This window comes from Alnus glutinosa, chromosome 2, assembly GCF_958979055.1.
Source record: "Alnus glutinosa chromosome 2, dhAlnGlut1.1, whole genome shotgun sequence".
In the NCBI taxonomy this organism is placed as follows: Eukaryota; Viridiplantae; Streptophyta; class Magnoliopsida; order Fagales; family Betulaceae; genus Alnus; species Alnus glutinosa.
In genome coordinates this window covers 13,455,631-13,527,719 of record NC_084887.1, presented here as the reverse complement: position 1 = coordinate 13,527,719, position 72,089 = coordinate 13,455,631, and the positions used below count along the sequence as shown (strand labels likewise).

The following is a 72,089-nucleotide window of genomic DNA, read 5'->3' as shown; positions in this document are numbered from 1 at the left end:
AAGTTAAAAGAGCCAAATGGGCGGACAAACTGAAGAAAAAGAAACAAAATTCAAACTTTACTCCTCTCCTCTCCTCTGACTCTCTCTCTCTCTCTCTCAAAACTTACTCTCTTTCTCTCTCTCTCTCTCTCTGGCACTCCCTCTTCCCGGCCGGTATCTTTCTCTCTCTCGTCCGTACTTCACCGGCGAGAAACACACACACTCTCTCTCTCTCTCTCTCTCTCTCTCTCTCTCCTCTCCCCAGCCAGCCGTTCCTTTTTACAGGCGGCGTTTCCACCGGCGAGGCCCTTTCCCCCAAGAGAAGAGAGCAGCAACTCTCTGAATGAAGGTTAGATTTTTTTTTTTTTTTTCCCTTTTTTTTTAACAGAAGGCACGACCTTCTTTTTCCTTTTTTTTTTTTTTTTTTTTTTTTTTTTAACAGAAGGCACGACTTTCTTCTTTTGGATTATCTGAGATTTGCATATTTTCTTGGCAGCGCAATCTTTTATGTTTTTATTATATTGAATTTGTTGTCTTTAACATTTGAGTTGCCGGTTTAACGATAAGAAATACAGAACTTGTCTCTGTGATCGTATGTGATTTTAATTTTGGCCTTGTTCATAATCCTTTCAGCAACCCAATAGAGCTTAAACGTGATTAATTATGATGATTCTTTTTCCAGTTACTTCATTCATTGGCTTCATGCTTATTTGTAATAGAAATTCTCTTATACTAAGTGTTAAATCTCAGATTCTTTGAGTTTCCAAGCACAATAAACTTTTCGGGTTCACATTAATGCATCACACGTTTATATAAGCTTTGCTAAAAGTTTATATTGATTTTATAAAAGCAAATCAACACAGAACATAAAAGGTAGTTATATTTTTTTTCTCTTTCTCAAATTTTCTGGGCGACCAAGCAGATTAGTATGAATGGCAGAATTTTGTGAATATTGGTTGTTCCTTACACGGATTTTTGTGTTTTTAGAGGGATTGATTAGCACAAGACAATATGCAGAGGGGAAGAGAAGAGAAGGTCGAGATGATTTCTTCCATTCAGGTGACCTGTTTGGTAGTTTTCGGGACTTTGGTGGCTTCGGATCCCATAGAAGTATGATGCCTAGCCTTTTTGCATCTGGATGTTGGCCGTTTGCTGGAGGATGTGAAAAATGAGAAATCTTTTTGTTGTGAAACTTTGGTTTGATGTGGTTTTTGTAATTGGCTCTTTACATAAAATTGTATAATGAGTTGCAAGAGTCACTTTATGAATTCTTGGAAGCAAAGGGATGAGTTGCAAAAGTTACAGCATTCAAAAGTTATAGCTTGTATTTTTTGTAATTGACTTCTGTAATTATACTTTGAGTTATAACTTATCTATTGTAATCTTTTAACTTAACAGATACATTTCAATTGTACATTGTTGATTATTAATAGAAATTATGATCGGCATACTAGGATAAACTCTCATTTTCAATTGTACATTGTTGATTATAACCCCATCACGCCCATGCAAGCGTCCAACCAAAATAAAAATAGATATTAATTCTCTAAACATACGTTAATGCCACTTTTCCCTTTGTTGTCATTGCACATTGTTCAAATACAGAGGCAACTCAACAAGTTCTAACTAAATCAAAAACTAAGAAGGCATCATTACAATCAAAAAACAAACCATGGCCATGATAGCAAGAATATTTCACTATCACAAAATTATATAACCTGACCATGATAAAAGTACAAATATAATAACTTTAGAACTACTTAGAAGTCATGATAATGGAATTGATGACATTGATCAAAAAATGAATATTTGAAAGCTCAACACCAGCTTGTGTGGGCAAGGTACTTTGATGGTTGTGAATGTTATAGACTTGAAATAAGATGGGTTGCCCATGCACTGCAATCGCTGGGTCGGTTGGAATTATTACATTGGCCACGACTATCATCCAAGCAAGTTTTTGGGATGGGTTGTTACTAATATCACAAGCTAATTGCCACAAAAAATAGAGCAGTACTCCTTGGCTCAAAGGGAGAGGAACTACAAACAATATCCATTGTAAATCAACCTGAAAATAAAGCTTTTGTTGCTTCAGTTACATGCGTATCTTAAATGAACAATTCAAATTTTCACAAACAAAAAATAAAATAAAATTATAAACATATTGTTGAGTTTGTGTGCATTGTTAGATGAGACAAATTCACCTGTGAACATAGCCAAGACACAATAGACAAATCACATCGTGAAAAGGCTATGTGGAAAGCCTGTTCAAAATTGTGTTCATATGCCAATCTTGATAACTCCCTTGTTGGATCAACGGGCACCCCAACCTAATACACAAATGAGACAACCCAAGGTTTGAAAAAAATTTAAAAATGGCATCAAGTAAATCGTCATATTTGTCCACAAATTTATGAAAATAATTCCTATAATTCCATTTTGCATTATTCAATTTCAGCACAATGATTGAATAGTTTGAATTTTGGTTTGATATTTATAAAGACAAAACACACAACAGACTTTCCCTTTATATTCCCAGGAGACTCCATTCTCTATATATGGAGTCTCCTGGCTAAATCACTCTAATGGTCCATTAAAGCAACAGTTTAACCTTAAATGCCTTTTCCTAATTTATCAAAGTTGCAAAAGATATCTAGACCAAGCACATAACAACTGTCCAGAAAATAAATAATTGGGATAGGCAATAGGAGGGGTAACATCTATGAAATTGACATGAATAACAGATAAGAACTTAGCACAACAAAATAACAAATTTAATTTGTATTTCAGTCATCGCTTCATCAAAATTTGTAATAAATGATAGGATTAGCTATATATGTAAATTGCGACAAACTCAAACAAGAACTGAAATTCAAACAAAATAAGATAGAAAAAGTGAAAACTTGTGAAAACCCAGAAGCAATAGAACAAAAAGATTTCTCTTTTTTCACATTCTCATTTTAGTGTTTGCTCTTGCAGGAAAAAAAAAAATCCAAAAGAAATACTTCCTTAATTAATATGTCATGAAACTAACAAATGAAGTGTTGGGGATAACAAAATCAAGTACTAGAGCTGATTAAGGAACTAACAAACAAAGTAAATCAATCCCAGGAAATATTTTTACAAATTCACTAATCATATTATCTGAAAATCATAATACGAAAAAAAAAAAAAAAAACCTTCTTGATGCCCAGAGAGTCAAAATGTATCACCCAACGCCAGCCTCTTTCATCTTCCACCCATGAACTAAATCAAACCCAGAACAAAGAAAATGTTAAAAAAAAAAAAAAAAAAAAAAAAGAGGAAGTAGAAGGTCGTGCCTTCTGTTAAAAAAAAAAAAGGGAAAAAAAAAATCTAACCTTCATTCAGAGAGTTGCTGCTCTCTTCTATTGGGGGAAAGGTCCTCGTCGGTGGAGAAAGGTCCTCGCCGGTAAAGAGGAACGGCTGGCTGGAGAGAGAGAGAGAGAGAGAGAGAGAAAGAGAGAGAGAGAGAGAGAGAGGAGAGAGTGTTTCTCGCCGGTGAAGTACAGACGAGAGAGAGAAAGATGCCGACCGATGGAGACGGAATCTGGTGAAGAAGGACGGCCGACCAGCCAAGAAGAGGGAGTGCCGGAGAGAGAGAGAGAGAGAGAGTCAGAGTAAATTTTGAGAGAGAAAGAGAGAATCCGGTGAAGAAGGATAGCCGACCAGTGGAGACGGAATCCAGTGAAGGACGGCCGACCGGCCGGGAAGAGGGAGTGCCGGAGAGAGAGAGAGAGAGAGAGTAAGTTTTGAGAGAGAGAGAGAGAGAGTCAGAGTAAATTTAGAGAGAGAGAGTCAGAGGAGAGGAGTAAATTTTGAATTTTGTTTTCTTTTTCTTTAGTTTGTCCGCCCATTTGGCTCTTTTTACTTTTTTGGTTTGTTTTTTATTTAAGCAATAAAATAAGTTCAAAAAGGCTGTCCACGTAAGAGAGGGTGGGATGGGGGTGGGATCTCAGTGTACGAGGTAGCATTTCCCATATCGCATATGGTACTTGTGGTATTGACGCCACGTCAAAAAAAAATATTAAAAATCTCTTAAATTGTAAAAATGTCCCAACTCAGGTGAAAATCTATTCATCCTTTCTCCCCAAATTGATCAACCCTAGTTTTCATCAATTAGGGAAGATGAATGGTTAAAGGAATAAACCAGACCTACTTAGAGACATTCTTGTGATTTGGGAAGATAAAATAAAAACATAAGATGCTGAGACAGATTCGGTCGATTGGGAAGAAGAATGGGAAAAACGATTTAGGTTTTATATCTGTCCTCGCGATTTTCTTGTGTAATGTTTTAGATCTTTGCTAAAGCTAGGTGAGTTTTTGAGCTTGAATAAGAGAAAAAATTTGTGGGTATTTATAATTTTCGTGATTTTCTTGAGAAAATTGGGTAGATTAATTTATGAGTTTTTGCATGACAATGAAATGGCCAGTGATTTTGTTTTTCCAGGATTGGGCAAAAATGGGTCATATTGCTCGAGTATTGACCCAAAATGGGTTCAGGTTTTTGTGGGTAGATTTTATTGGGTTGCTCTTCTAGTCTTTTTCAGTGAATGTTCCCTCCTCTACACCGAGTGGGTGTGAATGTTTTCCCTCTAAGCTTCTCTAAAATGGCCGAATATGGGGGGATTGGTTGCTTGTAAATAATTTCTTGAGTTTTCTTTTATTCAACTAAAGGCTTGAGAGGGATTTTTTTTAATTTTTTAATTTTTTAATTTTTTTTGGTTTCGGTTCCTTATGGCTGATTAAGTTTAGTTCTTTCATTTTTGGGTCTTTCTTGTTTCCTATAGCCGGATGGGAGATGGGAGTCCAAACTTGAGTTTAAAATCTAGGATCTTTGCTTCTGTGTTGAAGGTTTGTGTATGGAGTTTTTACACTGACGTCTTTCTAATGTTAGAGATGGTTGAATCATTGTCGTTTGGTTTAGGAATAAAGGAAATAAAACGTACCTACTTAGAGAGATTCGAGCACTTTGGAAAGATAATGTAAATACACAAGTTACTGAGACAGATTCGGTCAATTGGGGAAGATGAATGTGGAAAACGAAGCTCCTGAAAAGTTTCGGTATGATTTTTGGAGAAAATGAAAATTATGGTTGTCACAACCCTTTTTTATTTTTTTATAGAAAGCGGAATCATAACAGTGGCATGGCAATTAGTCATTAAGCCATCATTAACCTAATACATCTCATAACATATGCGTAATATATAAGAGATAATAAATGCAGTGGAAACTAAATTTCATAACTAAAATAAGTAAATACAACATCACAGTCATACATCTATCTATCAATATCAAGCTTAATCAAATATTATTTACATCAAAAGAATGGTTATACAAAATAAATGTCATATGCGACACAAGCCATGTATATACATGTCCCAACAAAAGGTGGACTATTCATAATCCGATCAACATACAACTAATGTGATGAGCCTCAGTCGTAGTATCCAAAGTATAATGCCACTGGGTCATCATCAACGTCAGCGGTACCTGCATCTAAAACATCAACATCTACACGATCATGGTGGTAGCCACGTTTGCATTGGTGGAAGTATGAGTTCACTAACTCAATAGTATAAAAACTTACTAGGTTTTCACAATAAGCCAATTGATAAGTGTTGAATGTTACACATTCTAACCCCTTAATATACGTATGTTAATCTCTTAGTTTTGTTATAGTTTGATGTTTTATGTTATTTTTGTGTTTTCTTACATTTTACAGGTTTTGGAAGAAAATCACTTAAAATCCATCAAATTCAAATTTTAGAACAAGTCTGCAAGAATAAGTTGGCAAACTCACTTTTGAAAAGATTCAACTCCAAATCAATTTTGAATTTGTTTGCTGCAAAAAAGAGAAATCGACAAAAATCGGTTACTTTTGAAAAGATTCCAAAATGAGCATGTCTCTATATTTGATTCATAACTTTTAGCTCAAATATTGGATTGCAATAAAATTAGTGGCGTTGGACAGCTAAGAAAAAAAAAGTGCCTGAAATAGGTTTTTTCTAATTCAGACAGTTACTATACAAAAATTGCTCCGCAATATAGGACCAAAAATCTGGACGAATTTGGAATCCTTTTCATTATTGGATTGGATTTTCAGTCTTCTACTTGGACTAAGAGACTGATTTATGATCTTTCTCGAATTTCTAGGGCTTTAAGAGTTCTCCTAATCCACATAAATTGGTCTCTAAATATTGAAAACAAACACACAAGCTTTGGGAATGATGAAAGGCTATATAAGGGTTTTCTCTAGTTTTTCTCTTTTCCTTTGTTACATGAGGATGATTTTCATCCAAATTATGTGTATCTAATAGTTTAGTTAGGGCTTGATTGAAGCCTTAATCATGTCTCTTTAAGTGTTTTCAATTTGCCTTGCTACAATTCATATATTGATGTTTAACTTGATTATTTTCGTTTTTCTTGAATTCCTCGCATGTTTATGTTTGATCATCATATGCATGTGATATGGATTTGTTATTTATGTCAATTTAGATGGCCGAGTTCTACGCATAATAGAGTAACGAAAGAACCCCATCATAGGTTCTTGGATTAATCAATATGGAGAATCGGATGTAGATGTCATGCTCTAGGCTTCATGTGTTTGTAGATCTCTATAGTTTTATGCTTTCTTAAAGAACGACTTAGTAGATGCCACGCTAAATCCTGAGAAAGAAAAGAATTAAAGTAGATACTATACATAATCCGTTGCTTAGGTAGATCAATAGCCTAAGAAGTAGATGACATGCCCTTAGGTTAAGTATCATGTTATGATTGTAGTATTATGCATATTGTGATTCTTAATTGAGTATGATTAGCGGTGGATATCGAAGTACTACATTTTCTTCTTATTATTTCAAATCAATATTTTATCTCATCTCATTCAGAATATTTATTTAGAAAATTTTCTTTAAGCATAATTTATATCAATCCTCGTGGGAATGATCTCATACTTACTTTTTATATTATTGTTTTGATCTTGTACACTTGCAAGTAATATTATTGTTTTGATCTTGTACACTTGCAAGTAAAACGTACATTTATTTACCTATTTATTTAGGTAGATATTTGCAAAACAAGTTTTTGGCGCCATTGCCGGGGATTGTGTTAAATTGTGATTTAAAGTTTTTCCTTTTATTTTAGTTATTTGTGTTTATATATATATATTCTCATCTGAGTTTTTCTACAGAATTTTGATTCTGGTCTCCAGTAGCTGCGATCGAGCGTAGTAGTACCATGATCGAGCGCACTTCTTCTAGACAGTAGCACTGGTGCTATTGTCCATTACTATAATATTTTCTGCCTATGAAAGGTCTTAATCTCATAATTTCAACATCATTCCATTACGATCCAAACATCGAGCGCACTATTCGACAACCTCGAAGACAAAGAGACAACTCCGAAACAGAAAATATATTCGAAGTCAAGGAAATGATGGCAGAAGCACATGAAGAGTTCATTTATACCACATAATCTAAACCAGCCATCGTGCATTGCTTTCCAACCAAATGTGCAAAGCAATTTTAATTTGTCTCCTCACTTACTCAATATGGTTCCACATTATAGAGGCACACCTACAAAGGATCCTTTGCAAAATGCAAAACATCCATGGCTTAAACGCGGAAGGAATAAGGTTAATTCTGTTGCCTTTTTCATTGAAAGATAATGCTAAGCTATGGTTGAATTCTTTGGTTGTAGGGTGTGTATTCACAATTGGGACGACTTGGCCACAAAATTCTTAAAAAAGTTCTTCCCAAACCAAAAGGACTAGGCAATTGAAGAGGGAGATTCAAACCTTCTAACAAAAAGATGGAGACCTATTCTTTGAGGTGTGGGAGCACTTCAATGAGCTACTTCTAACATGCCCACATCATAACCTATCTCAAGATGATCAGGTACAAGCCTTTTATGAAGGTTTAAATGATTCTAACAAAAGCCGTGTAGATTCAGCTTGTGGAGTCTTGCTAATGGAGAAGAATAGCGAGGAGGCCATAGAACTCTTTTAGACTTTAAGCAAGAACTCCCAACAATTCTCATCCCGAGGGAGGCAAGGACTAAAGGAAATGGCGTATATGAAGGGAATATAAATGGTGGAATCCAAACTTAGACGGCTACCATGGAGAGAAAGCTTGACATGTTGGTGCAAGCCATGACTACTCATCACATCTCTCCATTCAATAGATTACACTAGTTGAGGTATGTGCCATATGTTCCCATTCTGACTACACCACTGAGACTTGTCCCATGTCTTCATTTACAGATCAGGAGCAAGTGAACTATGTGGGCCAAAATAACTATCATCTGAAAAACAATCCATACTCCAACACTTACCATACAGGGTGGCGAAATCACCATAATCTTCATGGAGTAACAATCAGAATGTGTAGAATCCATAAGGGCAGCAAAGAAACTTCCAACAGGGAAATAACTATCAAGCTCCACCATAAGTGGTCCTACTGAATCCAGAGCCAAAGAAGAATGACACGAAAGTGCTATACTACAACTTTTGACTGTGCAACAATAGACCAATCAAACTATTCAAAGATTGGAGGCCACTACAAGTCAAGCTATTCAAAGACTGTAAGCACAAGTGGGGTAGATGGCCAAAGAGCTAAGCGAGAAAGAGGGGCGAATTTCCATCCCAAACAATACCCAATCCAAGAGATCACGAGCAACTCATGGCCATGACAACCCTCAGAAGCGGGACGACCATTGATAACAAGGTGGGAATTGATGAGACCATACCAACATCTCCAACTGAAGCTAAAACTTACAAGGTAAGCGAAAAGGAGAAGGTGAATGCACCACCTTTCCCTCAGAGGTTAGTAAAGCCAAAGAAAGAAAAGCAACTTATGGATATATTTGAGACTTTGAGAAAAGTTGAAATAAACATTCCTTTGTTAGATCCAATTTAGCGAATTCCTTCTTATGCTAAATTTTTAAAGGATTGTTGTACTCATAAAAGGAAGTTTCAAGATCATGAAAAAGTTGCTTTAGTAGAAAAGGTAAGTGCGGTGTTAAGAAAGTCGCCACCAAAGCTGAAAGATCCAGGTAGTTTCACTATTCCTTGCAGGATTGGTGACCAACATTTTGATCATTCATTGTTAGATTTGGGAGCAAGTATCAATTTGCTGCCATACACTGTGTATGAGACACTAAGTTTGGGGGAGCTCCAACCAACATCGATCACCTTATAATTGGCACATAGAAGCATTAAAAGACTGAGAGGTATCTTGGAAGATGTCCTAGTAAAGGTAGATCAATTTATCTTACCGGTTGATTTCATTGTGCTAGATATGAAAGAATCCCCAATGCCATTTGCCTTTACCTATTATTTTGTGAAGACCATTTATGAGAACTACAGAAACTAAAATTTGTGTGAAAAAGGGTATAGTATGAAGGTGAATGGGGAGAAAATAGAGTTCAAGGGTTTATAGGCAAACCCTAGGAGAGAGAGACCAAAGAGAAATGGGGGAAGTGAGATGGAGAAACTCGCTCCAACAACTTCAATACGAGCCTGCCCGGACAGGCAAGTGGGCTATCCAAACACGCGTGTGCATGGTGCCGCTCTCAGGTATGGCTGTCCAAACACATAAATTGTCAGTTCGGACATGCATAAAAATTGGGACTTATTGGAAGTCCCATCCATAGGCCGTCCGGACATGGCAGCGGACATGAATCTTCTGCCCAACCCGTCCGGACACACAACTTTTGAAATCAACTCTACACGTTTTCTAAGTGTTTTTCATGCACATTTTACCTATTTATTCATTTAATTAGTCTAATTCATATTTTTAGCACTTAACTTATTTTTTGGGCTTTACAATGGTTCCAACGATTTGGGGAGAAAGGATGAATGAGTTTTCATTCCATTTGGAACATTTTTTCAATTTAATAATTTTTTTAATATTTTTTCTGGACATGGTGTCAATATCATAAGTACCATATGTGATATAGTGCCACGCCATATAATATTTTGACTTGGCTGTGATATGTGGCACAAGAGACAAGTGTCACGTTTTTACGAGCAATGACATGGAACCCCGTTAAAAAATTAGATGGAACCTAAACGGAATTTGTAACACCCAAAGAATTTTATGTCTCTTAAATTCATCTATAAAAATCAATAACAATATTAGAAAGAAATTATTTTTTGGATTCTATAGTTGTTTAAGGAATTAAGGAATTAAGGAAACTTTCAGAGGGAAGTTATAGGGTAAAAACTGATTTTTACCTTAAAACTTAAAAGGAGCATAACTTGGGCATACGAACTCCAAACAAGTTAATTCAATGCACATTATGCTTATATTCAAACCTTCTATGTAATGGTAGGATTTCAAAATATTTTGGAAAAGTCAAAAATCCAGACTTGAGCGAGAATCACTATTCACCGCACAAACAATGTTTTTCACTATTATCTTGTTATTTCTAAAATTGGGGCTGACCAAATATGTTTCTTGACATATTAGAACCCATTTTCGTAAATAAATGACTTCTAATTTAGTTCAGTGAAATCCGAATTTAATTTGGATATATTCTCAATTTTAGCCTAAAAAGCGGTGTACTTGATTTTCCAATTGTCGACAAACCTTAAATGTGACGACTCATTTTTTTTTTTTTTTTAAAACATGCATAAATGGATCAACACAGTGACACGATTATTTGTCACTCAGCCAACATATACTACACATCTCATAATATGTACCTAATATTCAGAGAAAATCTATGCAGTAGATAACATAATCAATGTGGAGTGGAACACAAATTTATAGCGGAAACACATCTATAAATACATATATGTTTACAACAAGAGAGCCATACAAAAGTCTATATGTTTAAGACTTACATAACGTTACTCTAATTACATAACAAAGGATGGCTTTACAAAATACAAATGTCACACGGGACACGAGCCATATACAAAAAACATACAAAATGCGGACTACCCACGAGTCCGAGACATATGACTATTGCGAAGTGCTCCAATCATAGCATCCCACACACTAAGCAAACAAGTCATCATTTACATTTGCGGAACCTGCAGCCAATGATGGAGATCAAGGCACCGCTTTTAAGGATCTCGTTCAAGTACCAATTGGGCCGGTTACGAGAGCACGAGCAAAGAAGTTCAAGGATGTGCTCAACGGACTCATCCAAGAGTTATGGGCTCAAGCAAATTCGGGGAGGCCCATTGAGCATGATCCACGTGGGCAACAAAGAATTGTCACCTTGATTCAAGTTTTAGAAGGATCCGGTCAAGGCTAAGAACTGCTGAGATTGTTCGTTAATTTAGAAGGATCGGATTGCATGACTTATTTTCTTTACCTACCTAAGATCTTTATTTATTTTCTTTCCTTGCTAGGAATTGATTTGTTTACTTATTAGGATTAGAACTACTTTCTCCGCAAGTAATTTTCTTGTATAAATAGGTGTACCTACCATGTAATCGAAGAGACATTGATGATTCATAAAACTTGTGAGGTTTTATTCTCTTTGGTTCTTTGAAGAACTACTCGAACTTATCGGGATTTCCCGTGGCGTTCATCTCGACTTATCAAACGGAATTTCCACCACCGTTTGTGGCGTCTTCCTTATACCGAGGTTCTTGTTTGTCATAAACAACGGGTCGAGGTTTTTCCATTCGAATCTGTCCTTAGAACGGTCTTGGGTTCCCTTTCGTTGTTGGGTCTCGTTATTCTTGACGGGGTTCACATCATTTGGTATCAAAGCTCAGTTTCTAGTTCAGGTTTGCATATCCCTTCACATCACTATTTTGAAATTTTATTTCATTATTCTTAAAAGCCAGTTGCTAATCATCAAAAAATAAAATAAAATTCGTGCCAAAATTCAGATTTGTGATTTTCGCGAATCTTTGCTTTAATTTTTCAGATTTGAATTCCATTCTTAATTGATTACGCGAATCTTTGCTTTATTTTTTCAGATTTGAAATTTTCAGATTTGAATTCCATTCTTAATTGATTACGCGAATCTTTGCTTTAATTTTCAGATCAATAATTTCAAGATTTGGATTTTCTTTCCATATCTGCAACTTCCATCTTTGAATTACATGTCGCTTTCAATTGTCCTTTGTATAGTTTCATGTGCTTGTTGAAATTTGATCAATCGTTTTTGGCAATTACAATTATTATTGCTGCTTGTGACTAGGAAAAAAAAAAAAAAAGTTGCGGACAAAAAAAAAAAAAGTCCAAAAAAAAAAAATTCATTATTCTGTGCTTCCAAAATTCCAAACTGTCATATTCCTTCTATTTCTAATCTGAAAATTTCCATATTCCTTGTGTTCAAATCTGAAATTCCTTGAGTAGTTCTGGGTGAATTGTTGCTGGAAATTTTGAGTTGTTTGTTTAGTTTCAAAAGAACTAACAGAGAATTATCGAGTGGAAAAAGGCAAGAGTGGTGAGAACATCAGAGGGTAAAAGCCATATTATTTTGAGTGAAACACGAGTGGAGAGTGATCCACCTTCTTGAGTGTAAACACGTAAGGGAGTGATTCGTGAGGATCTTTTTTTCTTTCTAACCTTTGTTTTGCAGCAATCATGTCTCACGATAGTGGTAAGAGCATTGTCGAAGGTGATCCAAAATTGGCCGATCCGAAAATGTTTATGGAGGCCATGATGAGTGAGATGAGGCGAGTGATGAAGATGGAGATGGAGCAGGTTCACGAACGGATAGATCAGATGGAGAATAGACGTGAGGAGCAACCACAAAACGGTCGTAATTTTCGTAGAAGGGAAAGAGTTCCACCGAGGGAGGAGGATGAAGAGCGTTATGGGTCTGGTTTTGATGAAGAAGAAGATCGGGGTTCCATTGTTAACAATAGGAGACCTGGAGGAAGATTTAGAGAAGCTAGGAATCGTGAAGATAACAACTTGGGTGGTATTAAGATGAAGATTCCGTCCTTTCAAGGTAGATCTGATCCTGAGGCATATCTTGAATGGGAGAAGAAGATGGAGTTCGTGTTTGATTGTCACAACTACTCCGAGACAAAGAAGGTAAAATTAGCTGTGATTGAATTTTCTGAATATGCTATTACTCCAATAGACACATGGGATCAGCTTGTGATAAACAGGAGGCGGAATAGAGAACGCCCAATAGACACATGGGAGGAGATGAAAGTAGTGATGAGAAAATGGTTCGTTCCAAGTTACTACTACCAAGAGTTGTACAAAAGGCTACAAGGTCTTAGACAAGGGAGTCGAAGCGTAGAGGATTACTACAAGAAGATGGAGATTGCTACTATCCGCGCTAATGTAGAGGAAGATCGGGAGGCTACAATGGCTAGATTTTTACTTGGCTTAAACCGGGAGATCCATGATAAGGTAGAGATGCAGCATTATGTGGAATTGGAAGATATGGTGCATATGGCTATCAAAGTGGAACAACAACTCAAGAGAGGGAGTGGGACACGTGCAGGACATAACTCTAGTTCTACCTCTTGGAAATTGAGTCAAGCCAAGCCACTGGACAAGTCACAAACGCCCAAACCCGAGCCCAAGTCCGTGACCACCAGCCACGTTCCTCAAGGTAAAACCGAAGCCTCTACCTCTAGGAATCGTGATATTAAGTGTTTTAGATGTTAAGGCAGGGGCCACATAGCAAGTCAATGTCCAAACAAGCAAGCCATGGTGTTGCAAGCCAATGGAGAAATTGTGACCGATAATGAAGATTCCGACATCGACAACATGCTGCCATTGGAGGATGTTTCCGATGAGGAGTATTTAGCCCCTGACGCATTGACATTGGTGGCGAGAAGAGCATTGAGCTTGCAAGCAAAAGGAGTTGATGAAGTACAGCGGGAGAACATCTTTCACACAAGGTGCTACGTTAAAGACAAGGTATGTAGTGTGATTATTGATGGTGGTAGTTGTACTAATGTTGCAAGCACAATTATGGTGGAGAAATTGGGATTGCCCATGATAAAGCACCCTAGACCGTACAAGTTGCAATGGCTAAATGATAGTGGTGAGATAAGGGTGAACAAGCAAGTGTTAGTTGCATTTCGAATCGGTAAATACGAAGATGAAGTGTTGTGTGATGTAGTACCGATGTAGGCAGGACACTTATTGCTAGGGCGTCCATGGCAATTCGATAGGCAAGTGAAGCATGATGGCTTTACGAACAAGTACTCTTTTGTACTTAATCAACGATCAATCACTGTTGTACCATTGACACCGCAGCAAGTATACGAGGATCAAGTGAGATTACAAAAGGAGAGTGAGCAAAAGAAAAAGAGTGAAAAACAGAGAGAGGCCGAGAAAAATGAGAGAGAGAAAGAAAATCAAAGTTCGGCCCTTGAGAGAAAATCAGAGAGAAAACAAAAGAATTTTTATGCAAAAGTGAGTGAGATCAAGCGGGCAATGTTTTCAAAACAGCCGCGAGGATGTCTTCCTCGAGGAAACACCACATGGGTTACCTCCAATCCGAGGGATTGAACATCAAATTGATTTAGTTCCCGGTGCAACCATCCCAAACCGACCAGCTTATAGGAGCAATCCCGAGGAGACAAAGGAGCTTCAACGGCAGGTAAGTGAATTGTTGGAGAAAGGGCACGTGAGGGAGAGCATGAGCCCATGTGCGGTTCCGGTCTTACTTGTAACTAAGATGGATGGGACGTGGAGAATGTACGTTGATTGCCGAGCCATCAACAACATAACGGTAAAGTATCGTCATCCTATCCCACGCTTAGATGATATGTTAGATGAGCTGCATGGTTCTTGCATATTTTCTAAGATTGATTTAAAAAGTGGTTATCATCAAATTAGGATAAAAGAAGGAGATGAATGGAAAACTGCCTTTAAAACAAAATATGGTTTGTATGAATGGTTAGTTATGCCTTTTGGTTTGACTAATGCTCCGAGCACCTTTATGAGACTTATGAACCATGTTTTACGTGCATTTATAGGCAGATTTGTTGTTGTCTATTTTGATGATATACTCATTTATAGCAAAAACATAGACGATCATGTAGTACGTTTGAAATCCATTTTAGATGTGCTAAGGAAAGAAAAGTTGATTGCTAATTTAAAGAAGTGCACTTTTTACACCGATAAGCTTGTATTTTTGGGATTTGTTGTTAGTGCACAAGGTATACAGGTTGATGAAGAGAAGGTACGTGCAATCCAAGATTGGCCGAGCCCCACAAGTTTTGGTAATGTTCGTAGTTTTCATGGACTTGCTAGTTTCTACTGGCGATTCATGAGAGACTTCCGTAGCTTAGCCGCACCGCTTACCGAAGTGATCAAGAAGAACGTTGGATTTCGGTGGGGAGAAGAACAAGAGAAAGCATTTCAATTAATCAAAGAGAAGCTGACTAACGCACCTTTGTTGTCTTTACCTAACTTTTCAAAAACGTTTGAAATTGAATGTGATGCTTCAGGTATTGGTATAGGTGCCGTTCTTATGCAAGAAGGACGACCAATTGCTTACTTCAGCAAGAAACTCAGCGGGGCAGCCTTAAACTATCCAACTTATGATAAGGAGTTGTATGCATTGGTTCGGGCTTTAGAGACGTGGCAACACTATCTATGGCCTAAGGAGTTCGTGATTCACACCGATCATGAGTCCTTGAAACACTTGAAGGGTCAACACAAGCTAAACAAAAGACATGCGCGATGGGTGGAGTTCATAGAGACGTTTCCATACGTCATTCGGTACAAGCAAGGTAAGGAGAATGTAGTCGCCGATGCACTTTCTCGCAGGTATGCCTTACTCTCCACACTTGATGCAAAATTGCTTGGTTTTGAACACATTAAAGAATTATATGCTGAAGACCACGAATTTTGTGAGGAATATCGAGCTTGTGTGAAAATTGCCTCTGGTAAGTTCTTTAGACTTGATGGATTCCTATTTCGAGAAAATAAGCTATGCGTGCCTAATTGTTCTATGAGGGAGTTATTAGTGCAGGAATCACATGGTGGAGGATTAATGGGACATTTTGGAGTTGCAAAGACTTTGGCTATTTTGCAGGAACACTTCTATTGGCCTCACATGAAACGAGATGTCAAACGGATTTGTGTTAGATGTGTCACATGTAGGCAAGCTAAATCCAAAGTGCAGCCCAACGGTTTGTATACTCCTTTACCAATTCCTAGTGAGCCTTGGATTGATATTTCAATGGATTTTGTGTTAGGATTGCCTAGGACTAAACATGGAAGAGATTCAGTTTTTGTGGTCGTGGATAGATTTTCTAAAATGGCACATTTTATTCCATGTCACAAAACGGATGATGCTTCGCATGTTGCTGATTTCTTCTTTAGAGAGATTGTGAGATTACATGGCATGCCTAGGACAATTGTTTCGGATAGAGATGCTAAGTTCTTGAGCTATTTTTGGAAGACTTTGTGGTGTAAGCTAGGTACTAAGCTATTGTTTTCCACTACTTGTCATCCACAAATTGATGGTCAAACTGAAGTAGTAAATAGGACTTTGTCTACTCTATTAAGGGCAATCATTAGAAAGAACATCAAAACATGGGAAGAATGTTTACCACATGTTGAGTTTGCATATAATAGAGCTGTTCATTCTGCTACCAAATTTTCGCCATTTGAAATTGTGTATGGGTTTAATCCTTTAACTCCATTGGATTTGTCTCCTTTACCTTTGACGGAGCACATTAATTTAGATGGCAAAAAGAAAGCTGACTTTGTGAAGCTGATTCATGAGAAAGCAAGACTCAACATTGAGCGAAGAACGGAACAATATGCCACACAAGCCAACAAGGGACGTCGCAACCTGGTTTTTGAACCCGGAGATTGGGTTTGGCTGCATTTGAGAAAAGAAAGATTCCCGTGAAAAGACATTCCAAATTGCTCCCAAGAGGAGATGGCCCTTTTCAAGTCCTCGAGCGTATCAATGACAACGCTTACAAGCTAGATTTACCTGGTGAGTACAATGTCAGTACCACTTTTAATGTTACTGATTTGAGTCCTTTTGATGTAGGTGATCATTTGAGGGCAAATCCTTTTCAAGAGGAGGGGAATGATGGAGATTAAGGCACCGCTTTGAAGGATCTCGTTCAAGTACCAATTGGGCCGGTTACGAGAGCACGAGCAAAGAAGTTCAAGGATGTGCTCAACGGACTCATCCAAGAGTTATGGGCTCAAGCAAATTCGGGGAGGCCCACTGAGCATGATCCACGTGGGCAACAAAGAATTGTCACCTTGATTCAAGTTTTAGAAGGATCCGGTCAAGGCTAAGAACTGCTGAGATTGTTCGTTAATTTAGAAGGATCGGATTGCATGACTTATTTTCTTTACCTACCTAAGATCTTTATTTATTTTCTTTCCTTGCTAGGAATTGATTTGTTTACTTATTAGGATTAGAACTACTTTCTCCGCAAGTAATTTTCTTGTATAAATAGGTGTACCTACCATGTAATCGAAGAGACATTGATGATTCATAAAACTTGTGAGGTTTTATTCTCTTTGGTTCTTTGAAGAACTACTCGAACTTATCAGGATTTCCTGTAGCGTTCATCTCGACTTATCAAACGGAATTTCCACCACCGTTTGTGGCGTCTTCCTTATACCGAGGTTCTTGTTTGTCATAAACAACGGGTCGAGGTTTTTCCATTCGAATCTGTCCTCAGAACGGTCTTGGGTTCCCTTTCGTTGTTGGGTCTCGTTATTCTTGACGGGGTTCACATCATTTGGTATCAAAGCTCAGTTTCTAGTTCAGGTTTGCATATCCCTTCACATCACTATTTTGAAATTTTATTTCATTATTCTTAAAAGCTAGTTGCTAATCATAAAAAAAAAAAAAAAAAAAAAAAAAAAAAAAAAAAAATTCGTTTCAAAATTCAGATTTGTGATTGTGAGAGAAATCTCAAATCCTATCCACAATAAATTGTGTCAAGAGGGTTGGTGTGACCCTTGTGAATATGTGGGAAACAATACGTATTCAACGTATTGTCAATTCGAAAAGAAAACAACAATACATTTCATTTCTATAAAATACTTAAAGCATAGTAACATTTTCTCAATGAGTAGAATACTCACCTTAGCTGTGTGGATAACAAGCTCAACTAGGTTTCCTAGACAATGTCTTTCAATGCACCACTGTAACTAACACATTAAACAACACTTAGCATTTTGAACTTTAAACACTTTAAATAGCACTTGAATTGCAAAAAGGTTACACTGTTGGAATACCCACAAGATTTCTAGGGTTCCAAATACATACCCACTAATAAATAACACAAACCCAACTATAATGACATTAACCCATATGGTTTACTTAGGGTTAAACACATAAAAACACCACTTAAACAATTTACCCAAAAGTTAGAGTTTTAGGGAACTTACCAAAATTCACCCAAATGCTACCCAACACTTGGAGAATGTTTAGGAAGCTCCAAATCATGCAAATCCTATAGAATAACGAACATTAAACTCAAACACTTTAAGGATGCTTTATACAAATCCTAAAACTTTTTTGGAATTGTTTTCTGCATGAAAAAATCATGATCAACGCAATGTTTCAAACGGATTCAACTTTCGATGAGAATCGAAAGAGATATGATACGTTCTTCATTCGTCGACAAGTCTTGAACTTTCTGAATTTAATTACGAATTTTTTAGGATGCTTTAGACAAGTCCTAAAATTGTTTTGGGATTTTTTATTACATTCTAAAATTGTGATCGACGCAATGGTTCAAAAGGATTCAAGTTTCGATGAGAATTGAAAGAAATATGATCCATTCTTCAGTTGTTGACAGATCTGAAACTTTCTGAATTCCAAGAGCAAAAGCTGTAATTTTGATTTTTGAGGATGTTTATAAACAACTCCTAAAATAGTTTTGGGATTGTTTTCTGCATGAAAAAATCACGATTGACGCAATGGTGAATCTGAAAGAGATATGATCCGTTCTTCGTTCGTCAATGAATCTGAAATTTTCAGAATTCCAGCAAGAACAATTTTGATTTTGAATTTTTAAGCATGAATGGTGATTGCTTCATGCTTAAAAATTGAAGTGACAATTGATTTCACATATAAAAAGGTTGGTTAACACATTAGAAAAGTCAAAATGGTGTTTTGAATTTTTTTCTCAACACGTTTCATGATGTTTTCTAATGCGAACCAAGTCTGAAATTTTGAATTCCTGGTACATGTTAAAAGCTTGTATGTTTTCTTGTTGATACATAATCAAGGAAAAAAAATTCTTTGATTGTGGAAGATGTTCTTGATAAAAAAATAATAATAATAATAATAATAAGGTTACAAGTTGCTTGGATGTGTTTTTTAGAAGCTCTTGGAATTAAATTTCATGTTCTTGAGATAAAAACACATTCAATCAATCTTGTCCAGATTTATGAGTACACAGTATTCGTGTTGTCAATAATTTGAAAAGAGTTTCATATTATTGAAACATGATTTGCATTCATAAATATTTTTGGATGCAAAGTGATTTGATCACCATATATGGATTGACATGAGTTTTACTTGTGATAAAGCAAAGGATGAGATCCATCGGTCTTATCCATAACTATGGCATCGCTTTGTTGTGTTGGCCGGCCGCCACTCTTGGAGTGCAATACCTAAGTTTTTAGAACCTAAGGGATGGCAAGCCAATGGATTATTTAAGGTTTTCCCAAATCCTAATATTAGTCCATAATTCCTAAAAGTTATGAACAAGGATTCGAATGATGAAACCTAATTAGATTAGGGTTATCATGTCAATTTTGTATGAAAGGTTTAGGATTAACAATATTTTCCTTAATAGGAGTGTTAGAGATAAAGCTCAAAGAACCTAAGAGATGACAAATTTTCTCGTGGAAGAAGGGTTCCTAATTCTATTACGACTTTTATTTTGAAAAATAATTGGATTAAAGATTCTATTAGATTAGAATGCCTATTTCCCAAAGAGATAAGGAACTTAACATAGTTAGGATCGCTTATAAGATTCGGAAGGTGATTAAATTAGAAAAGCAAGTTGTAAATGTAATATGATTACAATTGTTTTCAAGAAAGCTCATAGATCTATATGTAATGATGAAGTAAGGGCACCTCGCCTTGGCCATGGGCCTTGCTCCCTTCGGAGGGCGTCTTTACTTTGCAGATTACAATGTTAGATTTTCTTTAGGGATAGAGGAGATGTGGTTATGTATTAAGAACGATCACACTTCCATGGAGTTACTTGCCAATCACATCAAACCTACTTGATGGTATACACTTGACTAATTTAAGATATTAATCTCCCTTCAAAACTATGTTATCTTATAGTTAGATACTAAAGATGAGCGACAAGATGTCAAATCTATGGATGTTGATAATGAGTAAGTTGTCTCGCCTAATCGGGTACTTCTCGCCTTGGCCGTGAGCCCTACTCCCTTTGGAGGATGTCCTTTTAATTACAAGACTATATTGTCGTTGCATTATGAATATTATATGTTTTGCTTTGGGTTTTCATATTATATTTCTTTGTTAAATTGATGTATGTCTTGATATTGTTCTTTATTCTACAGTTTTCCCATTTGATCCTATTGTAATGCCATTAGGTCCTACTATTTTAATTACTGCGTCCACTTATAAACATTGGATACAGAGATTATAATAAATCTATGAGACAAAAAGGGCACAATACAGTGCAAACTCATCCTGCATTAAAGCCACTGATGGTGAAGTAAATAATTACAACCATTGGTTGCATATTAATGATGTAGAATATTAATGATGTAGCAAGAGACTGATGAGAGAAAGAATATGTGATTGATTTCACCAATCACCGCATAACAATGGTCAATCATAAATTAACAAGGAAAATTCATACTATGCATGATATATGGCTCGTCTCACTCGAGTAGTCAAGAAATTACCTCTAAAGGATAAGTATCATCCATCTTCAGTTAGCAAGGATCGTCCACCTAACCATTAAAATGTGGTACGACCCGTCTTTCCTAGGTATGGATTAACTACGTCTTTAATAGGATACACACAATCAATGGAATAGTATAAGCCATTTTCGGTTGGTACGAACTGTCTACCTAAATTACACTAAACTAGGGTGTGATATAATCCGTCTTCCTTAGGCATGGCCTATTTAGCTCTCTTGATCATATATCAATTAAAACCGTTGTATAACAATGATTCACATAATCACAGAAAATATGAAGGATTGAGTTCAATCAATATAAAAGACTTTCTAAGACAAGATAAGATATTCATAATGATTGAATATAAACATTAAGATCAATTCTCACAGTTATACAACCGTCATGCATCTAGAAATTCTCAAATTAAAATACAACTAAATCATTGTTACTTGGAAAGGGCTACATCAACACCCTATTATAAATTTAGCTGCTCATCGTGGTACTGGGATGGCCTCCTACCATGTTCTTCTCCTCTTCAACTTGTCAAGCCTCCAAGAAGAATTTTCTGCCTAAAGCTAAGTACACCTTCTCTTAAAACTTAGGGGTCTATTTATATAGATTAGAAGAGGCCTAATAGCCCTAGGAATCCAAGAAAAATTGAAACTTAGTCTCTTAAACTAAGTAGGAGATTGAAACTTCAATCAAAGTAGGAAAATGATTCCAAATTCGTCCAGATTTGCGGTCTTTTATTGCGGGGCGTTTTTGGCATAGTAAACATCTGAATTAAGAAAAAGCTATTTCAGATATATTTGTTGTATATTTTATTATCTTTCGAACGCCACCAATATTATTGATATCCAAGATCTGAGCATAAAGTTATCTTCAAACACTAAGAGGTGTGCAGAATCCAAATTTGAATCCAAGCCGATTTTGACTCTTATTAGAGAAATTCTTATTTAATTATTCTCTTGTTAAAATTCCATCTTATGTTATTGAAATTTCACCTCCCAATCCTAGGGAAGAAACTTATTCAAGGTCCAACGTCTCGATTAAAGTACGTCCTTAGTCATCCTTTAGGGTCGGAGTTTCTTTCCATTAGAAAATCCTTTAACATAAATCCGAGTCTAACTATTTCTATTCCTCAAATTAGAATTAGTCCTTAATTCTTCAGACCTCAAAACATAAATCATATCATAATAATAGATCACACTAAGAAAGAATTTCAAATCAAGACATCACTTACCTCAATCATCCTCAAGTGCGGCTTAGTGGGGAACTGAGGTATTTTTCTTTTGTCCGATGAATCAAATTGTCATACATATCTGAAGTTTACCTCGAACTCAGATTTGTATTAGTCCATAGGTATTTTGATCTACGCAATCACAACTATCTTTAAAATTCATGATATTCTTAACTGGGTTGTAAGGCCACAAATAACCCTTATTCAATTAATTCTTGTTCCTCTTTATCCATAAAAATGGTGTAAGAAAATAATGTCTCTTAATCTTGTCTTCAAATTAGTCCATAGACCTTAATTAATAATCTAAACACTACCCTTGCATTCCATTGCAAGGTTTAACCTTGATACAGTTCGGCTAGAAATTAGACATTTCAAAATCAACTACCTTGTTCCTCTTACTTGCTTTAGAAACAATCTTTCTTTTATTTATCACGTAGCATTTCTTACTTTCCTAAGGATCAACTAGGCGTCGATATAAGTGGTATATCATAATCTCCATGTTGTCATAATTATCCTATCATGATTCCAGATAACAGACACTTAATATATAAACCCATAAACATAATTTTTATCCAAACGAACTCCAACAATGGATTTTGTTTTCATATATTGTTTTCCAATATCAAACACTTGAGTTCTTTTCTACATGGTCATCAAAATCCTTTCAATAATTCGAATCATATCTCATAACTTAGAAATTAAAGATTACCTCAAAAATATCAACTTATCATCAAATCTTCAATGTTTGGCGAATACCATAAGATCGATATTTAATCTCTTTATATCCTCAAGTTTAGCCAATGAAAAGTCAATTTGTAAATCCTCAATTAAAAATTTATCTATCTCAGATTATCTAAAATATCACCATGAAATTCCTCAACTCATTTGGCTAAGATTCATCATTACCAAAGTCACAATTCAGTAGCCAAAGCAACTTCAACTCATCACTAAGGTGATGGAGATCAAGGCACCGCTTCAAAGGATCTCGTTCAAGTACCAATTGGGCTGGTTAGGAGAGCACAAGCAAAGAAGTTCAAGGATGTACTCAACGGACTCATCCAAGAGTTATGGGCTCAAGCAAATTCGTGGAGGCCCATTGAGCATGATCCATGTGGGCAACAAGAGAATCGTCACCTTGATTCAAGTTCTAGAAGGATCCGTTCAAGGCTAAGAATTGGCAAGAAATATTTTGGGTCTATTCTAGAAGGATCGGATTGCATGGCTATTCTAAGCGCCACTTTCTTTCCTTTTATGTTGTCTTTTGTTTCCTTCTATATGACTCTAGGCGTCCAGCTTTTCTTTCCCATTCCAGCTCTTTTTTTTTTAGGCAAGTAGGGATTTATTTTAGCTTTGATTAGGAGGGTGGGCGTCCAGCCTTTATTGCATATGTCTTGTGTGTTTTAGGAAGGTAATGATTTCTTTCCTTACCCATTTTTGGCTTTAATTAGGTTTTCTACGTTAGGTTTTTTTTTTTTTTTCTCTCTTGTAATGTTCAGCCCTTTAAATAGGTGAATAAGCAATGGAAGAGGCAGACATTGATTATTCATAAAATTTGTGAGGTTTATTATCTTTGGTTCTTTGAAGAACTACGCGAACTTATCGGGATTTCCCGTGGCGTTCATCTCAACTTATCAAACGGAGTTTCCACCACCGTTTGTGGCGTCTTCCTTATACCGAGGTTCTTGTTTGTCATAAACAACGGGTCGAGGTCTTCCATTCGAATCTGTCCATAGAACGATCTTGGGTTCCCTTTCGTTGTTGGGTCTCGTTATTCTTGACGGGGTTCACATCATAAGGCTAAACATCAATTCAAAATCACTATGAATCGGAATAAATGTTAACTCATTCTCAAATTTATCATAGCTCAATTTACACCCAAAAGTCTTGGTGAGTACTAACTCTATATGAATAAGGCTATCATGCTAATACTGTACTTCTTAGGGATATAAATTCTTAATCCAAAAAGTTGAGTACTAGCTCTACTCAATCAAATCGAGAGGGTTTACGTACTTACCTTGTATGCTTAACCGATAGCAATCTTGCCTCATATTAACTCTTGGTCTTCTTGTGAGCGTAGGTATTCACCTTAAGGATGCGTGATTTTGATTTTGTTGACCATTGCTTCCTTTCGGTGTTTCTCTAACCCAGTGGTCTGTGTGTTTGCGAAGATAAGATTACCTTTTTTCAAGGTGCGGCTTATCAAGATGTAAGGGTTTTTGTTATCCTTCAAATGGTGTGGGAAATCTTTCTTGGTCTCGAACATTGCATGCCATTGTCGACATTGTTCTCCTTGTTCAATTGTGGCGAAGAACAATCAATCAGTCAACCAAACAAAATATAGTGGCAAGGATAATCAATCGACCATTCAAGTGATAGGAAAAAAGACAATGAATCTAATGTCAGTTATAATATGAGACCTATCGTCTTACTATTTCGTATGACTTAGGACTTAAGGCAAATCAATCTTAGTCATCATATGCCATGAATATCAATCTATACTTCAAAAGGAAAGGCTTAGATATCAATATCTTTTCAAATGATTAATTCCTTAATTATCACAAAATTCCTATCTCAAAATTTTAAATTAGCTACCCATTGCCTATATAACTCCAAAATTCGCAGGTCCAAATATCCTCTTAGGTATCATATACCATTATTCTTATCAAAACTTTAGCAATGTAAATGTAAAAATACCTGAATGATCAAAAATCCATATCTAAAAGTATTGCCGCCTGCTTTGTGAGTTCATTACATTTCCTCAATCATATTTAATCAATCTTATCAAATATGTGTGAGGAAATAATATGGTGTTATAAAAATCATAACAATTCCTCAAACTTCTATTTCTTTATATAGTATCATGATCTTTTCCTTATCCCTGCATAAATACTATCATCCTTGAAAATTATTAGATTAGATCCTTAATATCAATCCAATTTAATCATGTAGTCCATCAATCCTCAAATCTGATAATTAAAATATCTATCCATCAAGCAAAGATTTCTAAGAGAATAAATGAGTCACATATTCAAAATTTTATTTAACTTAAGCCCTAGAAACCTCAACAATTCATCAATTAATAGATTCAAACTTCTCCAAAGTTCATCAGATGCAGAGGAAGATAATCTCTCCAAATATCATCAAATTATTTAATCAACTAGTTTCCTCAAATATATATAAATCAGTAATCTACACTTTATACCCATATCTCCAAAAGATACCAGATTTGGAATAATAGATACCCATTAATCATAACATATCTTTTCTTACACTCTAGGGTCAATCGGATAAACTAGGGCCGGCAATTTTGACACGACCCGACAATACGACACGAACACGACACGAAATTAGCGGGTTTGGGTCGACCTTAAACGGGTTTGGATCATAAACGGGTCGACCCGTTTATATTGGTCTGGAGGGTCGGGTCGCGGGTCACCCGCGGGTGACCCGCCAGACACGATTAGGTTTTTTTTTTAAAATTAAAAAAAAAAAAAAAAAAAAAACCGGAGAAAGCCGAAAGGTGGAAAAATGGAAATCTGGAATGGGCTGAATGGCCGAACCGAATTAGACTAATTAGTAGAATTGTAGAAAGTAGAAACTGTAGAATAATTAGTAGAATTAGTATTACTGAAAGTTTGAAATAGTAAAATCTGAAATTAGTAAATTACCGAATGAGAAATAAACTTAATAAAGTTGGGGGGAGGGGAAAGCTGGAAATTGGAAAACAGGAAAAGTAATCGGGAAAGAAAGGCTGGAAAAGTGGAAAGTGCGGCAAGCGCCTGAAGCTGAAACTGAAAGCCTGAAAGGAAATCCAATTTTCAAATGGTCAAATTATTAATTTATTATTTAATTATTATCTGAAAACAAAAGATTCAAAGTTTAGAAAAGTAAAAAAAGCTCAAAAAAGTAGAAAAACAAACAAAACGTCAAAACTCAAAAGATTCAAAAATCAAAGTCGGAAAAGTGAGCAAACCCTAGCTTTTTCTTTCCCTTCAGCCGCCGCCCTTCTCTTTTCCTTCAGCCTCGCCGAGTCGCCGCGCCGCCGCGCCACCACCCTTCTCTTCTCCTTCAGCCTCGCCAAGTTCGCAAGTCGCCATGCAGCCCGCGCTCGACGCTCTCTCTCTCAAGCCTCTGCTCTCCCCGTCTCTCTACCAACGTGCCGCTCTCTCTCCGGCCGATGTCGCGTCCGGTACCGCCGGGTCTGCCGGTAATATGTTAGTTGATTTCTATTTTCAATTTTTTATACCCTCATTATTGTGGATTTGTGGGTATGATAATCTGTGATGCTTGTCTCAGTTGCCTGCTTGTTCAAAAAAAAAATCCTACATGGCTACATCACTGTGAAATTCAGAGATTGTGTCAATGCATTCCCTTATACATAGGTCAATTAGGTTTACTGATCTTGATTTTGATATACATAGTTAACACAACAAATGCAATTGATCGAGTTCATCCTTATTTCTTTAGTCATGGTGTTATCTTCAGACCAAAAAAAATAAAAATAAAAATAAAATTCATCACCGTCATGAATTTGTTACTGTGACTTCTAGTCCAAAATAATGAAAATATTTTTACCAGAATTTGGGGACCTGTTCAAATGTTGCAAATTTCACGCCCTTGCAATGGGACTGCTATTCTCTCAATCCTGAATATTGTTTTGGAATGTACATTCTGATCTCTATATGTCAAATTGTCAATCATGTAAAAAAGAGACTATTGAATCTCATTTTCAAAACACCCCATGACCAAATCGGATGGCCGTCCAACCACCCCGGTCTCCTCAACTAAGGTTTGTCACGTAGCCTGCCCCTCTTAAGTTTCTTTTAACAATATATAAGTTGTCAAAATATTCTTACAAGAAGAATGTGCGAAAAGTTTTATAAAAAAGTTTTGAATTTTGAAAAGTATTTTATGTTTTGGATTCTTTCTTGATGCATTTCAAATTATAGGAATCCTAAAAAGAAAATTTCTGTTTGAACAGAAGACTCCCATCTCAAAAAATTCTTATCCAAAAACAGTACGATGGCTACAAATCAAGATCCAAATTATAGAAATTTCCAACCCCCATCTTTAGTCCGTTTGGCCATGCAATTCTGTAGGTTAAAAGTGCATTTTTGAACAAAATTAAAGAAAATATCTCACTTGAAAATATCTCTCTCTCTCTCTAACTATTATGAACACAAAAGAGCATGATAAAAAGTGAAAGCATGATAAAAAGTGAACTTTTTCGAGAAAGTGAATATCACAATAAAGAAGTTGACATAATCACATAAGTGAGCCTTTTTTTTAACTTTGTCATCATGATTGTGCTTTTCTTTTCTCACTTAAAAGAGGAAAGTTGTTGAAAATTCTTAATTGCTTCATTAGTTATTATTAGGCGTCTTATAGTTTGGTCAACCAAAATACCAAATCATATATTCACATATTATAAAATATAAATGTTTAAAGTCCATTTTATAGGATAAAACTTAATTGCTTAAACTTTTTAATTGCACATACTTTGATGTAGAAGTCTTACCTACTCTCTCTCTCTCTCTCTGTCTTCTAGCTTTTTAGTTGAGTAGTAAAGAAAATTGAAATTCATATTATTTTTTTTTTCATTCTAACTTACTAACGATTATGTGTGTAGGTGATTAACGAAAATTCGGTTGTGTTCGATGACGATGTAGTTGAGATAGATACAATGGAGGATTCTTCTGTTCATACAAATCTGATGACAACAAAAAAGGTCCAGAAGAAGCGTAGGAAGACCTCAACAGTTTGGACTCATTTCGATGAACTCCCTTCTACGGATCCTAATGACAAAAGGATATGGGCAAAATGCAAATTTTGTGATCATAAGTATATAGCTAATAGTTCACATGGAACTGGAAATCTACAGAAGCATATGAAGGTTTGTGGGGGGAAAACTGATCAAGATATTCAGCAAATGCTCATATCTGGAGATCAAGGAACTTTGTCAGTAAGTGCTTCAAAATTTTGTCCCAAAAGATATAGAGAATTGTTGGTTGGTACAATAATTAAGCATGATTTGCCTTTTTCCTATGTTGAATATGATGGTGTAAGAGAAGTGCATAGATACTTGCGTAGTGATGTACCATTAATTTGTAGAAATACTGCTAAGGCTGATTTGATTAAGATGCATATGTTGGAGAAACAAAAGGTCAAGTCTTTGTTAAATGTTTGTCCTGGGAGGATTAGTTTGACATCAGATTTGTGGACTTCTTTGAAAACTGATGGGTACATTTGCCTCACTGCTCATTTCATTGACAAGAATTGGGTATTATCTAAAAGGGTATTAAGCTTTTCATTTATGCCCCCACCACATAATGGTGCATCTTTGGCTGAAAAGATATGTAGTTTGCTAGAAGAATGGGGGATTGATAAAAAGGTTTTCTCTATAACTTTAGATAATGCTTCTGCGAGTGATTTGTGTGTTGTGAACCTCAAACCAAAATTAGACATGAAGAAAGTCCTTCCTTGTGATGGTGATTTGTTTCATATGCGTTGTTGTGCCCATATCCTTAATTTGATTGTGCAAGATGGATTGAGAGAGATCACTGATACTATCCAAAAGATTCGAGATAGTGTTAAGTATTTTAGAGGATCACAAGTGAGAAAACAAAGTTTTCTTCAAGCTGTCAATCAAATGTCATTGGATAGTAACAAAGGATTAAAACAAGATGTGCCAACTAGATGGAATTCGACATATCTTATGCTTGAAAGTGCAATTCATTATAGGCGTGCTTTTGCTTATTTGGAGATGACTGATAAAAATTATACATTTTGTCCTAATGCACTTGAGTGGGAAAAGGTGATTGATATCAGTAGTTTCTTGGGATGCTTTTATCGTGCTACATGTGCATTTTCTGGTACCAAATATCCCACAGCCAATCTATACTTTCCCGTGGTAGCATTGATTTATGTGAATTTGAAGCAAGAGCTTGTGAGTGATGATGGATATAAAAGATTAATGGCAAGTCAAATGATCTCTAAATTTGAGAAATATTGGTCAGAATTCAATTTGGTGTTGGCCATTGCAGTTGTCTTGGATCCTCGTTACAAGTTGCGCCTTGTAAAGTATTATTATACAAGGATTTATGGAGCTGATTCTCAAGAGTATGAGAATGTGACAAAGACGCTAACCAAACTTTTTATGGAGTATAGTGTTCCTACAACTTCAAGCTCCACAGTTGTTCAGCTTCAAGAAGGTTCAGATTGGGAAAAGGTAAATAATATCACAAGTTTCATAAATTCTTAGTTTGTTAGTAAGTAGTAACTTAATATAAATATATATATAATCACTTACTAATTTTATGTTTATTTTATCGTTTTTTATGTAGGATTTTCTAGCATTTGATGAAGTCGATCCTGATGCACAAAAGACACAGTTGGAACTTTATTTGGATGAACCCAAACATTTGGAGAAGAACCCCACATTTGACATCCTTTCATTTTGGAAAGGAAATGAATTTTGCTATCCTGAAGTAGCTGCCATGGCTCGTGATATTTTGAGTATTCCCATTTCTACTGTTGCTTTAGAATCCACTTTTAGTATTGGTGGACGTGTGATTGATCAGTATAGGAGTTCACTCAAGCCTGATATTGTCGAGGCATTGGTTTGCACTAGAGATTGGTTATATGGAGAGCAAGGTAATATAAGTTTGCATTTTTAATTTTTTAATTTTCTTGTATTTTTTCATCTTATTTTAATGAAATTAATTTCTTTTATCTTTTGATATAGAACAAATTTCAATGAAGGTGGATAGCGAAGAAGATGATGTTTTGACATTAGATAGTAGCAGTTCCTGTGAGATCCCCTATTCTTTCTTTTATTCTTATGTTATTGTTTGTGTTTCAGCATGTGAGGTAGAATGGTACAATCTGTTAGATTGATATTGAATTGTAGAAAGTAAATGATGTTAGTTGACATTTTAAACTTTTTCACCTCCCAACGTAATTATTCTATTTTTTTCCTTTAGGTATTGGAGCTGAATGACAAAGATGGGCATGTCAAGACTCAAGAGTGGACAATTATGATTTAGTTTTTTGTGTTTGTAAATTTGTAAATTGTAATGATGATGTAGTTTTTTTTTTTTTTTGTTATTTGATTAAACAATTAAACATATTAAGTGATTTGGTGCTAGTCTACTAGGAGATTAGGAGTAGGAGTAGGAGTTTAGAGATGATTTGGTGCTAGTCTACTAGTCACTTATTTTTTGTGGGTTTTTTGTTTCTGTCAATGTTTGGTTGCTAAAAAGATGAAGGAAGGGAAAAGAAAGCCAAATTTTGTCTTGTTAATTATTTTCCTTTTGGTTGTTTTTGGAAATACTAGGAAATACTTATCATTTGGCGCTTCGTCCTACTTCTGAGCTTATTGATGAATTGGGGGGTCTTCACAAATTTATGAACTGGCCTAGAGCATTGCTAATAGATTCCGGTGGCTTTCAAATGGTTGTTATCACCTTTTAATGTAAATTATGACAATATCTACTCTGGTTTGATAAAATATGCAGCTCAAGCTCATAATTTATTTTTGCTTATGTTTTCAGGTATCATTATTGCATTTAGCCGACATCACTGAAAAAGGAGTTACATTTCAGGTATCTTTTTTATTTTTTATTTTATTTTTATTAAATTTATGATTATAGGTGAAGTTTGCAATGTGGTTCTTGTTGAAATATGATGGTTTACTAGATGAAGGTTTATTTTTGAAGCTGTTGGAGAAGAAAAGCATCTTGTCTCTTGCTATAATTTATATACCAAATCTGGTAAAATTAAAATCAAGAAGTGAGTATGTGTATTTGTATTCGTATGTGCCCATGTGCATGCATTTAGGTGCATCATATTGATTGTTTAATTTGTCATTTTAAATTTATTCTCCCTAGAGAAAACTTTCCCATTGGGAATTTTTGGAATTAGACTACTTAGTTGTTGGCTATAGCTATGTGAAGGACATGAAACATGAATTTGGCACATATTCAATCTTTTCTAATTTGAGAATATACTTTCAAAATGGCCTACTTGATCTGTGTAGCATCACTGACAATTGTAACAATTCAAAAAGAAAAAACTGATTACATTCGTCATGTATACAATAAGTTTTACTATCAGTTTTATCACTTTTTTGTCCTAAAGTTTGGGAATTTTATTCTTAATAATATTCTTGAAACATTACTTTTTGAAAGAAAAAAAATATATATATATTCTTGAAACATTGCAACCATGTCTAACACATGTTAAGGCTCCCAGATATTTGTGTTGAGGCTCCCAGATATTCTTGGGTTTTTTGGAGTTTCTTTTTTTGTTTTATGATTTTCTTTTGTTTTGGTGCCATTTTTGTTTACTCCTTGTATACTTAGGGGCGTCTTTATACTTTTTTAATGCTATTTCGTTTATTACCTATCAAAAAAACAAAAAATCTGCCTTATTCATTGAAGGCCTGTGATGATTTACTTATTTATTCCTCTACACCGATGGATGCCTTGTAACCATTGTTATGGAGTCATCACTGAACCGTGTTCTGTGTTGTTCTCTCAATTTATGGCCTTTATTTTTCTTTGAACTTAGCTTACAAGTTGGCTCAAATAAGGCCCTTACACTTTACTTGTCTCCATTGCAAAATCTGTCTCTGTGTGTCTTTTCATTATCTTCTCATAAAGAAATTTGGCACAAGAAGAATGGCTAGTTAAATTTCCCCTAGTACCAATCTGAATTGTTCATCATCAATGATTCTTACACATTCCTGAATTCAATAGCATTTTATAGCTTTAGAATCCAAGAATGTAATTTTCGTTCTATTCTGGATGTGGATCCCAGGTATGAGGCTGTTGGAATACGTGATGGGGACAAGGGAACATATCTGGGAAATAGTGTGACTAGAGCTGTTAAAAACGTCAATGAGAAGATATCTGAAGCACTGATTGGTATGGATCCAACACTTTAGTCTCAGATTGATCATGCCATGATAGACCTGGATAAAACGGAAAAGAAGGTAGTGTTTTTCTCTTCTCATGTGATCCAATGTAATCAGTTGTTCTGCTTACCTATTTTTATATGTGAGAGTCAGAGAGTGGACAATGACTAGACTACCAGTATTTAGGGAAATGTTCAATATTTTCCAAAGATTCAATTCTGGGCCAGTAAACTTGTTTGGCTCTGACTAGTCTAATGTTTAGAGGTATACAAAAACTCTCATTGTGTGATGTTGAAACATAATTATGATAGATATCTGTTGTATTAGTATGTCTAAATTCTGCACAGAAGTATCAGCCATAACGATTTTTACATTGGGTGATAACTAAATCCAGGATCAGTAATTTTTTATATGCTACATTTCCTTTTAATTCTGGATGATACTCATTCCAGATCAAGAACGTGTTTTTTTTCTGCTTTTTTCTTTTCCTGTTTACTTGGTAAAAGAGAGACTATTTAGCTTGTCTTGAAACATAATATGGTTCCAAACAGGCCAGCTTGCAAGAGACTTACATACATAGTAAAGAACATCAGTGGTCTATAAATTGTTCTTAATGCAATATGGAAGGGGATCTTTTAATACATATTGATTTGAGTCTACACCGACATTCCTATTTTGTTGAGCAGTACATATTTCTTGTTTTCTTTTGCAGCTGTTTGAAGTTCAACTTGACAATACAATACCATTTATTAAAATCCATATAAAGCATTTTCAGAAAAAGGTAGTTTATATTTCCTATAGCTCTTATGTTATTTCTAGATTTCTAGGGTCAAGTCTTAAGGTCCTCAGAGTAAACCGCTTTGATATTGTCCGCTTTTGGCTCCCCAAACTAGACTTCCTAGGAGGTCACCCATCTTGGTACTACTCTCGCAGAAGCACGCTTAATTGTGGAGTTTTGATAGGTTCATCGCCATCACGACTTTAAAACAAGTTGTGTCAAGAATGATATGTTTATACATATAAGCACATCCTCATTCCCAGGCAATGTAGGACGTCACAATCACCCCCTCTTGTGACCCAACGTCCTCGCTGGCGACCCTCATGGGCTTGTGCACTCTCTCCTCATCTCAGGCTGGGCAATGACTCTGATACCATTTGTAATGCCACGCCTTTTACAATTTAAGATTAATATCAATTTAATACAAATCATAGTACATATTCAACTTAGAGTTTAGCAATCAAAACAAGAGAATTGACCAAAACTGAATACAGCCAAAATTCAGCAATTTCCACTTCAAAAACCCATTTAGCACAAACCAAGATGATTAAAAATAGAGGAAAATCATATTTCTAAAACTACCTGGATTTGGCTAGAAATTATTAAAAACCAAATATCCATCTTTAGATCATCACAATCAATTTTCACATCATTGTCCGAAACAGGGGAGAGCAAAATCTCCACAAAATACCCACTCTAAATTGATCAAGACACTCCACCTAAACCTGCTCTAGCCGTGATACCCAAACACCAAATGGCTAAAATACCACACACGCACACACACAAGGCTGGCCGAGACAGGGAACCCAAAACAGAGGCAAAGCCGATCATCCACACACACGGGTTCTGCCCAAAAATACACACAATCGGGTCAATACACAATAAATCCAACTACCCAGCAGAAATCCACAATAAAACAAATAGAAATCACAAGAATCACTTACACAGGGAAATTTTCGCTCAATACAGAAAAATCCATCAAAAAATTCCGCTGAAAATCGTCTCTAGACCACTGGAAATTGCTCCTTTGGATGACCCACCGGAAATCGGCCGGAATTCGCCTATGGAAGTCGCTGGAAAAGCTTCTGGAACCGTCATCTGCGATGACCCATGGCGGATTGGGTCTGGGTCTTGTCAGAGGGTTGGGTTTCTGCTCCGATTCTCCTGGGTTTTGGATCCTCCTGGGTCCGTCGGGCTCTCTTGCTCCACTGGAAGTTCAACCTCTAATCGGGTCTTCCCTCGATTTCACTCTCAGCTCTGGTCTCTCTCTCTCTCTTATATATATATATATGAAGAGAAGAAAGGAAGAAACTAGAAAGAAAAAGGAATAAGGAAAAAGGATCAGATCTCTCTCTCAAAATCTCCTTTCTGATTTCTCAATTTCTCCATTACTCTCACTTCCCCTTTCTCCCACGATCGTCCGCTTTCTGAGACTCGGACGGAAACAGGGAAAGGAAAGAAAAAGAAGAGAAGAAGAAAGAAACTCAATAACTATAACTAAGTGGTGCAATTCTTATTGAAGGAAGTGGGTTTAATTTATAGAGGGGTTAACTAATTGAGTTATGATATGAACTCCACCAACAATTGTGATGAAACCCAATAACAATGATGGTTTGAAACCCCAAGATCATGTACACAAGATTTGTTGAGCCTTGACCCGTCACCTAACTAGGTGAGAAACCAAGACTACGAAGGATTGAAATGCCACACCAAGAAACCTAAGAATCTCTCAAGAATCAAGGTGATAAGTTTGGTTGTTTGAACACCACAAGATTAACTTGATAAGTTCAAAGAGTTCTTTTAAGAACGAAGAGGAACACAAGACCTCACAATAATATTAATTTTATAAAAACAATATCTGCCTACAAAATTCGTAATGCTCATCTATATACTTGGAACAACCCTCCAAGAATAGGAAAATTCATAACTATAGCTTTAAAAGCAACACAAACATCAACATAAACAAGTCCCCACGTTTTTTTAGGTCTCTTGGACTTCTAAAGGCAGCCAAAAATAACTAAATGACTAAATTCAATATATTTAACATAACAAACCAAGACCAAGTTCATTCCCCTATTTAATATCCTTGAAACTTAACAAGTTCACACCCTTTAATGGTCAGACCATGCTGGTCACGTTTTTGCATGCTAATTATCCTCTTGAATTGCTTTGATGACATGGACTAAGCCTTGATTATTATTTGAGCTCATCTTGGTCTTTTTACAATCAGCTTCCTTGAAACGTTTGGCTCTAGGTCTTGCAATTGGGCCACTAGGAAGACAAAGGGTCTTGTGCAACTTCAGCTCCATTCCCACATGTATGATTAGCATGTCCAGCTCCATTGTTTGCATCATTCTCCCCCTCTTGAGAAGGATTTGTCCTCAAATCATCACCCTACATTAAAAGGAGACAAATCAGCAACATTAAAGCTTGCACTGACACCATACTCACCTGGTAAGTCAAGCTTGTAGGCATTATCATTGATACGTTCCACTACTTGGAATGGTCCGTTACCCCAAGGTAGGAGTTTTGAATGCCGTTTTTTGGGAAAACAATCATTCCTTAAGCGCAACCAAACCCAATCTCCTGGTTCAAAATACTACCTTCTTGTCGAGTCCTCCTTTCAATGTTCAACCGTGCCTTTTCATGAATCATCTTTACAAATTCTGCCTTCTTTTTGCCATCTAAGTTCACACGTTCACTCAAAGGTAAAGGAAATCCAAAGGTGACAATGGGTTAAAGCCATAAACAATTTCAAATGGTGAAAACTTAGTTGCAGAATGTATACTTCTATTGTAAGCAAATTCAACATGTGGCAAACAATCGTCCCATGTTTTCAAGTTCTCTTTAATGATAGCATGCAACAAAGAAGACAAAGTTCTATTTACTACTTCAGTTTGACCATCCGTTTGTGGATGACAAGCAGTAGAAAACAACAACTTGGTTCCCAACTTTCTCCATAAAGTCTTCCAAAAGTAACTCAAAAACTTTGCATCCCTATCAAAAACAATGGTCCTAGGCATGCCATGTAACCTAACAATTTCTTTGAAGAACAAATCAGCTATATGTGATGCATCATCGGTTTTATGACATGCAATGAAGTGTGCCATCTTGGAAAATCTATCTACCACCACAAAAACTGAATCTCTCCCCCTCTTAGTCCTAGGTAAACCTAAAACAAAATCCATAGAAATATCAGTCCAAGGTTCACTAGGTATTGGCAAAGGGGTGTACAAACCATGGGGTTTCAACTTAGACTTAGCATGTTTACACGTGATACACTTCTCACAGATTCTTTCCACATCACGTTTCATATGAGGCCAAAAAAATTGATCATGCAAAATTCCTAAAGTCTTAGCTACACCAAAATGACCCATCAAGCCACCACCATGAGCTTCTCTCACAAGCAATTCACGCAAAGAACTCATAAGCACACAGTTTATTTTCCCGAAACAAAAATCCATCATGCCTATAAAACTTACCAAACGCCACTTTTTCACATGCATTGAACACATCACCAAAATCAGAATCTTGTGCATACAAATCCTTAATGTTTTCAAAGCCAAGCAATTTTGTATCTAAAATGGAAAGTAAAGCATACCTTCGGGACAATGCATCAGCCACCACATTTTCCTTACCTTGCTTGTATATGATCACATAAGGAAATGTTTCAATGAATTGCACCCACTTGGCATGGCGTTTGTTCAACCTTTGCTGTCCTTTCAAATGCTTCAAAGATTCATGATATGTGTGAATCACAAGTGGGGTAATTTAGGGCTGCCCCACTCAACTTTTCACTGAAATAAGCAACTGGACGGCCTTCTTGCATCAAAACAGCTCCAATACCTATTCCTGAAGCATCACACTCAATTTCAAAAGTTTTAGCAAAGTTAGGTAAAACAAGCAAAGGTGCATTAGTTAACTTTTATTTGATCAGATTAAATACCTTTTCTTGTTCTTTCCCCCACTTAAACGACACATTTTTCTTGATGACTTCAGAAATGATATGAACTCCACCAACAAATGTGATGAAACCCGATAGCAATGATGGTTTGAAATCCCAAGATCGTGTAGACAAGAATTCTTGAGGCTTGACCCGTCACCTAACTAGATGAAAAACCAAGACTACGAAGGATTGAAACGCCACACCAAGAATCTGAATCTCTTCAAGAATCAAGGTGATAAGTTTGGTTGTTTGAACGCCACAAGATTAACTTGATAAGCTCAAGAAGTTCTTTCAAGAACTAAGAGGAACACAAGACCTCACAATAATAATTTTCTGAAAACAAAAATCTATATCTTGCAAATTTCGTAATGCCTATCTATATACTTGGAACAACCCTCCAAGAATAGGAAAAGTCTTAACTATAGCTTTAAAAGCAACACAAGTGCCAACATAAACAAGTCCCCACATTTTTAGGTCTCTTTGGACTTCTAGAGGCAGCCAAAATAACTAAATGACTAAATTCATAAACAGCCAAGACCAAGTTCATTCCCATATTTAATATCCTTGAAACTCAACAAGTTCACACCCTTTAATGGTCAAACCATGCTGGTCACATTTTTGCATGCTAATTATCCTCTTCAATTGCTTTGATGACATGGACTAAGCCTTGATTATTATTTGAGCCCATCTTGGCCTTTTTAGAATCAGCCCAATTCTCTTGGATTAGCCCATTTAGTGCTTCCTTGAAACGTTTGGCTCTAAGTCTTGTAATTGGGCCACTAGGAAGTGACAAAGGGTCTTGTGCAACTTCAGCTCCATTCCCATGTGTATGATTAGCATGTCCAGCTCCTTGTTTTGCATCAGTAAGAGGGCAGCTAAGCTACTAAAATCACGCACAAACCGTCTATAGAAGTTAGTTAATTGGAAACTCCTCACTTGGCTGATTGTTGTAGGCGTTGGCCACTCTTGGATTGCCTTTACCTTTTCCTTGTCCACCTCAATTCCTGAATTACTAACAACAAAACCAAGAAACACAAGCTTATCCGTGCAAAAGGTGCACTTCTTGAGGTTAGGAAACAACTTTTCTTTCCTTAGAATTTCCAAAATAGATTTCAAATGCATTACATGTTCTTCCAAGTTTTTGCTATAAATTAGGATATCATCAAAATACACAACTACAAATCTGCCAATAAATGCACGTAAAACATAGTTCATCAAAAGTATAAATGTGCTCAGCGCATTAGTTAAACCGAAAGGCATCACTAACCACTCATACAAACCATATTTAGTCTTAAAAGCAGTTTTCCATTCATCACCTTCCTTCATCCTAATCTGATGATATCCACTCTTAAGATCAATTTTTGTAAAGACACAAAAACCATGCAATTCATCCAGCATATCATCTAACCTAGGAACGGGATGACAATACTTTACCGTTATGTTGTTGATGGCTCGGCAGTCAAGACACATCCTCCATATTCCATCCTTCTTAGGAACTAATAGCACCGAACCGCACAAGGACCTCATGCTTTCACGCACATACCCCTTCTCCAATAATTCACCTACTTGCCTCTAAAGTTCCTTGGTCTCCTTGGGATTGCTCCTATAAGCAGGTCGGTTTGGAATTGATGCACTAGGTATGAAATCAATTTGATGTTCAATCCCTCGAATTGGAGGTAAGCCATAAGGTACCTCTTCGGGAAAGACATCTTCAAACTTCTACAAAAGAGAAACAATATCGCTCGGCAAAGCACCGACGAGATCATTAGTACATAAAAGAGCCTCCTTGTACATGAGTACAATAAGGGGCTGGTGTGAAAATAATGCTCTCTTCATCTCACTTTTTTTTGCAATGTAATTGAATTTTTCCTCTCTTGCTCTCACTATGGCCGAAATCCTCTCTCTTTCTTTTTCATTTTGATCAATGTTTTTTTCTCTCTCTCTTTTTTTTTTTTTTTTAAACTCTTCTTTTTTCAATTTCGGCCTTCATTTCTTTTTTTTCTTTTTTTTTTTTTCATTTGATCTTTGTAACTTTAGTTGGTCCTCCATGACCTGTTTTGGAGTTAATGGCACAAGAGTAATAGGTTGCCTTTTAAGAGTGAAAGAATACTTATTTGTGAATCCATCATGCGTAACCCTCCGATCATACTGCCATGGTCTTCCCAACAATAAATGGCATGCATGCATAGGAATCACATCACAATGCACCTCATCCTCATATTTGCCAATGGATAATGCCACCAACACTTGCCTTGTCACTTTGATTTCGCCACATTCATTCAGCCACTGAAGCTGGTAAGGGTGAGGATGCTTTAAGGTGGTTAAGGCCAATTTCTCCACCAAAGAAGTGCTGGCTACGTTTGTGCAACTCCCTCCATCGATAATGACACTGTAAACTTTGTTATTTACAAAGCACCGAGTATGAAACAAGTTCTCCCTTTGGTTACTTTCTTCCTCCTTAACCTGCACATTGAGAACTCACCTTGCTACCAATAAATCTCCAACCATAGCATTTTGCTCATCATCGGCATCCTGCAAAGGTGGCATGTCATCATCATCTACTTCTTCCTCATTCTCCGACTCAAGCTCTCTCCTTGGGCGTTTATCACCATCACCCTTTTGTTTACACACTGGCTGGCTATGTGTCCCCGCCCCTGACATTTCAAACACTTAATATCACGTGTTTTAGAAGTAGAAGCCTCGGTGTTACCTAAAGTAGTGGCGGTCGTTGGTTTGGCATTCTTAGAGGGTTCGAATTTTGGCTTATTTTGAAGCTGCTCGTCCCTTTTGGAGCTGTCTTCCACGGGCTGGTGGTAGCCATAGTTATCCCCTCCTAGCCAATCCCTTCCGTTTGAATTGTTCCTCCACCTTTATGGCTTGATGCACCATATCCGTTACCTCAACATAGTGCTGCAACTCGACTATATCTGCAATCTCACGATTTAAACCGTGCAAAAACCTAGCTATGGTGGCTTCCCGGTCCTCTTCTACATTAGCCTAGATCATAGCTACCTCCATCTCCTTGTAATACTCATCCACGCTCTTGGAACCTTGAGTTAACCTCTGCAACTTTTAATACAATCCACTATAATAGTGGCTGGGTACAAAACGCTTCCTCATAAGCATTTTCATCTCCTCCCAAGTGTGCACGGGTGGCTCTCTATTCCTCATATTAATCAATAATTGATCCCACCAACTTAACCTTCTTTATCTCCGAGTAGTTGTGACAATCAAACACCATCTCCATTTTAGTTTCCCACTCCAAATAAGCTTCAGGATCATTTTTACCTTGAAAAGATGGGATTTTAATCTTTATGTTTCCTAAATCATTATCTCTCCTAGGCCTACCCATCCTAGCTTCTCTATTCCCATACCCACGCTCAAACCTGCCCCGACTCAAATAAGCTCATTAAACTCCTCCGACTCCGCTTCTTCCTCAACATTCCGCCACGGAACACGTCTACCTTGCTGCCTATTGGGATTGTCTTGTTGCTGTCCCTTAGGAGTTTCCACTTCTATCCTGTCTAACCTCTCGTGAATAGGTTCTAATTCAGTTCTCAACATACGCCTCATCTCCCCTAACAACGCTTGCATTTGGAGGTTTGGAGCTGCAGGTTGTCGAAATTCTTCGGTTGTGTTTTCTTCTTGATTATTGGACATGTTTAGAATCTGCAAAACAAGGTTAGAATCCTCACAAGCACTCCCTCACATGTTTCACTCAAGAATTGATACACTTGCACTTGTGTTTTCACTCTAAACGGCTTTTACCCTCTTATGGTCTGACACACTCTTGCCTTTTTCCACTAGTTTGTGTCTTCTTAGCTCTTAATCAAACTTCAAGAAACTAATTCAAAATAATCCAGCAGCAATTCAAAAATGAGAAACAACCAAAACTCATCAAAAAGGTCAAGAACTTGAAGAAGGTGAGAAACAAGATTGAAAGGAAGATTAGAAACCAAGACTACGAAGGATTGAAACGCCACACCAAGAAACCTAAGAATCTCTCAAGAATCAAGGTGATAAGTTTGGTTGTTTGAACGTCACAAGATTAACTTTATAAGTTCAAAGAGTTCTTTCAAGAATTCAGGAACACAAGACCTCACAATAATATTAATTTTCTGAAAACAATATCTGCCTACAAAATTCATAATGCCCATCTATATACTTGTAACAACCCTCCAAGAATAGGAAAATTCATAACTACAGCTTTAAAAGCAACACAATCAACATAAACAAGTCCCCACGTTTTTTTAGGTCTCTTGGACTTCTAGAGGCAGCTAAAAATAACTAAATGACTAAATTCAATATATTTAACATAACCAGCCAAGACCAAGTTCATTCCCCTATTTAATATCCTTGAAACTCAACAAGTTCACACCCTTTAATGGTCAGACCATGCTGGTCACGTTTTTGCATGCTAATTATCCTCTTCAATTGCTTTGATGACATAGACTAAGCCTTGATTATTATTTGAGCTCATCTTGGTCTTTTTACAATCAGCCCAATTCTCTTGTATTAGCCCATTTAGTGCTTCCTTGAAATGTTTGACTCTAAATCTTGTAATTGGGCCACTAGGAAGTGACAAAGGGTCTTGTGCAACTTCAGCTCCATTCCCACATGTATGATTAGCATGTCCAGCTCCATGGTTTGCATCAAGTTAATTTCACCACAGTTAGTTAATTATAGTTAAAAGTAAAATATTGAATTAACCCATGATTAAATTTTACCTTAATTAAGATAATCTAAGTTAATCTTTAAAAATATCTAGTTAACCCTTGCTTAACTTTTATCTAGTTAGGTTAACTAGAGTTACTTTTTAATAAAAACTAATTAATAAAAATATCATACGTATTTTTATATAAGGTCTTTCTCATTTATTAACTCACTAGGGTGAAATTTTAAACCTGTTTTGAGTCCAATTTGTTTCATAATTGATGTAAATTTTTGAATAACATTATTATACTGATAATATTATTATACCGAATAATATTAGGCCAAAATAATATTATGTACACTAAATATCTCACAATAATATTATATATCAATAATATTTTGCGCATAAATATGCAATTATCAAAATAACGTCGATCGAGCGACTTTACAGTTGATCAAGCGAATATGTAGCGAATAAAATAGATCGATTGATTATAAAATTGATAGAGTGACTTAATCCTGATTCGTAAATAAAATTGATCAATCGATTAAAAGTGTGGATTGGTCGCCACAAGTCTTAAATTCTATTTAAGGTGTTCTGTCTTAAATATGATTGCTCATTGAACTGCGGATAAGTCTAATGGTACAGTTCATGAATTTGTGGAGCATAAATTAAAAACAGAAAAGAATCAAGTTAAATTCAATCTTTAAAACTAACAACATAACCGTTTGCAGTCCCTGGCAACGGTGCCAAAAATTGATGTGGTCTTTTGTATACAAAAATAACAATAATAAAATTACAACTCGCAATAGTACGAATCCTTGTACGATAGGGTTATATTGAGGGTGTTGAACCTCAAGGACTGCGTAGGAATTGCTATCAAGCTTTTCGAGATTAAATATAACTTAATTTAAAATATGTTTCATTTTTGTTTTCTAAAAATAAATAGATAAAAGTAAAAGACATAAATGTAAAGTAGTGATGAGAGAAAGAATAGGGGATTGATTTCACCACTCACCGCATAACAATGGTCAATCATAAATTAACAAGGGAAATTAATCATAAATTAACAAGGAAAATTCATACTATGCATGATATAGGGCTCATTTCACTCGAGTAGTCAAGAAATTACCTCTAAAGAATAAGTATAATCCATCTTTGGTTAGCACGGACCGTCCACATAACCACTAAGATGCGGTACGACCATTCTTCCCTAAGTATGAATTAGCTACGTCTTTAATAGGATACACACAATCAATGGAGTAGTATATACCCCATCTTCGGTTGGTACGAAACTATCTACCTAAATTATACTAAACTATGGTGTTGTACAATCCGTTTTCTCTAGGCATGGCCTATCTAACCCTCTTGATCATATATCAGTTAAAACCGTTGTATAACAATCATTCACATAATCACAGAAAATATGAAGGATTGAGTTCAATCAACATAAAAGACTTTCTAAGACAAGATAAGATATTCATAATGATATTAAGATCAATTCTCACAGTTATACAACCATCATGCATATAGAAAATCTCAAATTAAAATACAATTAAACCATTGTTACTTGGAAAGGGCTACATCAACACCCTATTACGAATTTAGCCGCTCATCGTGGTGCTGGATTGGCCTCCTGCCATGTTCTTCTCCTCTTCAACTTGTCAAGCCTATAAGAAAAACTTTTTGTCTAAAGCTAAGCATACCTTCTCTTGAAGCTTAAGGGTCTATTTATAGAGTTTGGGAGAGGCCTAAAAGCCATTCGAGTCCAAGAAAAATCAGAACTTAGTCTCTTAGTCCAAGTGGGAGATTGAAAATTCAATCCAAGTAGGAAAAGAATTCCAAATTCGTTTAGATTTGCGGTCTTTTATTACACGGCATTTTTGGCATAGTAACCCTCTGAATTAGGAAAAAGCTGTTTCAGACATATTTGTTTTATATTTTATTATCTTTCCAACGCCACCAATGTCATTGCAATCTGACCAGAAAGTTATGATCAAAACACTGAGACGTGTGCAGAATCCAAATTTAAATCCAATCCAATTTTGACTCTTATTGGAGAAATTTCGATTTAATCATTTCCTTGATTTGATTAAACTTAACAACAATATATAAGTCTTCTATTATGATTGGTTAATCTTAAACATATTTTTTAGGTCTTCTCAAAGTGTGCTTTAAGCACAAAATCAGTGGAACTAATTGCATCTTTACTTAAAACAACACAAAATAAAACAAATAACAATGTTAAGGAATTAACATATGAAAGTTAAGGAGGTTGAATGTGCAACATTCGGCGCTTATCAATAGGCCTTATCTTTAGCTTGATTGAGATTCCCACAGTTAGCCCGAATATGCCCAGATCCTGAGCACTTAAACATTTAGGACCTCTTGGATCCTTCTGATGTGAACCCCATCAAGAATAACGAGATCCAACAACGAAAGGGAACCCAAGATCGTTCTATGGACAGATTCGAATGGAAGACCTCGACCCGTTGTTTATGACAAACAAGAACCTTGGTATAAGGAAGACGCCACAAACGGTGGTGGAAACTCCGTTTGATAAGTCAAGATGAACACCATGGGAAATCCCGATAAGTTCGCATAGTTCTTCAAAGAACCGAAGAGAATAAACCTCACAAGTTTTATGAATAATCAATGTCTGCCTTTTCCATTGCTTATGCACCTATTTAAAGGGCTGGACATTACAAGAGAAAAAAAAAAAAAAAAAAAAAAAAAAAAAAAAAAAAAAAAAAAAAAACACCCTAACATAGAAAACCTAATTAAAGCTGAAAAATGGGTAAGGAAAGAAATCGTTACCTTCCTAAAACACACAAGACATATAAGGCAATAAAGGCTGGACGCCCACCCTCCTAATCAAAGCTAAAATAAATCCCTACTTGCCTAAAAAAAAAAAAGCTGGAATAGGAAAGAAGAGCTGGACGCCTAGAGTCATATAGAAGGAAACAAAAGACAACATAAAAGGAAAGAAAGTGGCGCCTAGAATAGCCATGCAATCCGATCCTTCTAGAATAGACCCAAAATATTTCTTGCCAATTCTTAGCCTTGACCGGATCCTTCTAGAACTTGAATCAAGGTGACGATTCTTTGTTGCCCACGTGGATCATGCTCAATGGGCCTCCACGAATTTGCTTGAGCCCATAACTCTTGGATGAGTCCGTTGAGTACATCCTTGAACTTCTTTGCTCGTGCTCTCATAACCGGCCCAATTGGTACTTGAACGAGATCCTTTGAAGTGGTGCCTTGATCTCCATCACCTTCTTCTCAGCTTTTTCTGGCTCTGATTCTCTTGGGGCCTTCTTCAGTCTTTCAATGAACTTCTTCTTGAATTTATCATTCTTCATCAGAGTCTTTCTCAGATGAGACTCTGGCCTTCTTCTCATATGCCTTTAGGGCAATTGTCTTTGCCTTCTTCACTGAAGGTAGGGAATACTCATAAGTTTGAAGAGATCCCACCAACTCTTCAATCTTCATCTCATCTAGATCATTGCTTTCTTCAATGGTAGTCACTTTTATTCTGAAACACTCAGGCAAAGATTTTAGAATTTTTCGGATGAGTTTTACATCCGAGACTGACTTCCCAAGATTCACCATCAAGTTTCTCAGGTCGCTGATCTTAGTTTAAAACTCCCCGAATGTCTCATCTTCAAGCATCTTAATTTCTTCAAATCTAGAAATCAACTTTTGGAGCTTGATAGATTTAATAATTTTTCTGTCCTCATAAGTTGTTTCTAAGATTTGCCATGCTTCTTGAGCGAAATCACTGTCTGAAATTCTTGCGAATTCAGATGGTGAAAGAGCTTGAAAGTTGTGCGTTTTTTTGAGTAGTTGGTTCAATAGCTGTAGCCTCTGGCTCAGTCCAACCAGATTCTACAATTTGCCAAACATCAATGAATTTTAAAAAGAAGCACATACGAGCTTTCCAATTACCATAATTCATGCCATCAAAGGCAGGAATAGAATTAAGAGTTTGAGGCATGATAGAGAGTAATTAGAAGTCAAAGATCACACTTAAGAAATTAATCTAAAATGAGTGTACTGATACTAGGGTTGGCAATTTTTGACACGACCCGCGAACCCGACACGAACACGACACGGGAAAATAGGATTTGGGTTTATCATAATCGGGTTCTGGTCATAATCGGGTTGACCCGATTATGACTCGATTAAAATCGTGTCTGGCGGGTCAACCCCCTGGTTGACCCGTATACACGATTAGACCCGATTATATTTAAAAAAAAAAAAAAGTCTCCAAAACAGCAAAAGGGCAACCCTAGCCGGAGATGCCCACATCTTTTCTTTTCCCTTCAGTGCCTTCACCTTCTTCAAGCACGGCGAATTCGTCAAAATCTGCGACCGCCGAATCGGTTCTCGGATCCAATTGTCCAAGCCCAGTCGAACCTGGTCTACCTCATGTCCTCCGTCCTCGTGGCCTGTGGGATGAGGCGGTGCCGGTGAGCAGTGGCCAGTGAGCCAGTGAGCAGGCGTTAACAGAGTTGCAAAACGTGTTTGTCGGGTTCGTGTCGTGTTTGCCAACCCTAACTGATACCAATTGAAAAATAAATAGACTTCTAATTTACAGTGTGTGTGTGTGTGTGTGTGAACAAAGTGTAACAAAATATCATAAGTGCGGAATTTAAAAGAGACGTATATTTTTGTTAACGAAATGAAAACTTAATTAAGAGAAAAACCACTCTGGGGCAACCAAACCCAGAAATTCTACTATTCTGAAAACAAAGCTAGTAACAAGACAGTAACACTCATATACCCTTATGCAGTGATCGTATCTTGCACTCTGACATGTAACCCAACGTGAACGAATCTCAATCAAATCTCCTACTTGAAGGGGTCTTCAATGAATTCTTTCAGCTTAGGGCTCCTCCCTAAGCTAGACTTCACACGAACAAAGTAACTACGCACTGGCAATAACTAGAGAACTAGTAGTCTTCACAATATTTCCCTAAACACCCTCTTTAAGCTATAGTGAATTCAATACCGAATTCTATAAAAAATACATGCCTAGAGAGGCCTTTACTTATAGGCTTAGAAAACCTAAATCGCCACTGATTCAGATTTCTCTAAGCGGCGTCCGGATGGAAGCATAGAGCGTCCAGATAGTGATTCAGATTTCTCCACTGATTCAGATTTCTTTACGCATATCCATACTAAGGCCCCGTCCGGATTGTGTTGCCCTAAAGTCCGGTCGGTTGCAAGTTTTCTTTCTTGATTCGTGTCTGCAAAGGAAAACTAGATTCTTCTCGAACTCTGAAGAGCGTCTGGACGTGTTGCCCTAACGTCTTGACGGATGCAACGTTGAGCTTGTCAGAATCTTCTAGACACTGGAGGGCGTCCAGACGCATGACTTGGCCGTCCTGATGGAAACACGGATCAAACTTATGCTGAGTTGTTAATTGGGCAGAATCTTTCTGTAACTTTTGAAATTGCCTTAGCTTGTGACACTGAGCTTGTCATAATAAGGCTCTTTAAATCTTTAAAGAAATAAACTATGATAAACTGGAGATTCTAAATAATATGGTAACCCTATTTATGACAGCAACATTACATGAGATAGATTTTGTCAACAGAATGAAGTCAATCAAACTAACACACAGAGTTATGCCGCCTAGACAAAGATTTCCAATATGCAACGAGGAAGAGGAGTCGTTAGAGGGCGATAGAGTAGGCGGTGACTCACCTGCACCTCCTCCGCCTCCTCTTCCAATGGCTGACATGGCTCAGTTTTGAACCAATGGCGCGCAATTTATGACTACCACACCTAGACAGGGCGAGCATCATTATGTGGTTGGTTGGTTGATCATAAGCTAACTTCTTTAGATACAATTCACCAGTGTTTGTTGGAAGTGTTGGGCCAATAGCAGCTAACAACTGGATTACAAACTTCCAGGACCTTGCTGAAGTGCTTAATTGTACCGATAGTCAGAAGGTTTAATATGTGGTACTTAAACTGAATGGTGAAGCCAAATATTGGTGGAAGTCCACTAAATTCCTCTTGGCCAAAGAATTGGGCCCTAATGTCCCAATTATCTAGGATCGGTTCAAGAAAGAGTTCAACGACTAATTCTTCAATCGAGCACAACGTTAACAATGTGTGATGTAGTTTTTGTTAACCAAAATATATCAATAATAAAAATTACCATTCGCAATAGTACGAATTCTTGTAGAATAGGGCTATATTGAGGCTGTCGAACCTCAAGGACTGCATATGTGGTCTTATCAAGTTTTTCGAGATTAAATATAACTTAATTTAAAAGGTGTTTGATTTTTGTTTCTAAAAATAAATACATAAAAGTAAAAGACATAAATGTAAAGAAAGTAGGGATGAGAGATAGAAATAAGGGGTTCATTTCACCATTTACAGCATAACAATGGTCAATCATAAATTAACAAGGAAAATTCATACTATGCATAATATAGGGTATAATCCATAAGTATAATCCATCTTTGGTTGGCACAAACCGTCCACCTAACCATTAAAATGCGATACAACCCGTCTTCCCTAGGTATGGATTAGCTACATCTTTAATAGGATACACACAATCAATGAAATAGTATACAACCCATCTTTGGTTGGTACGAACTGTCTACCTAAATTAAGCTAAACTAGGGTGTAGTACAATCTATCTTTCCTAGGCATGGCTTATCTAACCTCTTGATCATATATCAATTAAAACCATTATATAACAATCATTCACATAATCATAGAAAATATAAAAGACTTTCTAAGACAAGATAAGAAATTCATAATGATTGAATATAAACATTAAGATCAACGATGCATGTAGAAAATCCCAAATTAAAATACAATTAAACAATTGTTATTTGGAAAGGGCTACATCAACACCCTAGTACGAATTTAACCGCTCATCGTAGTGCTGGAATGGCCTCTTGCCATCTTATTCTCCTATTTTAACTTGTCAAACTTCCAAGAAGAATTTTTTGTTTAAAGCTAAGCATACCTTCTTTTGAAGCTTAGAAGTCTATTTATAGAGACTAGGAGAGGCTTAAAAGCTCTAGAAATCCAAAAAAAATCAGAACTTAGTCTCTTAGTCCAAGTAAGAGATTGAAACTTCAATCCAAGTAGGAAAAGGATTTCAAATTCGTCCAGATTTGCAGTCTTTTATTGTGGGGTGCTTTTGGAATAGTGAACGTCCGAATTGGGAAAAAGATATTTCTGACATATTTGCTAAATTTTTTATTAGCTTTCCAATGCCACTAGTTTCATTGCAATTGGAGATCTGAGTAGAAAGTTATGATCAAAACACTAAGACATGTACATAATCCAAATTTGAATCTAATCCGATTTCGACTCTTATTGGAGAAATTCTGATTTAATTATTCCCTTGATTTGACAAAACTTAACCACATCATATAAGTTTTCTATTATGATTGGTTAAGCTTACCAATATCTTCTAGGTCTTTTCAAAGTGTGCTTTAAGCCCAAAATCAATGGAACATCTTTATTTAAAACCTAAAAACAATAAAACAACACAAAATCAAACAAATAACAATGCTAAAGAATTAACATATGCAAGTTAAGAGGCTTGAATATGCAACATTCAACGCTTATCAATGTGCCTGAGAATTCCAAGACCTCAAACAAGGGAATATTCAATTGAGTAGTATTCAGCTGAGTTCCTCAAGTTGTCGTATGCTCCATACCTCATGCTTGATGAGCATGATCAAATTATAGCGGAAAAAGATGATCACTAACGAACTAAGTTAAAGAAAGTGTGTTGAGACTTAGGGGGAGTGAAAAATAAAGATGACTTCTAATTAACGATGTGTGTGTGTGTGTGTGTGTGTGTGTGTGTGTGTGTGTGTGTGTGTGTGTGTGTGTGTGTGTGAACAGTGTGCAATAAAATATTAAATGCGAAATTTAAAGGAGACAAATATTTTGTTGACGAGATAGAAACTTAGTTAAGAGAAAAATCACTCTGGGGTATCAAAACCCATGATTTCCACTATTCAGAAAACAAAGCTAGTTACAAAGTAGTAGCACTCACATACCCCTTACGCAGTGGTCGTACCTTGAACTCTAACATGTAACCTTACACGAACGCTTCCCAGTCAAGTCACCTACTTGAAAGGGTCTTCAATGGAATCCTTTACCTTAGGGCTCCTCTCTAAGTTAGACTTCACATTTGATCAAATCACACACTGGCAACAACTTGAGAGCTATCATATCTTCAAATCTCCCTAAATACCCTCTCTATGCTATAGAGAATTCAATACCGAATTCTGTAAATAATACATGCTTAGAGGCCTCTATTTATAGGCTGAAGAAAACCTAAATCTTGTCTGATACGATTTTCTTTAGCCGGCGTCTAGAGGCCGTCTGGATGGTTAGTTGTGCAATCGGCTTTCCAACAAGCGCTGATTTTCTTTGCTGAATAAGGCTACGTTCAGACGGTGTTGCCCTAGAGTCCGGACGGTTGCACTTCTGCTGCACGCAATTTCCATAATAAGGACTGGCATCTGGACGGTGTTTGTGACGACCCTTTTTTTTTTTTTGAAAACATACAAACGGATCTTCACAGTGGCACGACTACGTGTCGCTCAGCCAACATAACGTACACGTTCCATAACATGTACTTGATATTTAGAGTTACATCTAACAACGGAATATAATAATCATTGTGATGTGAACCCCATCAAGAATAACGAGACCCAACAATGAAAGGGAACCCAAGATCATTCTATGGACAGATTCGAATGGAAGACCTCAACTCGTTGTTTATGACAAACGGTGGTGGAAACTCCGTTTGATAAGTCGAGATGAACGCCACGGGAAATCCCGATAAGTTCGCGTAGTTCTTCAAAGAACCAAAGAGAATAAACCTCACAAGTTTTATGAATAATCAATGTCTTCGTTTTCCATTGCTTATGCACCTATTTAAAGGGTTGAACATTACAAGGAAAAAAAAAAAAAAAAAAAAAAAAACCCCTAACATAGAAAACCTAATTAAAGCCGAAAATGGGTAAAGAAAGAAATCCTTACCTTCCTAAAACACACAAGACATATAAGGTAATAAAGGCTAGACGCCCACCCTCCTAATCAAAGCTAAAATAAATCTCTACTTGCCTAAAAAAAATGAGCTGAGATAGGAAAGAAGAGCTGGACGCCTAGAGTCATATAGAAGGAAACAAAAGACAACATAAAAGGAAAGAAAGTGGCGCCTAGAATAACCATGCGATCCGATTCTTCTAGAATAGACCAAAAATATTTCTTGCCAATTCTTTGCCTTGACCGGATCCTTCTAGAACTTGAATCAAGGTGACGATTCTTTGTTTCCCACGTGGATCATGCTCAATAGGTCTCCACGAATTTGCTTGAGCCCATAACTCTTGGATGAGTCCGTTGAGTACATCCTTGAACTTCTTTGCTTGTGTTCTCGTAACCAGCCCAATTGGTACTTGAATGAGATCCTTTGAAGCGGTGCCTTGATCTCCATCATTCCCCTCCTCTTGAAAAGGATTTGCTCTCAAATCATCACCTACATCAAAAGGACTCGAATCAGTAACATTAAAAGTGGCACTTACATTGTACTCACCAGGTAAATCTAGCTTGTAAGCGTTGTCATTGATACGCTCGAGGACTTGGAAAGGACCATCTCCTCTTGGGAGCAATTTGGAACGTCTTTTCGCCGAGAATCTTTCTTTTCCAAACCCAATCTCTAGGTTCAAAAACCAGGTTGCGACGTCCCTTGTTGGCTTGTGTGGCATATTGTTCCGTTCTTCGCTCAATGTTGAGTCTTGCTTTCTCATGAATCTGCTTCACAAAGTCAGCTTTCTTTTTGCCATCTAAATTATCGTGCTCTGTCAAAGGTAAAAGAGATAAATCCAATGGTGTTAAAGGATTAAACCCATACACAATTTCAAATGGCAAAAATTTGGTAGCAGAATGAACAGCTCTATTATATGCAAACTCAACATGTGGTAAACATTCTTCCCATGTTTTGATGTTCTTTCTAATGATTGCCCTCAATAGAGTAGACAAAGTCCTATTTACTACTTCAGTTTGACCATCAGTTTGTGGATGACAAGTAGTGGAAAACAATAGCTTAGTACCTAGCTTACACCACAAAGTCTTCCGAAAATAGCTCAAGAACTTAGCATCTTTATCCGAAACAATTGTCCTAGGCATGCCATGTAATCTCACAATCTCTCTAAAGAACAAATCAGCAACATGCAAAGTGTCATTCGTTTTGTGACATGGAATAAAATGTGCCATTTTAGAAAACCTATCCACGATCGCAAAAATTGAATCTCTTCCACGTCTAGTCCTAGGCAATCCTAACACAAAATCCATTGAAATATCAATCCAAGGCTCACTAGGAATTGGTAAAGGAGTATACAAACCGTTGGGCTACACTTTGGATTTAGCTTGCCTAAGAATTGGTAAAGGAGTATACAAACCGTTAGGCTGCACTTTGGATTTAGCTTGCCTACATGTGACCCATCTACCACAAATCCGTTCAACATCTCGTTTCATGTGAGGCCAATAGAAGTGTTCCTGCAAAATAGCTAAAGTCTTTGCAACTCCAAAATGTCCCATTAATCCCCCACCATGTGATTCATGTACTAATAACTCCCTCATAGAACAGTTAGGCACGCATAGCTTATTTTCTCGAAATAGGAATCCATCAAGCCTAAAGAACTTACCAGAGGCGATTTTCTCACAAGCTCTATATTCCTCACAAAATTCATGGTCTTCAGCATATAATTCTTTAATGTGTTCAAAACCAAGCAATTTTACATCAAGTGTGGAGAGTAAGGTTTTACATCAAATGTGGATAGTAAGGCATACCTGCGAGAAAGTGCATCGGCGACTACATTCTCCTTACCTTGGTTGTACCGAATGACGTATGGAAACATTTCTATGAACTCCACCTATCGCGCATGCCTTTTGTTTAGCTTGTGTTGGCCCTTCAAGTGTTTCAAGGACTCATGATCGGTGTGAATCACGAACTCCTTAGGCCATAGATAGTGCTGCCATGTCTCTAAAGCCCGAACCAATGCATACAACTCCTTGTCATAAGTTGGGTAGTTTAAGGCTGCCCCGCTGAGTTTCTCTCTGAAGTAAGCAATTGGTCGTCCTTCTTGCATAAGAACGGCGCCTATACCAATACCTGAAGCATCACATTCAATTTCAAACGTTTTAGAAAAGTTAGGTAAAGACAACAAAGGTGCGTTAGTCAGCTTCTCTTTGATTAATTGAAATGCTTTCTCTTGTTCTTCTCCCCACCGAAATCCAACGTTCTTCTTGATCACTTCAGTAAGCGGTGCGGCTAAGCTACTGAAGTCCTTCACGAACCGCCAGTAGAAACTAGCAAGTCCATGAAAACTACGAACATTACCTACACTTGTGGGGCTCGGCCAATCTTGGATTGCCCGTACCTTCCCTTCATCAACCTGTATACCTTGTGCACTAACAACAAATCCCAAAAATACAAGCTTATCGGTGTAAAAAGTGCACTTCTTTAAATTAGCAGACAACCTTTCTTTCCTTGCACATCTAAAACAGATTTCAAATGTACTACATGATCGTCTATGTTTTTGCTATAAATGAGTATATCATCAAAATAGACAACAACAAATCTGCCTATAAATGCACGTAAAACATGGTTCATAAGTCTCATAAAGGTGCTCTGAGCATTAGTCAAACCAAAAGGCATAACTAACCATTCATACAAACCATATTTTGTTTTAAAGGCGGTTTTCCATTCATCTCCTTCTTTCATCATAATTTGATGATAACCACTTTTTAAATCAATCTTAGAAAATATGCAAGAACCATGCAGCTCATCTAACATATCATCTAAGCGTGGGATAGGATGATGATACTTTACCGTTATGTTGTTGATGGCTCGGCAATCAACGCACATTCTCCACGTCCCATCCTTCTTAGGTACAAGTAAGACTGGAACCGCACATGGGCTCATGCTCTCCCTCACGTGCCCTTTCTCCAACAATTCACTTGACTGCCATTGAAGCTCCTTTGTCTCCTCGGGATTGCTCCAATAAGCTAGTCGATTTGGGATGGTTGCACCAGGAACAAAATCAATTTGATGTTCAATCCCTTGGATTGGAGGTAACCCATGTGGTGTTTCCTCGGGGAAGACATCCTCGTATTCCTGCAAAAGAGAAACAATAGAACTAGGCAAAGCAAGGTCAAGTTCGTTAGTGTTTAAAAGTGTCTCTTTGTACAAAAGTACAATCATCGGCTGTTTTGAAAACATTGCTTGCTTGATCTCACTCACTTTTGCATAGAAATTCTTTTGTTTTCTCTATGATTTTCTCTCAAGGGCCGAACATTGATTTTCTTTTTCTCTCTCATTCTCGGCCTCCCTCAGATTTTCACTCTTTTTCTTTTGCTCACTCTCTTTCTTTTGATCACTCTCCTTTTGTAATCTCACTTGATCCTCGTATACTTGATGCGATGTCAATGGTACAAGAGTGATTGATCGTTGATTAAGTACAAAAGAGTACTTGTTTGTAAAGCCATCATGCTTCACTTGCCTATCGAACAGCCATGGACGCCCTAGCAATAAGTGTCCCGCCTGCATCGGTACTACATCACACAACACTTCATCTTCCTATTTACCGATTCGAAATGCAACTAACACTTGCTTGTTCACCCTTATCTCACCACTATCATTTAGCCATTGTAACTTGTACGGTCTAGGGTGCTTTACCATGGGCAATCCCAATTTCTCCACCATAATTGTGCTTGCAACATTAGTACAACTACCACCATCAATAGTCACACCACATACATTGTCTTTAACGTAGCACCTAGTGTGAAAGATGTTCTCCCCGCTGTACTTCATCAACTCCTTTTGCTTCCAAGCTCAATGCTCTCCTCGCCACCAATGTCAATGCGTCAGGGGCTAAATACTCCTTGGAAACATCGAGGCAATGGCGACATGTCGTCGGTGTTGGAATCTTCATCATCGGTCACAATTTCACCATTGGCTTGCAACACCATGACTTGCTTGTTTGGACATTGACTTGCTATGTGGCCCCTGCCATAATGCTGCATCTCTACCTTATCATGGATCTCCCAGTTTAAACCAAGTAAAAATCTAGCCATTGTAGCCTCCCGATCCTCCTCTACATTAGCGCGGATCATAGCAATCTCCATCTCCTTACAGTAATCCTCTACACTTCAACTCCCTTGTCTAAGACCTTGTAGCTTTTTGTACAACTCTCGGTAGTAGTAACTTGGAACGAACCGCTTTCTCATCACTACTTTCATCTCCTTCCATGTGTCTATTGGACGTTCTCTATTCCGCTTCCTGTTTATAACAAGCTGATCCCACCAAGTAATAGTATATTCAGAAAATTCAATCACGGCTAATTTTACCTTCTTTGTCTCGGAGTAGTTGTGGCAGTCAAACATGAACTCCATCTTCTTCTCCCACTCAAGATATGCCTCATGATCAGATCTACCTTGAAAGAACGGAATCTTCATCTTAATACCACCCAAGTTGTTATCTTCGCAATTCCTAGCTTCTGTAAATCTTCCTCTAGGCCTCCTATTATTAATAATGGAATCCCGATCTTCTTCTTCATCAAAACCAGACCCATAACGCTCTTCATCCTCCTCCCTCGGTGGAATTCTTTCCCTTCTATGCAAATTACGACTGTTTTGTGGTTGCTCCTCACGTTTATTCTCCATCTGATCTATCCGTTCGTGAACCTGCTCCATCTCCATCACACGCCTCATCTCACTCATCATGGCCTCCATAAACACTTTCGGATCAGCCAATTTTGTATCATCTTCGGCAATGCTCTTACCACTATCGTGAGACATGATTGCTGCAAAACAAAGGTTAGAAAAAAAAAAAAAAAAAAAAAAAAAAAAGAACCTCACGAATCACTCCCTTATGTGTTTACACTCAAGAATGTGGATCACTCTCCACTCGTGTTTCACTCAAAAGAATATGGCTTTTACCCTCTGATGTTCTCACCACTCTTGCCTTTTTCCACTCGATAATTCTCTTTCAGTTCTTTTGAAACTAAACAAACAACTCAAAATTTCCAGCAACAATTTACCCAGAACTAATCAAGGAATCTCAGATTTGAACACAAGGAATATGGAAATTTTCAGATTAGAATTAGAAGGAATATGGCAGTTTGGAATTTTGGAAGCACAGAATAGTGAATTTTTTTTTTCGGACTCCTTTCTGTATTCTTCTTTGAGTCTCTCTCTCTTTTGTTTTCCTTTTTTTTTTTTTTATGATCAGCAACTAGCTTTTGAGAATAATGAAATAAGATTTCGAAATAACTAAGAGATGTGAGACCAGACCAATAGTTTAGACAACAACAAGACAAACAAAGATTGAACAGATAGGGTAAAGGAAATTCAGCTAAGAAGAGATAAATGATGTGGACGGCTAAAGAAGAAACAAAGGAATGAAATATATTAAATGATAGGCAAACTTGAACTAGAAACCGTGCTCTGATACCAAATTATGTGAAACCCGTCAAGAATAACGAGACCCAACAACGAAAGGGAACCCAAGATCGTTCTATGGACAGATTCGAATGGAAGACCTCAACCCGTTGTTTATGACAAACAAGAACCTCGGTATAAGGAAGACACCACAAACGGTGGTGGAAACTCCGTTTGATAAGTCGAGATGAACGCCATGGGAAATCCCGATAAGTTCGCGTAGTTCTTCAAAGAACCAAAGAGAATAAACCTCACAAGTTTTATGAATAATCAATGTCTCCTTGTCCATTGCTTATGCACCTATTTAAAGGGCTGAACATTACATGGAGAAAAAACCTAACATAGAAAACCTAATTAAAGCCGAAAATGGGTAAGGAAAGAAATTCTTACCTTCCTAAAACACACAAGACATATAAGGCAATAAAGGCTGGACGCCCACCCTCCTAATCAAAGCTAAAATAAATCCCTACTTACCTAAAAAAAAAGACGCTAAAATAGGAAAGAAGAGCTGGACGCCTAGAGTCATATATAAGGAAACAAAAGACAACATAAAAGGAAAGAAAGTGGTGCCTAGAATAGCCATGCAATCCGATCCTTCTAGAATAGACCCAAAATATTTCTTGCCAATTCTTAGCCTTGGCCGGTTCCTTCTAGAACTTGAATCAAGGTGACGATTCTTTCTTGCCCACGTGGATCATGCTCAATGGGCCTCCACGAATTTGCTTGAGCCCATAACTCTTGAATGAGTCCGTTGAGTACATCCTTGAACTTCTTTTCTTGTGCTCTCGTAACCGGCCCAATTGGTACTTGAACGAGATCCTTCGAAGCGGTGCCTTGATCTCCATCATAGTTTAATGTTTTGTCTTACAGATATGTCTAGCAAGAGGTCAAAAACTGAGATTGCTGCTGCAAAGGCAAGGATCGAGCAACAGACCATTGTAATAGAATGAGTTGTTGTTAGACAGGATGTTATGGTTTCTACTTTTGACTTCATCGATCAGATATTTCAAGAAAACAAGTGGCAGAGCGTGTACACTTGCAACACTGTCTACCCTAGACTTGTTCATGAATTCTATGCAAATTTGAAGATTGGCCAGATTAGCCATATGTGGACCCATCCTAAAGACCAAAGTTAGTGGCCAGTCAATCACCGTTGCTACTCCTGGACTTCCATATCCAGATTCTGTGAAACCCCCCTACATTGAAGACTTGAGGATGTTATTTAATCCTCAAGGGGTTGAAGAGTGGCATGAAGAGATGAGGAACATACCCATCGGATGGTTGCAATCTCCTCACCAGCTTCTAGCTCGCATTATGATGCAGAATTTATGGCCACTCTCTAGAAACAACAATATCACCATCCACAGAGCCAGATTTTTATATGCTATTATTTGATGAGTTCCTTCTGCCTTTGCAAGCACATAGTTCAAACTATGATTGAGATGTTAGAGGAACATAAGATGGGCTTACCTTGTGGCTGTCTGGTGACTAGGATATCTGCATGAGGTTTATGAAGGATATTCCTGCATATGAGCCTAACGTCAAACCTGAAGGAGCTTTTGGAAAGCATACTATGATGAAATCCAATGCTCAGCTGCAGAGACATATGGGTCCAGAGGAGCAAGTTCATCCAGCTCTATATGACCATCCAGAGCCGTCAGCAGCTTCCTCCTCTCAGGTGACCCCTTCCAGTGATGCAGTTATGAGTGAGCTGGAGCATATCACGCAATACCATATTAGAAGACAAAGCTAGTACATAGACTGTAACACTCAAATACTCGATGCAGCGATCGTATCTAGCACTCTAACACGTAACCCAACGCGAATGTCTCCCAACCAAGTTTCCTACTTGAAGGGGTTTTCTATAGATTCCTTTACCTTATTGCTCTTCCCTAAGATAGACTTCAATAACATGCACATCAACAGCATACAACAGTAACGGCTTGAGGGATAGCAGATCTTCACAACTTCTCCCAAAATTATAGTCTCTAAGCTATGAAGAATTTAGTACCGAATTCTGTAAATTGTACATGCCTAGAGGCCTCTATTTATAGGAAAACCTAAATCGAGTCAATATCTAATTTCTTTAAGCGGCATTCGGACGCAAGCTAATGCCGTCCGAATGGACAACTGCGGAACTGGCTTTTCCATAACACGCTTCACGCAATACCATATCAGGGCCTCTCCCGGCCAGTATTGCCCTATCGTCTAGACGGTTGCACTTTTGCTACACAAAATTTCCATAATAAGGACTGGCGTTCAGACGATGTTGCCTTGACGTCTGAACGGTTGCAATTATTCTCCACGTCTTGCCTAATCAAGGATAACGTCCAGACAGTGTTGCCCTATTATTCGGACGGATGCAACTGTGAGCGTTCGGACAGATGCGATCTTGAACTGTTCGAAACTTCTAGACACTGATGGGTGTCCGGACGCATATTAGGCCATCCGAACGGCAGCTTGGGATCCGACTTCTCTGACTTGGAATCTGCACAAAATCTTCTTTGAACTTCTTGAAGCACATTTCTGAAACAAAGATTATGAAATAAACATCCCTAATTATGTAGCAACATAATAGTGATTTTGTCAAACAGAATGCGACCAATCACAAACTCATAAACTCCCCCATTTGGCCATTCTAGGACAAAAACCACTTGACCAGTTTTAAAAATACATTCCTGGTCCAAAACTACTTCCCCTTTTTGTCTTATAAGGACAAAGGGTAAAAAAGAGTATAGAAAAACCAACTAAACACTACCCCCCCCCCCCCTTAATGTCTCAGCAAGACAAGGGTAAACAAAGTAAATAAAATTCAATGTTTAAAAGTTTACAAACAATAAAATAGGAATAACAATAAATAGTCTCAAACTAAAACAACAAAACACCAAAAAGATCAACAATCAATCCTCGTCATCAAAGAGATGGATGATCCTCGTCATCAAGGGACGGATGATGGTGCTTGTATGTCAAGCTGGCACTGCTCCACTCGGAGGTTTATAGAGTGTGTGACGACCCTTTTTTTTTTTTTTTGAAAATATAAATGAGTCATCACAGGGGACGACTACATGTCGCTTAGCCAACATACAATATACATTTCATAACATGTACCTGATAATCAGAGTTACATCTACACAGCGGATAACACATAATAACATTATCAACATAACGGAAAGCACATCTATAAACAACATTTGGTTACAGCAAAAGAGCCAATAATATGTCTATCTGTTTAAGGCAAACAATACACACCGCCTGTAAAGCCACATACCCGCAGGGCAAACAATACACATGTATTAGAGCTACATACCCTAGACTTACCTTGTTACCACCACCCGTAGGGCCACATACCTACCCACAGGGCAAACAATACACGGCCCGTAAGGCCACATACCCGCAGGGCAAACAATACACACCACCCGTAAAGCCACATACTCGCAGGGCAAACAATACACATGTGCTAGAGCTACATACCCTAGACTTACCTTGTTACCACCGCCCGTAGGGCCACATACCTACCCACAGGGCAAACAATACACACAACCCGTAAAGCCACATACCCGCAGGGCAAACAATACACACCACCCGTAAAGCCACACACTCGCAGGGCAAACAACACACATGTGCTAGAGCCACATACCCGCAAAGCAAACAACACGTGCTAGAGCCATATACCCTAGACTTATCTTGTTACCACTACCCGTAGAGCCACATACATACCAAATCATCATCAGAGAGTTAACATCAAATTCGACTAAACGTAGCAATTCATATATCTAAATTCCAAAGGTCCTTCAGTGAGTAGAATACTCACCTGGTTGCATGGATATCAAGCTTCCTAGTCGACTTCTCGTAATATGCTAATGGAGATCAAGGCACCACTTCAAAGGATCTCGTTCAAGTACCAATTGGGCCGGTTACGAGAGCACAAGCAAAGAAGTCCAAGGATGTACTCAACGGACTCATCCAAGAGTTATGGGCTCAAGCAAATTCGTGGAGGCCCATTGAGCATGATCCACAAGGGCAACAAAGTATCGTCACCTTGATTCAAGTTCTAGAAGGATCCGGTCAAGGCTAAGAATTTGCAAGAAATATTTTGGGTCTATTCTAGAAGGATCGGATTGCATGGCTATTTTAGGCGCCACTTTCTTTCCTTTTATGTTGTCTTTTGTTTCCTTCTATATGACTCTAGGCGTCCAGCTCTTCTTTCCTATTCCAGCTCTTTTTTTTTTTAGGCAAGTAGAGATTATTTTAGCTTTGATTAGGAGGGTGGGCGTCCATCCTTTATTGCCTTATATGTCTTGTGTCTTTTAGGAAGGTAAGGATTTCTTTCCTTACCAATTTTCGGCTTTAATTAGGTTTTCTATGTTAGGGTTTTTTTTTCTCTTGTAATGTTCAGCCCTTTAAATAGGTGTATAAACAATGGAAAAGGCAAACATTGATTATTCATAAAACTTGTGAGGTTTATTCTCTTTGGTTCTTTGAAGAACTACGAGAACTTATCGGGATTTCCCGTGGCATTCATCTCGACTTATCAAACAGAGTTTCCACCACCGTTTGTGGCGTCTTCCTTATACCGAGGTTCTTGTTTATATCATAAACAACGGGTCGAGGTCTTCCATTCGAATCTGTCCATAGAACGATCTTGGGTTCCCTTTCGTTGTTGGGTCTCGTTATTCTTGACGGAGTTCACATCATATGCTACTGTAGAAATAATACATTGTAATTATTTAATATTCCCCTAACACTATACTAATATTATTTAAGGAACCCATAGAATTCCTAAGGTTCCTAAAAACGTTAAACTAATCCAAATAGCATTAACCCAAAATATTTAGGTAAGGTTAGACATTAAAACCACATCCTAATCACATACCGTTAGACATAGACACTAACCTACAAATTATATTTATTATCTTAGCCACATAATTACTTACATGTTTAAAATAATATTAACCCATAAGAAAACCTTAGGGTTATCCTCACAAAATACCAATTAAAGCAAATATCCATAGTTCATATTTACTACCCATAACATAATTTAACAACCTAGGTTTTATACACTTAAAATCCCAATTAATTTAACCCATCAAATTAGGGTTTCCAAACTTAAACCCATAATTACCAAAACACCACCCCCAATCACAATATTGTTAACCCAATAGTATTTACTAAGGGTTAATCACAAAAAAAAACCACTAAAATTAAATACCCAAAAATTAGGGTTTAAGGAAACTCACCAAAATTCACCAAACCAAAACCCATGGTTTCGGTAGCCTCAAGTAAGTTCCAAGTAACCCATTACCTAAAAAAAACACTAGATTAAACTCACACTTCAATATTTTAACCCAAAATCACAAAATCATGAGTTCAGAGTTTTAACCTCAAAACAATCGGCGAAAACGTAGACCCTTACGCGTAGATCACGTTTCTGAAATTGAATTTGAGTGTGGACGATTAGATCCCTGTGAATCGGCGTTTCAAGGTGAAAAGTCGAGAGAGAGGGAGAGGAGATCCAACGAAATATCACGGAAAAGGGTGTTCGGCTCTTTTAATCAGGCTCCGTTTGGACGCTCCATGAAGGCCGTCCGAACGCACTCCATTTTGTGTCCGGGCACGCCATTTCTTTTAGCCAGGGCGTGCGCCCATTAAAGGTCGTCTAGACGTGGCTTGTCTAACGTCCAGACACGCATTTCTTTATAATATTATATATATATATATATATATATATATTTTGTTTTCCTAATTTCCTTTGTAATTTATTTCTTGGACTTTCTATGCGCGTCCTACAACATTTTCTTGTCATCTAATTATTCTTCACTGTTTATTCACTAGATTTTACTCTTAAAATGTAATTTAAAATTCGGGTCATTACAGAGTGAATCTCCTGCTGCATAGAACTCATACCCCCCCTGAAGAGACTCTAAAGTAACTAGAATCTGAACAAAACCTGCATCATATTGTGGAAGCGGTGGAGCAATCTGAGAAGAGGATGCTCCAGTAGGCAGCTCAACATGAACAAGAGTAGGCTAAGGAGCTTCATCTTGGCCTTCATGCCTCAGCTGGGCATTTGACTTCATCAGGGTCTGATTGACAAGGGGATTTGTATCTTCATCTATCTCAGACTAAAGGATAATTTTTGTGACCAAGCACGCAAAAGGAAGCCCCATAGTATACTCATCTCTAGACTCTAGCATAATGTTGAGAATGTGCTTGCACAAGCAAAACGGCAACCTCATGACAATAGCATATAAGAACTAAGCCCTCTTCAGAATCAGCTCACTCCTACGAACAGTGGGCCATAAATTGTGCTGAACAATTTTCGCAAGTAGGCGGTGCGGGGGAGAAAAGGCATCGATTCTGATCTTCGTATGTGCTCGCTCCTCGCCCTGTGGAACATCATGAAAGAACTCCTCCCTAAGCTGCTCCAAAGTAGGAGGCTCCACAACCTCATTGAAGGGGACTAGCTGAAATATGAAGCACTGGTACACCAAGAATCCTACTGATGACCTGTAGATCAACCTAAAATACATGCCCTTCTACAGTAGACTGAAAGACAATGCCACTGTCTTCATCCTATACAACCTCCAAATGCCCATAGAATTCTCTCACCAGCCTAGGGAGCACAATGCAAGCACAATTGTAGAGGTAGCCCCAGTGATAAGTCTGAATAATATCATCAATAACATCCAGAGGTGCCACCATGACATCAGCTCGAACCACATTCCTTTCTAGAATAGCTTGCCAATTCGTAATTCTGGCCCTGGAGGCAGCTATGCTGTCCTCTGTCGAACTCTGCGTTGAGAACTACTAGCAAACATGGTTCTGTAAAGAATAACCAAAAATATTGGCAAAAATATTTCCAAAGAAGTTTGATTAGTCCCTAAAAATTTTGGCATTATAATGGACTTACCAAAAAAATACATACATAACAAATATCCAAAACAGTCCAACAAATTGACAGAACAAAAATCCCATTCTCAGCAGTAGAAAATAAAAGCAAATCCATGCATTATTTATCTCAACAAAACATTCCAAAAGAGTCTAAAAATTCTAACAGTTCAAATAAACTGAAAAGAATAGAAAAGATAAAATAAAATTCTTGGAATGGGGATAAATGTAGAAAAATACAAAAGAGGAAAAGAACTCGTGAGAAGGCACAAGAAAAACGCACAAAACCACAAAAAATCGCAGGGGAAAATAGAGGAATGAGGGATGTGCAGTGCAGGGGGGAAAAGAATGTCGTTTAAAACCTGTAGGGTACCTATTCGGACGCTCAACTTACCCGTCCGGACGGTCACTGCAAAATCAGCACTCGACAGAACCGCGCGCGTTCGGACGGTAACATAATCGTTCGGACGAGTGAGCTGCACCCGTCCTGACCCAAGAGGAGGACCATTCGAACGCTTCACACAAAAAATCTAAAATTGGAAGAAAAATTGCAGAAAAATATGTTTCCCTAAAAATAGTTTTAGAACACGCATATATAATCAACTGATAACACAGTCAAAAAGCATTTCAAAAATATGCAAAAAAATAATTGAGAGATAAGTATTCAATAACAACAAACTTCCTTGCAAATAGAACTAGCTTTTGAGAATAATGAAATAAGATTTCGAAATAACTAAGAGATGTGAGACCAGACCAATAGTTTAGACATCAACAAGACAAACAAAGATTGAACAGATAGGGTAAAGGAACTGTGCTCTGATACCAAATGATGTGAACCCTGTCAAGAATAACGAGACCCAACAACAAAAGGGAACCCAAGATCGTTCTATGGACAGATTCGAATGGAAGACCTCGAGCCGTTGTTTATGACAAACAAGAACCTCGGTATAAGGAAGACGCCACAAACGGTGGTGGAAACTCCGTTTGATAAGTCGAGATGAACACCACGGGAAATCCCGTTAAGTTCGCGTAGTTCTTCAAAGAACCAAAGAGAATAAACCTCACAAGTTTTATGAATAATCAATGTCTCCGTTTTCCATTGCTTATGCACCTATTTAAAGGGCTGAACATTACAAGAGAAAAAAAAAAAACCCTAACATAGAAAACCTAATTAAAGCCGAAAATGGATAAGGAAAGAAATCCTTACCTTCCTAAAACACACAAGACATATAAGGCAATAAAGGCTGGACGCCCACCCTCCTAATCAAAGCTAAAATAAATCACTACTTGCCAAAAAAAAAAGAGCTGAAATAGGAAAGAAGAGCTGGACGCCTAGAGTCATACAGAAGGAAACAAAAGACAACAGAAAAAGGAAAGAAAGTGGCGCCCAGAATAACCATGCGATCCGATCCTTCTATAATAGACCCAAAATATTTCTTGCCAATTCTTAGCCTTGACCGGATCCTTCTAAAACTTGAATCAAGGTGACGATTCTTTGTTGCCCACGTGGATCATGCTCAATGGGTCTCCACGAATTTGCTTGAGCCCATAACTCTTGGATGAGTTCGTTGAGTACATCCTTGAACTTCTTTGCTCGTGCTCTCGTAACCGGCCCAATTGGTACTTGAACGAGATCCTTTGAAGCGGTGCCTTGATCTCCATCACAATGTGCAGCGAGACACATATCATGAGCAGAAATACATCTAATACATAACAATTAATTACAACAAGAGTCATTTACAAGTCTATCTATTTAAGGCTTATTAAACAAACTACCCTAATTACATATTAAAATACATACTCAATAAATACATATGCCACATAAGACATGAGCCATAAATAAAAAACCAAAAATGCGGACTACCCATGAGTCCGTGACTTATGACTATCGCAATGTGCTCCAATCATAGGATCCCATACGCTAGGTGGACGAGTCAATATCTATATCTACAGAACCTGCAACGAAAGCATCAGTGTTACCTTGACGTCTGGACGATTGCAATTCTTCTCCACATCTTGCCTTATCAAGGATAGCGTCTAGACGTTGTAGACCTGACGTCCGGACGGTTACAGCTGTTTTCCCATATTTATGTCTGCGAAGGAAATCATTTTACTTGTAGAACACTGATTGGTGACCGAATGGGATTGCCACGTCGCACTTGAACGTTGGATTCTTATGGAACTCTGAAGAGCGTTCGGACATGTTGCCATGACGTCTGGACGTATGCAAACTTGAATTGTTCGAAGATTTTTGACACTGATGGGCGTTCAAATAGTATTACCACGTCGTCCGGAAAGATGTTGCTGACTGAAGAGTGTCCGGACTATAAACAGGGCCGTTCGGACAGAATCTTGGGATCCGACTTCTCTGAGTTGGAATCTGCACAAAATCTTCCTGGAATTTCTGAAATAGCCTTCTTCATGCTTGTGACATTGAACTTGTCAGAATACTTTTTTCATCTCTAGAGAAATAAACTCTGAATATATGAAGACTCTGAAACCAGCAACTTTATGAAACCAGCAACTTTACATGATAGTGATTTTGTCAAACAGAATGCAGCCGATTACAAACTAACATGGAGTGTATCAGATGAGGGCGGTTGGACCCTAGAAAGATAAGGTTTGACTTTTGACTAATCAAATAGTATTCTCTTTTTAGAAAATCCAGTGTTTTCAATATTATTTGTGAACATAACCTTATTAAGACAGCTTTCACACACGACACGCATGGCATAAGTTGAGTAAATTGTTTAAAATTTCATATATGCAAAAAAAATTTCAGCTCATAAATTACTTGACTCTCAATTATATGTTTGCATATTTTTTATTTGCTATTTAACTGTGATATTAGTTTTAAATACATGCTTATTCTGAAGGTAACATTAGAAAAAAATTTGGTCGTCTGTTTTTTTCTTATCTATTTTTAGCTTTTCTGTGTGGAGAGTCCGGACACGCTGATCAATGCATTAATCACCTTTGCCCATCCGAACAGGCATCTTGACCGTCCGAACGCACGACCTATGTAACGACCCGCTTTTTACAAAAAAACGTAAGTAATTATATCTGGATAATTACGTGTCATTAACCATTCAAAGACGATAAATCTGGCAGCAAAAAATACGAATATCTTTTTTTTTTCTTTACAACCATCAGGGACAACTCCCTTACAATACATTTAGAGCTTTAATTGACATCCACTAGAAATACATTAAAAGTCTTTCACACTAATTACAAAGAAACATGTGTCACACATGACACGAAAGCATACATGGAAACTTACTACATACAAGTAAATTCATAAACATGTTACATACAGAACAATACAAACATTTACAAGTACCAAGCACTAAAATCCTAACTACAATAGCTTTAAATCTCTTAAGCTAGCATTTAATCCATTCCATAATCTTCAGAACCTGCGCAAACATCTATGAGACAGTGGTTATAACCACAACCCCATAGTTCCATAAGTGAGCTGTCATTCAACATCATGATTTATGCGTTATTTAAGGAACAGAGATATGACATAATGTAGTGATAGTTTTATATGCAAAGTTTAACAGTTCAATTAAGTCATTGCACTCCTCTCATATAAGGGCCGTACCCCCGGTTAGCGTATTCGAGACGTTCGACGACGTGTCCCCTACATTACATTTTATTAGCATGGTTTCCGCACTAGCAGAGTACGTCCCACGTCACTCCACTAGCACTTTGAGAGACAGTAGCAATCAATATGAATTATTAGGTTTTCAGTTCCAGGCACTATTTCCATCCTGAACCTTTGGGAGATGTAGCGCCCAATATTAATAGGTTGATTATTAACAGTTTGAAATAATCAGTCACGCGCATCCAATTAAAATAAAACATAAACACAACACTATTGAAATCCAGTACTACCCTCAGTAAGTAATTTATACTTACAGCCCTTTTGTGCAGTCACAATTCATCATCTGCAACAAATACATATACATGTGCATACAAGGTCAATATCATTACTTTTAGAAACTCATGCCTAAACATGAACCTTAGTCACACATAATTGCATTTTCCACAAATCACACAACTGATCAAGATAACATTCAACCTAGGTTTCAATTAGCATTTGAGTATAATCTAAAACCCCGAACTCAATTCCTAAAGCATGGATAAATCAGCCAACAAGAAACCTATGCATATTCTTAACAAGATATTAATATCACATCAACAATTTAAAAGCCATTATAATAATATCCAATTAGTAAAATCAATGGCCTAGAATAATATGCAATTCTAGAACGTCTCAAGTACATCATCACATATTAATTACTAACAATTAAGCATAATCCATAACATTGATAGAGTATAATAATTATCTAACTTCATTTAAAAACATATTGATTTATCATCAATAATCAAACTAAACTAACATATTCAACGTGTTCTTAATTTAGTTATTGAGACTACATAATTTATATAATCTTTATTAAAACCCTTTTTCTGCATAATTCACAGAAGTCATATATCCAAAACATCACTCAATATAGTAAACCATATTTCTAGACTCTCAAGTTAAATAATATCTATTAATTTAAACAAATCAACTTAAACTCTAGAGATATCATAATTGAAATAGAAACATATTCCAACACAAGCTTAATCACCAATTCTCAAGACGAACATCCATTAAAGCACCCCCCTTTAAAAACGTTCGGTCATTAACTTTTAAAATTACTTTAATAATTTGAACCAAACCACTAACGATCCTCAAATCATCAACACTGCATATTGACCAATACCTAAAATCACAACCAATCAAGAATCCTAAATAATATTATTTTGAACTTAGAAACTCTATAGGGGAATAGCACTTAACCGGCCAAAACACCCATTCGGTCCAGCCTCTAGTCCAAAACAGTGAACACCAAAAAAACCATTCATGGCTAAACATCACCAATATACACATATCTAGAACACTACTTGGCTAAACTCATCAAATCTCCCATAGCCAACATACAACCAATTGAATCCCAAATCAGTACATATATACATAGTCACAACAAAGGAAATTCTTGCCAAATACAAGCAATAGGAATCCAAATTCCCAAATCATCAATCAATCCTAGAATTTAACATAATCTGAAACAGGGACCCAAAACTACAATAATTTCCTCAAATCAGCCAACAACAGTGAACCCATCAAATACCCAATCGGCCAACAGTCCAGAAAACACCCAAATGGTCACTGCCAACACACAACCGACCATAACAGAGAACAACCCTAAACCATTCGGCCATCAACACCCCAAAACAGAAAATCACAAATCAAAATACCCATTTGATTATTCCAAATCTAAACAGAGAATTTCAATCCAAAATAATCCATCATTAATCAATAAAAATCCCCCAAAATCATCAAACCCTAATTCAACAATAATCAAATCAATCCACAAAATTATAGGATTTATATACCTTAGGGATTTTCCTCAACAAATCCACCGGAAAACGCCACTGGTAGTCGCCGGAGATTCGCCGGAAAACACCCATAGAGAACCGGGTCTCCTATCGGGTTCAGCGGGTCGCGGTTCACGGGTTCTGGGTCATGGGTCTTCGAGGTTCGGCCGGAACAACACCTGGCCCGCCGGAAATTGCATCTCAGGCTGCCAGATCGTCTCTGGTTCGGTGGGTCGTTCGGGTTTCACACAAACGGTTCACGGGTTCTCTCTCTCGGGTCTAGCGGGTTGCGGGTCACGGCCTCGCCGGAATCGCCACTGGAACCGCCGGATTTTGGTTCTGGCCACCGTCCACAGAGGATCGGGTCCTCTAGGTTCCGGGTTCAGCTCCCTCTCTCCCGATCTCTGACTCTCCCTCTCCCGATCTCTCGGTCTCATCTCTGTCTTTCTCTGTTTCTCTCCTCTCAATCTCTCGATGTCACTCTCTCTCTCGGTGGGTCTGGCGAGAAGAAAAACAGAAGAAGAAATGAAGAAAGAAGAAATGGAAAGATGAGAAGAGAGGTGCGTCAGATTTTCAGAGGCAGTAGGTTTATTTTATAAAAATATAAGATAATCATTTAGTTTAGTAAATATCTTTTATAAAAGTATCTCCAATAAAATATCTCTGGTAAAAACATTTTCTGTAAAAATATCTTGAGAAAGATCTGTGAATATTTTTACATTGGGTATTTACTAATATGTATAATTCATTAAGATTATAATCTAAGTCTGTTTCGAGTCTAGTTCGTTTCATTGGCAATATTATTATCTCAATAATATTTTAAAACTATAAATATATACCAAATATATATTGCACAATAATATTACACGCAGTGAATATTACACATTAATATTATTTATCAATATTATTATGCCAATTAGTCCACTGAATAATTCGGTCAGTCTATTAAATAGCCCTGTAATATTATTAAACTTTATCAGAGTTTAATAATATTATTCTTTATTTATAAAATCATGATTTATAAATAATAAGACCAATGAATATTTATTTTCATAAATATCCATATATTCCTCATTATTTATTGGGGATTCAAATACCGTGTTTAAAGCCACGTATTTTATTAACTGATGGATGTGAATATTGTTTCCAACAATATTAAGCCGTTCGAGCGTCGAGTCTTGAGAATCGAATGTCAATTTTAGACTCGTCTATTTTCTTCAGTCTTAGATTCTAATTTAAGACATTTATTTTATTTCTTAAAATCTGGGGCGCTACAACCTAGGTTTATAAAACCCATCACTTTCTCTCCTGGCCGTCGCATCCTTCATTTTTTCTCTTGAAATTTTTGTTTCTCTCTCGAGTTCTCTCGGTTTCTCTCAAGAATTTGGGTGCTTTTTGGCTTCTTGTGCTTTATCTCATATCTTTTCTCCTTATTCCAAGTACATCCTTCTCTCCCTTTGATTATTTTTATTATTTTCTAGAACATATATAGTTTTGGATACTGGAATATGCTGACATTTTGCCTAAGATAATTGCTTGCGAGGTTGGAAATTTGTTTTGGCATATATATATGCATGCATGCATGCAATTGATATCTTTTTCTTGTCCTATATTAGTTTTGCATGTGCAATTATTATTAGACTAGATTATTTCTGCATGTTTATGCTAGTAGTTTGGATCATTGGTGCATATTTTGGGAATATGTTGATGTGAACCCCGTCAAGAATAACGAGACCCAACAACGAAAGGGAACTCAAGATCGCTCTATGGACAGATTCGAATGGAAGACCTCGACCCGTTGTTTATGACAAACAAGAACCTCGGTATAAGGAAGACGCCACAAACGGTGGTGGAAACTCCGTTTGATAAGTCGAGATGAACGCCACGGGAAATCCTGATAAGTTCGCGTAGTTCTTCAAAGAACCAAAGAAATAAACCTCACAAGTTTTATGAATAATCAATGTCTCTTTTTCCATTGCTTATGCACCTATTTAAAGGGCTGAACATTACAAGGAAAAAAACCTAACATAGAAAACCTAATTAAAGCCGAAAATGGGTAAGGAAAGAAATCCTTACCTTCCTAAAACACACAAGACATATAAGGCAATAAAGGCTGGACGCCCACCCTCCTAATCAAAGCTAAAATAAATCCCTACTTGCCTAAAAAAAAAGACGCTAAAATAGGAAAGAAGAGCTGGACGCCTAGAGTCATATAGAAGGAAACAAAAGACAACATAAAAGGAAAGAAAGTGGCGCCTAGAATAGCCATGCAATACGATCCTTCTAGAATAGACCCAAAATATTTCTTGCCAATTCTTAGCCTTGACCGGATCCTTCTAAAACTTGAATCAAGGTTACAATTCTTTGTTGCCCACGTGGATCATGCTCATTGGGCCTCCACGAATTTGCTTGAGCCCATAACTCTTGAATGAGTCCGTTGAGTACATCATTGAACTTCTTTGCTCGTACTCTCGTAACCGGCCCAATTGGTACTTAAACAAGATCCTTCGAAGCGGTGCCTTGATCTCCATCATATTTATCCATATTTATCAATTTGACCATCTTATCAAAAAAAAATCTCTCATAAGCAAAGAGTCAGAGAGAAAAAAAAAATGTACCTTATGGGAGCTATGAATAGTGCACAAAAATTATCGCATAGGAAGAGTAACTATCTAGCATTAAGATGAACATGAAAACTTAGCAAATATCAGACATAAGCTGTGAATCATATATAAGTATAGTCAATCAATACATAATGAATTGAGATATCAGGCAAAAATACATACAATATATGTAAAGTTATCAAAAGGAAAAAAATAAATTTCTACATCTTATCCTCCAAATTTTTTTTTTTAAAAAAAAAACTAAAAAAAACTAAAAACATGCTTCAAAGGTAAAGAAACAAAACTAAACATAGCATGAGTGGTAAGATCAAACTTATATCCTCAAGGAGAAAGGATCAAGATTTCCAGTATAGAAAAGCAGCCGCCCAACATGCTTTTTCTGTCATCCCCAAATTCTACCTGCAGAATTTTCTCAAGAATAACAAGAGAAATAGGAGGAAAAATAATAATGGTTCCGAGATTGCTAGGCAAGCAGAAATATGTCAGAAAAAAATGCATTGCAATCAAACCTGATGCTCTAGGATTAGGAACAAAATCTTAGGCATGTGTACCTTCACCATCTAGATGAGTCCATTCACCCCTATCCTTTCTAACCCATGCCTGCGTTCCCTGTGGTGGTTGTTGATAGAACTTCATCTAGTGATCCATCCATCGTATCATACTCTGCATCCATATAGGCAGCTCCCAATAGAATTGATCATCCTCAAGCTTCTACAGCTTATTTCATGTAGTTCCTTGATTTGTTTTTCTTGGGTTTGCCATTCTGATTGGCAAGAACAAATCATTGTTGATGCTGCTGATGCTAAGGAGCCTGATGTCGTGGGGCTTGATGTCGCGGGGCTTGATGCCATGGAGCCTGAAACTGGGGAGCCTGATGACGGGCTCTAGGTCAAGTGCCGAATGTAGCTTGTCTTGGCAACTCTTTCTTGACCTTTGATCTCTGATCTTTGAGAAGGGTGCACTGAGGTCGGATGTGACCACTTAACCCACAGTGGTGGCATATAGATGGCCTTCTAATGACAGGAGGCTTCTGAGTAGCCTTAGCATTAACTGGAACATCCCCTCCAATTTCTTCATTTCCTTTATCCAGGCCAACGGATGGAGGCAAAGGGACTGTGGGCTTAACAAATATAGTCCTAGAAGTAAAGGGGATATCAGAGGAAGCAGCTATGGGTCAGCTTCTCATCAGTGTGATCCTTTCCAACTGTAGTTGTGTCTCTAGTCGTTTCTCCTCTAGATCCTGTATCTTGAGCAGTAAAGAACTCTTCTCAGTCGATAAACTGTTCAGCTC

At 37.2% G+C, this 72,089-nt stretch overlaps 1 long non-coding RNA gene, 1 other non-coding gene and 1 pseudogene across 3 annotated transcripts; 1 reads left to right on the top strand and 2 right to left on the bottom strand.

Annotated features, from left to right (window-relative positions):
* Nucleotides 1-7,769: 7,769 nt before the first annotated feature.
* LOC133862110 (small nucleolar RNA R71) lies at nucleotides 7,770-7,876 on the bottom strand. The gene has a single exon (XR_009899133.1). It is a non-coding gene; the product is annotated as a small nucleolar RNA R71 (small nucleolar RNA).
* Nucleotides 7,877-12,648: 4,772 nt separating this feature from the next.
* On the top strand, nucleotides 12,649-57,609 carry LOC133860301 (uncharacterized; annotated as a pseudogene).
* An 8,240-nt stretch (nucleotides 57,610-65,849) lies between these two features.
* Nucleotides 65,850-68,749, bottom strand: LOC133861051 (uncharacterized). Of its 2 annotated transcripts, XR_009898952.1 has the most exons (3): nucleotides 68,193-68,749; nucleotides 66,666-66,694; nucleotides 65,850-66,172 (listed from the first exon to the last, which is right to left on the bottom strand). It is a non-coding gene; the product is annotated as an uncharacterized LOC133861051 (long non-coding RNA). The 2 variants fall into 2 exon arrangements; XR_009898951.1 differs by lacking the exon at nucleotides 66,666-66,694.
* Between the last annotated feature and the right edge of the window lie 3,340 nt (nucleotides 68,750-72,089).